We start from the raw sequence: 72089 nt of genomic DNA, 5'->3' as shown, positions 1-72089 counted from the left end.
CATGTTTGACATGAGACCATATAAAAATAACATTTATGCAAAGTCATGCAATATAAATGCACAGTAGCACACAAGCTGCAGCAGTTCATTTAATTCTTATTAACTTGAAATAGGAAGCTGTTATGACCCCAAAAGAGCAATCATTTCTCTCAGCCCAACTCTAACTATTTCTCTTTTTGGATAAGTAAATTTCGTAAAGATAATTTATACCTATCTTAAGAGTCTAATTTATGATTTCATTGATGACCTATTAAGCAGGCAACTCTGTACTATGCTCTGTGATTATTAAAGAGATAACTTTCTGGCATGATAAATTAGGATCAATTCAGAGAGGAGCAACAGATAAGAATTTTAAAATCTAAGCTAACTAGAGATAAAAAGATAAGTGACCACTCCATCTTCCTATGTTCTGTAAAGTGTCGCTTGGGACTTTACAAATGAAGTGACATGCATTTAGTTCATTTTCTAAATGCACTTCTCTCTGCACTTACAAGTTTCTCAAAAAGTGACTGTGGATGGAGAGGGTAGTGCTTTAAAACTATTTCAGAATATACTCCGCTGGTTTTAATTTTGAAATCAGGAAGGCTGATTCACACTAGACCATGTTTCAAAATAAAATTGCCCATAAAGATATTGTAGTTCCACCCTGACAAATTCGTGTTTTAGAGAATTTTCCATAATTCTTAAGTAAAGCTTTAAACCTACTTCACTGTTAAATTATATAAGAAAAAATGATTTATAGGCTTCTGTTTTAAAGAAATGACAGGGATGGCCACTACTTAAACAAGATCTGTATCTTATGAGAAGTACTGTATATGATAATCACTTTAGGAAAAGTGTCCATTCAAAGGAATGGCTGCATTGGGAGAGATTATGGATGAATTGTAGAGTTAAATGCTGAAAATCTAGGTTATTTCAAAGTCATACAATCTTCTCTGAAGCATGCAGGTTAAAACAGAGCTGAATGACAAAAACTATGCTATAAGCATCTCCTTTAACCTGAGCTAAAGCACCTCCTTCAACAGCAGAGGACAAGGGATAAAAAAGTAATCACACTGATCAATTGCTTAATTGAACAGATAGTGTTTCAGTCCACAGGAATATGCCCAGGTAGAAGCTTAGATAATATTTTGTTCAGTTACTAGTTCCTGTCTGACTCTGCGACTCCGTGCCCTGTGGCCCTCCAGGCTCCTCTGTACATGGGCTTTTCCAGGCAAAAATGCTGGAGTAGGTTGCCATTTCCTTCTCCAGGGAATCTTCCCAAACCAGGGTTGGAACCCACTTGTCCTGCATCAAGAGGAGGATTCTTTATCACTGAGCCACCAGGGAAGCCCTAGAAAATATGTACCTGGCTAAAAAGAACAAAACATATTTACTATTTGTGTTTATAATAACCCTTAAATATCAAGTATCACATCATGTACTATATATTTTCAGATACATTTTCTAATTTGATCTTCAAAAATTGACCAAGTGTATAAAGCAGGCATATTTAATGAGCTCCTACAAAGTACTAAAATAGGCATAGGGAAGGTAGGACAATTTCCTTTGTTTTCCTCAACTCTGTCCTCCTTTGCCGTAGAGGTATTGCTATATTCGATTTTTTTCACATGAATAAACTGAAGTAGGAGACTATAATAACTTGACAATATATGATAAAATCTATATAAAAGCTGTTCTTCATGCATAATCCAGGCAAATTCCACACAAGATTGCTTAATTCATAGGACACAGGGGGAAAAATCATTACTTAAAGCACTAAAGTACTAACATACAGCTGGAATTGGATTGGGTTTGCAAATATCTTAAAACAAGGCTTAGAAAACTAGGGCCTGTGGGCTTGCTGCCTGATTTTACAAATAATGTGTTTATTGGAACATAGTCGTGCCACCAATTTATGTATCATCTGTGACTGTTTTACTCTATAAAAGCAAATATTGAGAAGTTACAATAAACACTATATGCAGAGCAAGGCTAAAATATTTGCCCTCTGAGCCTTTAAGAAAGATTTGCTGCCCACTTACTAGAATTCAGAAGGGCCACAATTTCAAATTACGACACAACAGTAGGGAGAACGCAACCCACAATCAGGAGGAAATTCAAATGGTAGCTTATCCCAGAGAATGGTTCTAACCCCCTACAGGGAGCACCCGACTTACTCAGTGGGTTAAGCCCATTGAGACACCCAAGAGATGAGCCCCCCAAACACCCAACCTGAAAAACCAACACAGCTAGGGACTCGCGATGGCAATACCCAAGAGCCTAAAAGGAAAAAAAAAAAAAAAAGAAGAAGAAGAAGAAAGAAAAGAAAAACCATCATCTCAGTAGGCAATAATCACTCTTACTGCCCGAATCTTCATTTCTAGTCTCATTCGCCAGAAGACAGTCTCAGAGCTCCCAACCCAGGGATTGAACCTAGGTCTCCCTCATTGTAGGCAGATGTTTTACTGTCTGAGCCACCAGAAAAGTCCTAAACATAGGCAATTAATACTCAAAAAATAAACTGTAAATCTAAAAGCAATATAGCAAACATAAATCTAAAATTGTTTAAAAATTAGAGTACATTCACAGTGTTCTTGGGAGAGACATTTGTGACCAGAGTTGCCACATGAGTCAAATTCTATTGCAACATTGATTGCAAATAAATAGCACCTGCAGAGTTATGCAACCATGTTCCTTCTCTGCTGCATAGTTAGGCTCTCTACCTAGTGTTTGCATTTGCACCACACTTGGTATTCACTACTTATGTACTAGCTTTGAGGCAGTTCTTATGTACCTGCAAGCTAAAGGGTGTCACCGAACTTTCTAACATCTGAAGAAATTCCACTGTGTTGTAGGTACATGTGTTCACATGATCCACAAACATCATATAAAGAACGACCTCCTTATCAATCTTTTTCAAGCCCAGTTCAAATGTTACCTGCTTAGAGAAAGTTTTCTTACCACATCTCCCTGCCCTACCCCCTCCTGGGGACCTCTTTGAGATTATGAGAACTGGAGCTGCATGGCTCTCTCTTGTTTAGAGTATATTTGGGGTCTTAAGAGAACTTGTGTCATTCTTTCTGATTTTAAAGACACTTAGGCATGTAATCAGTGCTCAATAAATACTTACTGATTAGGATTTAAAAGGGAAAATTGAATAAATATGCTGTCTATATGTCATTAGAAAGAACCAAGGATGAGAACAGCAGAATGGATTCTCACTATCTTATGGTGTGACTTCTGCCCCTTACGATGTATGTTACTATGAGTTGGTATAGTTTGTATATGTGTGTGTGTGTGTGTGTGTGTGTGTGTGTGTATAAAATGGTATTTTTCATTGCTGGGCTTCCCTAATGGCTCAGTGGTAAACAATCTACCTGCCAATGTAGGAGATGAGGGTTTGATCCCTAGGCTGGGAAGATCCCCTAGAGAAGGAAATGGCAACCTACTTCAGTATTCTTGCCTAGCAAATCCCATGGACAGAGGAGCCTGGTGGGCTACAGAAGAGTCGCAAAAGAGTTGGACATGACTTAGTGACTAAAAACAACAACAATTTTTCACTGCATGACACCAAGTAAAATAGAACCAAATCATCCTAAAAAAAAGTAACAATATAGGGATCATGTAGCTATCACATTTAATAGCATTATGCAAATGGATCTTTTGAAGAAAATAACTACTAAGTAACAAAATCTTTTAACATGTGCATTTTCACATTTTCCTCCTACTTTTAGTAGTGAATGACATTTTTGGGACTTAAGTGTCATTGTATCTTACAAGTAGTTTAATAGTGGTTTAACTGTATGAGATTTAAATTTTGAAAAGATTAACAGTGTTAACTACATAGTACCTTTTCCCAAAGAATACCTACTAAATACCTGTGTATTCCAAACCAGTATCGCTTGACTCTTTTATTACTAATGCAAAGCAGTACAGGTATGTCATTTTAAAATTCATTGTTATACTGATCCTCTTTTACTTGTTCTGATCCTCTCTCACCTGGGGTAATGTCTTAAGTCAAAAGCTAATTGTAAAAGCCACAACTCAGATCAGTTCTGCTTGAATAAAAGGACTGTCTGGAAGAAGAGAGGCACCTTGAGTTGCTTTATAAAGGTTTGATGTTGCTGAGATTCCCAGTCTCTCAGTGGGACTGATGCCATGTTTAACATATTTGATACATTTAAGTATCCTGCCTTTCAGAAATGCAATTAGAGGTCATGATAGAATACTCTGATTAACTTAATGTTGTAGACAGTATGAAAGTCAATGGAAGTGATTAGGGAAGGGAAACTATGAGCTGCAACCTGCCTCAGGGATTAGCATACATGCCACAAAACGTAACATTTGGCTTTTAGAAGTGTAAGGCACATGGCAAAAGAAGACTCAGCATGGAAATGAATTGCTCTTCCCCTGCAAGGCTTTTTGAGTTCAAATCCCAAGGTTCCACAAGCTTTGTGCAATCAATTTAATTAGAAACAAAGAATACATTATAAGGCAGCAAATGATTTACAAGGGCAGAAACCCTTCTGCCACCCGAATGTTAAGCACACTAAGTTGGTTCACTCATAGAAACCTAAGAAATGACTTCTAGCTCTACTTATCTATGCGTTTTAATAGCTCTGATAGTTTTTATTAATGTTGCAAACCAAACATTTTAAAGCTGAAAATCACAAGAAAAATTTAGGATTTTAACGTAATATAAAATTCCGTGTGGGTTGGTGCTACTTCCTCATACATATTCAATTATATTCTCTTCCTCTGAGCCAATAATGATAATCTTTGCTTTGGCACAAAAATACAGAAGGGCCCATAGTCTTTATTGAATTCTACCCATCCAACCTAAAGAGTGGGTAGAATGCACCCCCTCCCGGGGCAGATTTTATGGACGTCATATCTACTTTGCCTTTGCCAGGTCAGTCAAGCTTTATTTCATCAATAGAAACAGGCATTTTAACTGCTTGGCAACGATTCAGTAATGATTCAATGCTAATAACTGCCCACCACGCTTTACTATTTATTCTAAAAATATTAAGAAGGAGGATTTTAGGTTATTTTCTTTCCATAAGGAGAGTAGAAAGAGAACACGGAAAATAGTCACTGTAGATAAAATGGAAACTTCCATTCTGTTTTTATCCTGAGTGAAGTGGGTGTGTGTTAGAGAAATCAGTAGAAGACCTGGTGCTCAGTAGTGACGGTGGCTATCATCTTGGCATTTCAGGTCATCCCTTGGTCAGTTGCTGTCTCCTTTAATCAAGGAGAACTACATTCTTTGATATAATACAGACCATGAACTCTGATATCAGAAGAGGAGAATTAAAAGAACATGTCAGGCTTATTATCTTTCTTTTGTTCCTAGGGCAGAGATCATTTTGCTGAAAAATGCATCAGGGAACCATGTGTGTTTATTATGAAAGCTTTCTTTGTGCTACCCAAACACATCAGAATAATTCAACAATCCTGTGAGGCTTGGATTCAGTTCTCTGTCTCTGTGAATCTCAAAAGTCATTGCTTAAAAATAGCTAATCCCTCTCTATCTGGTTGAGGATTAAATTATGAAAAAAATCAAACTCATTCTATTATAAGTTTTAAAAGATACAGAAAATACTCACATAGGAAAACAAGCAAACAAACAAACAAACAAAAAACAGCCAAGAAAGGAGCAGGGGGATGTGACAACAAGCAATGCCAATGAGGAGCTGTTTCTCTGAATTCCCCAATGTGAATTTTGTGCTTTTTCATATTCTTGCCTACTTTCTTTTCTTTCTTTTGCTCATTACATACTTGCTATTCATGACAACATATACACAATTATTTATTTGTATGCCCTTTGTGGATGATCTTTAATATGCAGAGGGAAAATATGTCATATTAAGTACATTAATATACTGCATTTTATGCCAGTTTAATATAACAATAATTTAAGAATGCATATCCTTAAATAATCAAGGTTCTTTCTGTTCCCACATATGGTTTGAATGTGTCATTTCTATGGTTGATTATAGCAATAAGGAATGGTATGTAATAATAATAGGAAAAGAAGAGTGTTTGCCATTTAATTTTGATAGAAACTCAGTTTCAGTGATAATAACATAAAAATGACTAAGCATGTTTTGAAAAAAGAATACTAATCAGCTCTTTATTCTATCCATGTATGCTTATAAATATTACCATATCATCTAAAGTAACAAATCATCGGTAACCAAATGAAAAAGCCCCAGGTTAATAACCTAAGGAAGTGACACAGATTTAGGAGCTAATATGGTATGATGGATTAAACCTTGGAATCTGGAACTAACTTGATCTTGTGTATGACTTTAGGCAAATCAGTTTTTCTTTGTCCCAGTTTCCTTATTAGTATCCTAGGAATAATATCAGTACCTTACTTTGCTAATAGAGATTTAAATGAGATAACACTTAAAGCAACACTTAGAATAACACCCGGAAATGCAACTGCAATTAAAAAAACAAAAAAAGGGTGAGTGAGACTTAAAGGGATAGCTTTGTTTGTCATATCCAGAAACATTTGAAATACAAATCTCATCGTGAATACGTTCTCGGTTTTGGCCAGAAGCGTAACTGCATGAGGATCAATAAGAGGCAGCGGCTCCTTTTCGAAGCACAGAGGGAACTGACTCAGCACCTTGTCTCACCTGGGTGCCAGCCTGACACCCAGGTCACAGTCAACTCAACCTCAACTCAACCTCAATGTGTTGGCTCATCATTATTTTTCAGGCGAGGACACACATATAGCATTTGTTAGGATTTCAATCAGGATTCATTGCTCAGCACTCAACGTGGTGTTGTTCAGTAGATGATACTAGTGGATAAAGTCTTTGATGTTTGCTATTTATTTACAGAAGGTGAGTGAACACAAGAGTGAGAAATACACAGGATTTGCACAGTTAACACATTTTCCCAGCATGTTCTTCGGTACAGATTTCAATTTCAAGTACTTACTTAAAAACATAAAGTAACATGACTGTAGAATACTTTACAAAGGGGGAGTAATGTTTGTTCTTAAACACTGTGCTATTTGCACAAATTATTTTAATGATATACAGTGATGGGTGAGTATGAATAAATATATTATAAGGTTTATAAACTTCTAATTTTATTTATATAGTCCCTGAAACTTGACATTTTCAAGTGATCAGATGAAATTCTATGTAAATTGAATTTGTCAAGTGCAGGTATGTGTTAAGTTTTAAAGAGAGTTAAACTTAGATAATTAGCTCTGCAAAGGAAGCTTCCAGGATAATGCAGAGGTCTTCTGGGATGAGAAAGAAGTTTCTGAAAACTGAGGTGTCAGTATGAGCTGGATAATTGCCTAGAACTTGCCTGAGCCCTAAGAATAGTTAGAAGAGAAAAAGATGACAAAAACGTTCTCATCAGAGAATATATGGCAACATGTCATTATTTTATTTTATTTTATGTTTTAATGAGAAAGGACAGTGGAATATAGAGAGAAGCCAAGGTGCAGCTTTTCATTTTGTATCTTCAGAGGTGATGAGAACAATCTGCTTTGTACTTTAAATTCTTAGTATAAAATTAGAACTCTGGGTATCAGATCTGAGATATTACAAAAGGTATGAAAGCTTTTTCTTGGAGCCCTTAGCCCATTTACTTTGTTTTCTGTGTAGATCCAGTATTAACATAACATAGAAATAATTTCACTTTTCCATCAGTTACAAAAGTAAGCAAAATCAACCCTTTCTTTGTTCATAGTTTTGTTTTTGTTTTTTTTTCCTAAAACAAATAAACCAAGAAAAAGTCACCACCAAGTGCGGCTACTACTTAATTTAGCAGATCTTTTTCCAAGTAAATGTCACAGAGGAGGGATGTTCAATTAGAACATCTCATACATAATGTATAACTCGAGCAATTAATTTTTCCTTTGGTAGTAACAGCACATTACCATGGAAGGGTCAAAGTGGGCAGGCAGGAAGTAACAGCAAGCTAATTATTGTCCTAAATTAATTTATATTCTTCTCACCTTTTTTTGTATTATTAACTATAGTCAACATACTGTGCGTTTCATTCTCAGGACTTATTTTATAAACGGAAGTTTCTAGATAGCTTTCAGCCATCTTCACTCATTTCCACTTCATTTTCTTTTTCCCATAATATTTCCAGAGTAAGATGAGTCTATGAGCATTCCTAAAGATTAACTTCATATAATTATAATAATTCTTATTTTTAACAGTCACAACAAATTATAATGTCATGTTACATCGACATTCAGTTCAGTTCAGTTCAGTAGCTCACTCGTGTCTGACTCTTTGCAACCCCATGAATCACAGCATGCCAGGCCTCCCTGTCCATCACCAACTCCCGGAGTTCACTCAGACTCATGTCCTTCGAGTCAGTGATGCCATCCAGCCATCTCATCCTCAGTCATCCCCTTCTCCTTCTGCCCCCAATCCCTCCCAGCATCAGATTCTTTTCCAATGAGTCAACTCTTAGCATGAGGTGGCCAAAGTACTGGAGTTTTAGCTTTAGCATCATTCCTTCCAAAGAAATCCCAGGGCTGATCTCCTTCCGAATGGACTGGTTGGATCTCCTTGCAGTCCAAGGGACTCTCAAGAGTCTTCTCCAATACCACAGTTCAAATGCATCAATTCTTCGGCACTCAGCCTTCTTCACAGTCCAACTCTCACATCCATACATGACCACTGGAAAAACCATAGCCTTGACTAGACGGACCTTAGTCAGCAAATTCTTCCAAGGAGTAAGCATCTTTTAATTTCATGGCTGCAGTCACCATCTGCAGTGATTTTGGAGTCCAAAAAAATAAAGCCTGACACTGTTTCCACTGTTTCCCCATCTATTTCCCATGAAGTGATGGGGCCAGATGCCATGATCTTCGTTTTCTGTATGTTGAGCTTTAAGCCAACTTTTTCACTCTCCTCTTTCACTTTCATCAAGAGGCTTTTTAGCTCCTCTTCACTTTCTGCCATAAGGGTGGTGTCATCTGCATATCTGAGGTTATTGATATTTCTCCCGGCAATCTTGATTCCAGCTTGTGTTTCTTCCAGTCCAGCGTTTCTCATGATATATTCTGCAGAGAAGTTAAATAAGCAGGGTGACAATATACAGCCTTGATGTACTCCTTTAAGCTCAGTTAATTCTTTATATGTATTTTTTCGGTTACTTCCTCTAATAATATGATGAGGTATATATCCTTAATGTTACCACTGTACAGATGGAGCTACCAAAAGACAATGATTTAAGTAACTTCCAAAGTTTACACAAGAAAGAAACATTAGCAACTAGAAAACAATGTAAAATGTACTTCATACACCACTTACTCTCTTTACCATGTAAATAAAGCAATATTACAGAAACATGTGATTTCCATATATCATCTCTACCCCCTTTTTTAGGGCAAAACATTCTATAGATTTGTACCTCTATGTCATCGTGAATATATGGTCATTTCTATGTCTAGCCTTAAGTCTGGCTGAGATAAACCACTTAACACTGCAAACCCCAAAGAACAGATCAAAATTTAAATATTAAAATGAATAAGCACAAAAAAATAGCATAAAATAAAGTTGTGCAAACTATTTTAATATGCTTTCAAGTGGCCTAATAAAACTATCAATTATATTTACTTTTTTGTATTTTGCTAATGCTTCACACTAGCAAGGTGAATTTCAAATTATTCAAACTACATGAAATGCAAAATGGATTTGATACTTTAATGTATCCACCTTATTGATTAGTTTGCAATGTGAAAGAAACATCATGAACATGCTTTATTTTCTTCAGTTTTTAAGAGACATTTCCATTGATCTTTGTTACGCCCACCTTGGCCAAGATGGCTCTGTCTCTCTTCCTCTTCACTTTGTGCGTCAGGACCTCTGGTTTCTGGGTGGGGATGGAAAGGTGAAAGACAAAGGCCTGGCACCATCAGAACTTCACAGCCAGAGTCCTGAGTGATGACAGGCATCTGATGGCTGCCCCTCTGTTCTGGATTTCATGCAGGGGGGGATTCGGAGACGTTTTAAGGACCAGAGGTCTCTGTTTTTCCTTAGCTGTGTCACACAGTCTTTGAATGACTGATTTAAGCTCCCGAAGCTTCTCCCTTCTGTGCAAAATATCTACAGGTGCAATGACTCAATCTCTGGGAAATTACGCAGTTTTGCCTTGTCAAAGGGTAGGAACTGCATTTTGCCCAGTTCTTGCCCTCTCTCCTTGCCATTTCATACCAGGCAGCTTCCCATCCTCAGAGCTCTCTAGGAAAAGAAGACAGCAAGTGCTAACAGGTCCCAAGGATCTAACCTGTGATTGACATGCTAATCTCTAGTGTAATTGTGAAATTACAATTTCCTGGAGGAGGAGAAAGATAATAGTCCGAAGATAGATGGTAGATAGATATGTGGCTGGAAAGATGGTTGGATGGGTACGCAGATATAGAGGACAGACATAATTAGATATATAAAAAAACCACATATGGGACTGGCCTGGTGGTGCAGTGGTTAGGACTCTGGGCTTCCACTGCAAGGGGTGTGGGTTCAATCCTGGTCAGGTTGCTAAGATCCCACATGCTGCTCAGTGTGGCCAAAAAAAAAAGAAAAGAAAAAGAAAAAAAAAAGCCGCATAATCCTTTCCTACATTTCTCTCGCTAATGTGTCTCCCAGCTTTTAGTGTCTTTGATACCTAATGCCTATTTATATCATAAAAAAGAACATGAAGGTACCTTGAAGGTTTTGTGTAGCCCTGCGAACTTAACAGTACATTTGTTCCCAGATTGTTTTCTAACATGTGAAGCAGAATTGCCATGCATTACAAATGTTTTCCTGCACATCACACTTCATGGGAATTTATTCATATGAGAATTTATACAGCAATCATCAAAAGATGTGTTTTGACCAAACAAGGTAACTGCCATTACCCCTCCCCACAACAGGAAGTGATATAATTAAGTACAAACAAGTTAAAATAATAAACTCATAATTTACAGAAAGATTTTGAAAATCTGGGGTATTTTCAAAGTTCTGGAATATTATTTGTATCCCAGAACTACCCAGTGCCAATCTCATTTGACAAATACTTTAATTCCATATTAATATTCAACAAAATTAAGGTTGCTTCTATAATACATGAACAAGAAAAACAGATTGAAATTCATTACTGCATTCATTCAAGAAATATTTATTGGTCACATACTGTGTTCCAGAAGCTATTTCAGACAAGAACAAGGGAAAAAGTCAGGCAATTTCTTGCCCAATTAGGCTTTACATTGTAACAAAAGGATAAAGACAATAGCAAGTACCATATGTACAATGAAATACCAAGTAACTGAGTGATCTGATGGAAAGAAAGCAAAGCAAGGGACCCACATTTGGGGGAGAGTGGCCCAGTAGGTCTTTCTGGGGAAGTCAGAGTTGATCATAGACTTGAATGAAGTGAGGGAATGAAAAATAGAAATGTTTGGAGAAAGGTTGCTTCAGGCCTTGAGCATGACATTGGAAGAGTGGAGAGCATACAGAAATAAGCAGAACACAGGATGATACACGACCTTGTATGTCAGGTCAGAAAGTGGACATATTTCAAATATGCTGTGAAGCCCTTGGGATTGTTCAGTGTTTGAAAAGAAAGGGATCTGTGCATTCCAGCAGAGGCGTGTTGGCCTTTGTGATGACGGGCTGTCATTTTTTGAGCTCTTGCGTTTTGTCTGGTCTGTACACTCTTCCTGTTTTGCTTATTCTTCACAACGATTGTGTGAAATAGGTAGATTGGACCTCATTTTAGCGATCACAACCTCAGACGTGGAAAGATTATTCAGTTCGACAAAGTTCACACAGTTACCTAAATGAAAGTGAAATAATGCAAACTCAGATCTGACAGGCTCAAGCCATGGGCTTAGTGAACAAATACGCCTAATATTTTCTGATCCCTATAAAGGCTTTTAACATCTTCCCGTATCAACCACCAGTAGTTTAAGACTTAGGCATCAACCTCTAAGTTAATGAAGAGTGACATTTAAGTCTGTGTGTGTTAGTTGCTTAGTTGTGTCTGACTCTTTGCAACCTCATAGACTGTAGCTTATAAGGCCCTTCCGTCCATGAGATTTTCCAGGCAAGAACACTGTAGTGCAGGTAATAATGTGAAGCTGTGCTATTTCATAAATATCCACACTGATTTACCTGTATTAAAATGTACAAAAATGAGATCTTAATGTCATGTCTTTCGCTTGGGATACAGCTGTATTCTTGCAACTCCTGTGAGACTAGAAAAAAAATTTAAATAGTTTTTGAAATATTACTGAGAATAATTTCTAGAAAATTGCAACTTCTCTACTAAAATCTGATTGTATTTTTTATAGATAATTGTAAAAGAACACTTTTTAGACTAACATATAGGTATCCATCCCTGAATCTCTTTTTCTATGTATGCTATGATTGACAATCCTATCATTAATTAAACCAGAATTCATGTTAACACATCTGCTGAATGTCACTGGACTCAAACAGTAAACCTTATTGATGCAGATATTGCATCAATGTGCATTTTTATAAGGTGTTCTTCCAAGTTGATAAGCTGTTTATAAGCCTTCCATCCATGACAGAACTAACTGTGAGCCCCAAAGATTCTATATTTTTTCTAATCTATTTTCCATGGATTGCTTCACCTGCTATTTATCACACTTTCAATTTCTTTAACCAAGATTATATATACTATTTTCTAAATACAGGGAGCAGCCACTCATGGAATGATTCATGAAAATTTCCCTAACTGTACTTTTTCAATTTTTATGTCAATATGATAGGAATGTAAATGTTCTCTCAACCCACACGTGTTTTTTTTTACTTGCAAGTTTTTGCTCTTCTGGAAGTTTCTTTTATTTACTGTTCTTTCTTTTCCCTAAGTAAATAATTATATGCATGTACAAGGATTTACTACAGTTTATGTCCTCTCCAACTGCTTTTAATATCTTCCAAAATTGTTGTATTTCAAGTCTGGTTTTCTCAGGCTTTTGTAAAATTATATCTGTGTTTCTGACACAAAATGATATGAATGATACCTGATTGATATTGATGAAAAAATTATCTTCTATTACATGGTTTGGATGTTTATATCTCAAAATACAGAGAGAGAGATTGTAGGTATTCAACTGTTCCAAATTCAGCTCAAAATTATTTGAAATATTTGATTTGAACATATATGATCAATTTAGTGCAGTTCAGTTTCATATCCTATTAATAAAAAATGAACACATATAGCAATTTTGAGCACACAGTATTCACTACTTTCTGTTCAACCTGTGAATTTCGAATTTCACTTTGATTTAGACAGAACAAGAATCGTTCTTACAAGGTTGATTAAAATCAGTGTTTTATTATCTTACTATCTAATGTTACCTTCAAGCTTTATGTCCAGCAGCTTAGCATATTTCCTCCATAATGTTACAATAAAAGTAACTATTGCACCTAATTTTATACTGAGTAATAAAAAAATGACATAGAAGAATCAGTTACAGTCTAAGCATCGATAAAAAAGGAAATGCTGAGAATTTTATCATGTTTTATTTTATTTTATGCACAGTAAGAGCAGCACAGTTGATCATAATATTTAGGATGAATACTAATTCCAGGTTGAACTCCTTTCACTTACTTCCATCATTTTGGTAGCAATAAAATTAAAATGAAAAAATTTCACACAATTTTTTTTTTAAAGTTTTAATTTAATCTTGAGGAAATATTGATATGTACTTTGTGTTTGCATTGTGACATGATAAAGAAGTATTTTGAATACATAAGAAAATAACTTATGAAAATCTCCTATAGTCTATGCCTTTTTTTCTATAAAGCTGTAATATCAAAGAGAATATAAATTTACACTATATCTTTGATTCATAAACAAATACCAAGCATCTGCCTAAATTTGAAAACAGTTTTAAAATGTGGTATTGAAGACAATTTTAAAATATCAAACTGGAATGAATCATAGACTCAGGCATAAGCTTGCATGTTCATAGAAAAGAGTTTTTCAAAGTTGTATATAACTACCCAGATTCTCCTATATGTTTTTCTCTGTAGAGTATCAGGAAGTTAACACACAGAAACACTTTACTCTTACTTTGCAAGATTCACAATGTGAATAAATGAAATAAAGTTAAGACGATCTAGTTCATTGCCCTTTTCACATTAAACAGTCAAAAATTTTGAGAATTTGTATTTGACATTAAAAAAAAAAAAAAGTCTGAAAGAGTATTTCAGGGGCCTGCTAGAGGGAGTCTGCAATTAGCTTCACTTCCCTTATTTGCAGTCAGGGACGATATGGGATATTTACTCCAAGAAAATCAGAGAATAGTATAAGTTGCATCTCTTTCTTTTCCCAGGGATCTGAAGTAAACAACTTTTCACCAAGCGAATACCAGTTTGCCCAAACATACATTAGCATTTAAAAAAATATATATTAGTGAAAAAAGCCCTAATTCTTTGACTGCATAGCGGAACCAAACATGCACGCTAATCTTTTAAAGCGAGGTCCCAGTTCGTTAAGATAATCATAATTTTCATCGTGATCAGAGGGTGCAGAGTCTAAGGAGCTCAGGGATCCAGCTAAGGACCCTGTTCCCTCAAAAGCATAGGTCTGGAGGGAGTCGAAAGGTGGGGCACAGGGGTCAGTGTCAGCCTCTTCCAGCTTTTCTAGAATGAACTTCCTGAACACCGCACTGTCCGGGCCGACCTGCAGAGACTGCCTGTACAGGCTGCGCATCTCCGCCCTGGCGTGTCTGCGGGGCTTGCGGCCCCGCATTACCGCGCTGCCTCGCAGCTGTGCAATGTCAAAGGCCTCTGTGTCCGCCTCTCCGCCACCTTCATCATCGTATCTGAATATATTCTCTCTGAGTTCTTCACTTTTCTCAGGAAACAGCGTTTGTTTTCTCCGTTGTTTCAGACCGAGGTTCAGAAAAATAAACCCTATGAAACAAAGCGTATCAGAACATTAACGCAAATACAATATTATATATTATAAATATTAAGGCTTCATATTACTTCCATTATAAATATAATGCATGTTTATATTTATATTACTATATTATAAATGAACAATAATGCCTAATAATGTTATACTATATATTCATTCTATTTGTATTGAAATACATGATCAAATATTGTTACATTTTTAATATTAATGCATACTATAATTAAATATATAATGTTATCTATTTACATTATAAAAATTGTTAAATAGTATGTTATTTATAATAAGCTATAAATTCTTGTTTTTGTTACAAGCTTAAGACAAAAGCGTCAGTTTTCTGATTATAAAGCAAAGATATATTTGTCATTGAAAATTTACCAGAGGGACTTGCAGAAAGATAAGGCAGTATAGCAGTCTTAACTGGTTGATGATTTAGAGTGGAAAAACATCAGAGAAATATAGTGAACTTTATATGATGATCAATTTATGACAAAATTGTATTTTTTTTCTTTATTGAAAATAGAACAAAGATGAGAAATAAGATTTTCCAATCTACGTGCCTCTGTCAATCTCAGGAACCAGTGATCCGTGTTAGAGGAAGTTAAGCACACTGAGATGGTTTGATTTTTACTACTGAGACACATTCTGTGGCATAATTTCTTTCTAAGTTAGTATTTATTGACTACAAAGTCTGTACTAGTCATTTTTCTAAAAGTTCTACATATATTCATTGATTTGCTGTGATACCCATATTTTATTATAGTGCTCTAGTAAAGATGGTGAAAATGAAGTGCAGAGAGATTAAATCACATGCCTAGGAAACAAAAAGCTGGCATTCAAAACCAGAAAGTTGGTTCACAATCTGTGCTTTGCTATACCATACTAATTTCAGAAATTCCAAACTTACCAGGTTTTTGAGTCATAACACTGGTATGTTCACATCAATCAATTGTATCAATATAAAATATTTTTAAAATTGTGTAGAAATAGAACAATTTCAGAATGCTTTTCTAAAAATTTTTGGAGAAAAGTGAATGTGTGTGTTTCATGAATAGTCAACCTTTACACAATTTCAGATCTTATGTATCTGTTCAGAATTTCATCTACAGGACTGAAACAAACAGGAAGTAATGTTATTAATATTATCAAAAGAGAAATACTTTAGGCAGTGTTTTGGGTAAATCTTACATTTAAATAAATTGAAATAGTGTTCCTGAAATAAGCTCACTGTGCCTGAATCCAGGTACAGTAATTTAATAAAGCTGAGATATATGGTTGAAATAGAAAGGGAGCTAACAAATAATTTTTCAATCTATGAATTGAAGCACATATTCATGAAACTTTCACAGGAAACTTCTGACTATTGTTGAACCTGACATTCCACCTTTTCAATATGACTCATGTCCTTGACTGTGAGGTTGCCCTTGGTTTACTTGCAGGGTCTCGGGACTAGGTTTGGGTCTGTACCAGTGAGCAATTTTGTATTTGCAACCTGCAAACATCATACTGTTTCTACTGCTTCTTGCTTCTGATATCTAGTTATATAGCTCTAAATTCAGTTTTATGATAAAGGATCATCAAAAATAATTTGAAAAACTGAAGCTAGGTAGAAAAGAAGGGTAACTTTGGTAAAAGAGAAATGCATGTTTTTTAAAGATTTGAGAAAGATGAGAAGAGTGAAAGTAAAGCAAATCCTGAAACATTTTGTATGTCAGTTTGAGTAGTGAGTTTGGGATTTCATAACGCATGGCTGATACAGTTGCTGTCAACATTCAATACAGTTGTGTTGGCTTTGATGTGAAGTTATGAGGGAAACAATAGAAAGGTTTAGACTATATAGACTGGTATGTTAAGAAAAGGTAAAAGTTGTGTTTGATGCATAATGTGTAGTTTTGAAAGCCTAGCTAAAACATTTGGAGCCTCATTTGCCTCATCTATAAAATGACTATAACTTATTCCCTTGTAAAAACAACAGCAACAACAATAGCAAACAGACGAAAACAAGTGGAGCTATTTTACTGAGATTTCTTTCGTGTTTAACACTTTTAAGTTAGACTCTCTCTTTTACATGTTCAGAATGAAAACTATGTTTATTTTTAACTGCAAAGCTAGCTTAAGCATAATTACCCATCACAAACAAGTGGTTTTTCTTTTTTCTTTAAAGCAGGAAGCTTTCTGTTAGTTCCTCATGATAAATGCTGGAAAGTTGGAAACCCTGAGATATATGTGACCGACAGAACTATGTGTGTCCTGATCAGTTGGAATTTCCTTTTTTTTTCTTTTTTGGAGTAGAGTTGATTTACAATACTGTGTTAGTTTTAAGTGTACAGCAATCAGTTATGCATGTGTACATATTTAGTCTTTTTTAGACTTTTTCCCACATAGGCCAGTACAGAGTATTGACAAGTTCCCTGGGCTCTACAGTAGATCCTTGTTACTTCTCGTTTACATTTTTTTCATCCTAACATTTACTCCCCAATGCTCCTAGGCTTCAGTGTACTGCAGTAAAGGGTTGGATGAAGGTGTGTTATGGTTATGGAACCTCAGCACTTCATTTACTAGCTGCATGACCCTTTGTAAATTAGGTAACTCTTTGACTTGCACTTTCTTCATCCGTACAATACAGGCGATAACAGTTGCTACTTCTTGAGGTTATCTTGAGGAGTAAACTGCAAAATTTCTGCAAATCACTTAAGACAGTCTCCTGGAATATAATAAGTGCACAACAGAAGTTGGCCATTATTATTACTAATTTTTATATTACTACATATGTTGCAGTGTGTGTGTCAAAACCACTCTTAAAAGGCCGTGCACATATGTACTCATATACTCATCAAATTCAAGAGTCATTGATTTTCAACCTGAAGTGCATATTCACTCCATTTCTCATTTACTCCACTTGATTTAAGAGTTGTAACACATTCATAAGGGCAATTAAACACACACAAACAGGCACACACACACACACACACACGTCCACATTATATCATTATAATGGGGTTAACTCTTTTCTATATGCATCATATTGCTGTCAATAAATGAATATATGCTCAGTTCACATGACTTACCAAATATTATCATAATGCATATCAGCACAGCAGTTATGACTTCTGCCCTGAATCCCATGGAAAGCATAAAATCCTTATGACTGCAGGTGTGTGTGCTGTCAGCATCACCACAGTCACACACGTGTATGGTAAGGGTGTTTGTACTTGTAAGCGATGGGATTCCATTGTCAGCAATTAGGATGGATATGTAGAAAACAGGCTCTTCGTGAAGGCTAAAACCAGTTCTATTGGTCACAACTACAGCTGTGTTATCTAAAACAAAAATCCACAGGCATAATTTTTTTAATAATGCAAAAGAAATTCATAGCCACTAAGTGTAGAAGAAGCAGGAATGTAGAGATTAAATAAGCTCAAATAAGAAAGAGTACATTTCTGATGAAAAAGAAAATTAAAAGATCAATTCAAAAAGTCATTACTGATTTCGACTTTGCCTAAATCCCAATTACAAAATTAGATGAATTATATAACTCAGTTCTATTTTTTTTTTTTTTTGGTAAAGATAGGAAACGTACATATGGAACACAGAAAAGAAATTGCTTTTTAATTAGCCATTGACAGTATATGGGGGTACTAGCATTAAATGTATAAAGACACATCAGTTTCATTTGAATTAAATACTCATGACTCATTTTTCTAATAGAAACTCATTACTTTCACAAATAATATGAATACATGAGATTTTCAAAGTCACCTCTGTGTCACAGTAAGTGATCTCAAATAATGTATTTATTAATAAGGCAAAATAATTAATTTTACTTGGAGTTAAAGTTTCTTTTAGAACATTTCATTTCATCTTGACATTATTAACCTATTTTCTACTTATATTTCAGAGAATCATTAAACCTTAATAGTACTGATTAATTCACTTGGCTAGAACGCTCAAATAGTTAACAAAAATAAATCATAGATACTTCAACATATTTAATTTTTTCCTTGACTCCCCAAATATGCTAAATGGTCTTCTCCAGTGCAGTTTATTGTGTATCAGTCTATGATACACAATATGTTTCCCCCCAGACACTTTTTTTTTTTATATTGGCATTCCTTGAAACATATTCTGTAGCAATCAAACAAATTTTAGAAGACACAAACAAATAAGAGGAGATAGATAAATGGAAGTCTTTGAAATAGATAAATGAAAATAAAAGTCTTTTGAAATGTATGCCTACTTATCACTTTTCCCAAATCTCCTGTTAAAAACAAACTCTCCATCATGTTCTTGAAGTCTATAAACCTGTGATTTTATTCACTAGACAGATCAAACGGGTGAGAAAGTTTATACTTTTGGTACGTATTTTCTTAAATTACTTATAACCACAAATATTAAACCAATATTAAATTGTTCCCTTTATGTTTCAATATATCTATTTTGTCCCACTAATTTATTTTATATTAATATAAACAAATCTATAGCTTATTTCTTATTTTGATGTGGCTTTTTTTTAAATCTTAAATCTATTTGAGTTTCTTTCACTAGGGAATTTGACAAAGCCAAAGGGGAAAGAATGAGTCTGCGTTTATCCTTCCATAAAAGATCTCCCCTTGACGGGAGCTTAAACTCAGGTGTAAGGAAGAACAGCTGCAGGTGTTTGACTATAGATGCCTGAATAATGACTCCTACAGTGCTGCATATCTTTGTGATATGAAGCAAAATTAGAATAGAAACATATATGACAACAAAAAATATTTTACTGAAAGAAAAAAGAACACTGCAGCTTTGTACAAAGTTGACCTACTTCTGTATGGAAGGAAAAGGAACTCCATCTCTCCATATGAAAACCTTTAGAACATTTTGTTCTTAGGCTGATACAACTATTTAGTTTTGAAGGGAAAAGAACAGCCTTTTCACATATTTATAGCTTTTAATTAATGATTCCAAATATCTTTGAATCAATCAAGTGACTATGAAAAGTGAAAAAGTGTTTGTTGCTCAGTTCAGTTCAGTTCAGTCACTCAGTCGTGTCCGACTCTTTGCGACCCTATGAATCGAAGCACACCAGGCCTCCCTGTCCATCACCAACTCCCGGAGTTCACTCAGACTCACGGCCATCGAGTCAGTGATGCCATCCAGCCATCTCATCCTCTGTCATCCCCTTCTCCTCCTGCCCCCAATCCCTCCCAGGATCAGAGTCTTTTCCAATGAGTCAACACTTCTCATGAGGTGGCCAAAGTACTGGAGTTTAAGCAGCATTATTCCTTCCAAAGAAATCCCAGGGCTGATCTCCTTCAGAAAGGACTGGTTGGATTTCCTTGCAGTCCAAGGGACTCTCAAGAGTCTTCTCCAACACCACACTTCAAAAGCATCAATTCTTTGGCACTTAGCCTTCTTCACAGTCCAACTCTTACATCCACACATGACTACTGGAAAAACCATAGCCTTGACTAGATGGACCTTAGTCAGCAAAGTAATGTCTCTGCTTTTGAATATGCTATCTAGGTTGGTCATAGCTTTCCTTCCAAGGAGTAAGCATCTTTTAATTTCATGGCTGCAATCACCATCTGCAGTGATTTTGGAGCCCAAAAATATAAAGTCTGACACTGTTTCCACTGTTTCCCCATCTATTTCCCATGAAGTGATGGGACAGGATGCCATGATCTTCATTTCCTGAATGTTGAGCTTTAATCCAACTTTTTCACTCTCCTCTTTCACTTTCATCAAGAGGCTTTTTAGTTCTCTTCACTTTCTGCCATAAGGGTGGTGTCATCTGCATATCTGAGGTTATTGATATTTCTCTTGACAATCTTGATTCCAGCTTGTGTTTCTTCCAGTCCAGAGTTTCTCATGATGTACTCTGCATATAATTTAAATAAGCAGGGTGACAATATGCAGCCTTGACGTACTCCTTTTCCTATTTGGAACCAGTCTGTTGTTCCATGTCCAGTTCTAACTGTTGCTTCCTGACCTGCATACAGATTTCTCAAGAGACAGGTCAGGTGGTCTGATGTTCCCATTTCTCAGGACCTTCCACAGTTTATTGTGATGCACACAGTCAAAGGCTTTGGCATAGTCAATAAAGCAGGAATAGATGTTTTTCTGGAACTCTCTTGCTTTTTCCATGATCCAGCAGATGTTGGCAATTTGATCTCTGGTTCCTCTGCCTTTTCTAAATCCAGCTTGAACATCAGGAAGTTCATGGTTCACGTGTTGCTGAAGCCTGGCTTGGAGAATTTTGGGCATTACATTACTAGCATGTGAGATGAGTGCAATTGTGTGGTAGTTTGAGCATTCTTTGGCATTTCCTTTCTTTGGGATTGGAATGAAAACTGACCTCTTCCAGTCCTGTGGCCACTGCTGAGTTTTCCAAGTTTGCTGGTATATTGAGTGCAGCACTTTCACAGCATCATCTCTTTCAGAGTTTGAAACAGCTTAACTGGAATTCCATCACCTCCACTAGCTTTGTTTGTAGTGATGCTTTCTAAGACCCACTTGACTTCACATTCCAGGATGTCTGTTTCTAGATGAGTGATCACACGATTATGATTATCCAGGTCATGAAGATCTTTTTTGTACAGTTCTTCTGTGTATTCTTGCCACCTCTTCTTAATATCTTCTGCTTCTGTTAGGTCCATACCATTTCTGTCCTTTATTGAGCCCATCTTTGCATGAAATGTTCCCTTTGTATCTCTAATTTTCTTGACGAGATCTCTAGTCTTTCCCATTCTGTTGTTTTCCTCTATTTCTTTGCATTGATCATTAGTTGCTCAGGAGTGTCCAGTTCTTTGGGACCCCAAGGGCTATAGTCTTACAGGCTCCTCTGTCCATGAAATTCTCCAGACAAGAATACTGGAGTGAGTTGCCATTCACTTTTTCAGAGGATCTTCCCAACCCAGGACTGAACTTGAGTCACCCTTATTGCAGGCAGATTCTTTACCGTCTGAGCTACCAAGGAAGCATATACAATTTTCTTTTCCAGATATGAAGACATGAGAGGAACTGCAATTATATTTTCAAGGTCATTCAGACTTTGCAAGGGCTTATAACCAATAATTACTTGAAGAAGTGCTTCCAATTTAAAGAAATCCAATGGGAAATGAGGCTATTATTCCCAGAACACTACTTTGGGTTTTGTTTCCCATTTCCATTGCCACTCCTCGAATAATTTCTCAACACTATCATATTGCAGGAACAGTATAAAAAGTAATGCTATGAATTTTCTTAAAATTAAACAAGATCTCGAAGAATGAACAGAAAGCTATTATAAATGAATGGCATTACCTTGATTATCTATGATTGCAAAACTTGAGTTATTTTCTTCCGCAGACAGATTGAAATAAAAATGGTGATGTTCTACGGATTCATCTCTATCCACTGCACTGATGGTCTGAATCACCTAGGAAAAAAAATAGGGATAAGTTTTGATCATTCTCTTTATAATATTCTGATTATTATTTTAAATTATTATTAGCTTCTATTAAAATTGCTTTACCAAAATCATTATGGATATTCCAGAGGATATCTCAAAATTGGTGGAAAATATGAAAATATTTTCTGAGGTTAAAAACATGTTTACTTGCTCCTTTCAGAAGAATGTTTTGATATTACATAGAAAGTAAATTCTTATTAATGGATGAGATGATTTCCATAAGCTAAGTTTGTCAGAAAACATCCTCCGATCCTTCCTGCCTGGATTTCTCCTTTCTGTCCTTTTCTCCTTCTCTCTCTTATCTGAATACTAACCATTACGATTTGCTGAAGTTAAATAGTTCCTGCATATATTGGAGACATAACTGTAATAAACATTATTGTCTTACTTGAGTATTTGTTAAACTAATGAGTTTATAAATTGATTTTAGGAATAGTGTATTTAAAGCTTAGGGGTGATGTACATGATTTCCTTTCACCCGGAAGATTAGAGCAAAAGTATTCCATGTCAAGTAAATTCCTCTGTCTATCTCAGATTACAAAAAAGTGAAATAATGCAACTAGGAACAAATCAGTTCACAATTAGTCCTTTGCTTTCAAGACATGAAAGTGTCAGTCAAGTAGTTAATTATTGTCAAAAAAGAGATGTGCTGTCCAGATCGAATAGTGAGACTGTGATTAATTCTGGAAATTAAAGTAAATTGACTATAGAAGTTATTGTTTTGAATTTTCTAGAATTAAATTGCTTTTAACAATGTGTCAAGCAAAAATACCCTTAGTTGCAAGATGACAGATATGATTTATAATCTTATATTTCAAAGCATATCTCTACACATGCATGAAGAACCTTGTGAAACTAATGCAGTTTGTACATTATTTCTCTACATTGATTTATCTTTTGCCTTACAACACATTCCTAATTAAATCACAATCATGGAGTGTTAATTCAATAATCTAGTAAAATAAAACATTTTTTATTCAATCCACACCTGCATAATAAATGTGCATTGTATCAGGATAATGCTTTTGAGTTATTACAAGATTTTGTATAGCCAGGATGAAGGTTATGGGCTTGGAAGTCTAATATTCTGAATTCTGTCTTTCCCACTTAATGTTCTAAGTTTAAAATTTGGAGAAATATTTACTTATTTATTGGCCACACTGCACGGCAAGTGGAGTCTTAGTTCCTCGGATGGCAGCACTAACAGTAAAGAATCCACCTGTCATTGCAGAAGATGTAAGAAACACGGGTTTGATCCCTGAGTTGGGATGATCTCTTGGAGGAGAGCATGGCAACTCACTCCAGTATTCTTGCCTGGAAAATCCCATGGACAGAGGAGCCTGGCAGGCTATAGTCCATAGGATCAAAAAGAGTAGGACATGACTGAAGCGACTTAGCATGCATGCACACCATGGATCAGATCTGTGCCCTCTGCAATGGAAGCCCAAATTCTTAACCACTGGAGCGCCAACTGGTTCACTTTGCTGTATATCTGAAACTAACACAATACTGTAAATCAACTATACTCAATAATTTTTTTTAATATGGAGATATAAATTTTTAGGATTATTTTTATTTATTTTTAGGATACACATTTAGTATTCAAAAAGGTTGTGAACATCTGTTCTAAAGGTCAAAGTGCTAATCAAATAATAGAGCTACAAGAAAATTGAGTCTGTAGTCTGTTTTCTTTCTTTATTTAGAATGTTTTTAAGGAAAAAATATTGAGAAGCTCATGATAGCTTAACATTTTGATAGTAGACAAAGGCAGAACTACTGTTTCAAAAAAAAGTTTTCACAAAATTTTATTAGATGTATTTAAATTACATTAAATGTTATGTTTTGCCATTAACTTGTATAGATGTAAATTTATTCTGTTAAAAATGAAATAGTCTTAGATTTTATCTCAATATATATTTTCTTATTTTCCTTTGATAAATTACTTTTGTAATTTTTAATAAAATTCTTTATAAAAGTTCACAGAAAATCATCACATATAAATTTAAACTATGAATGTATATAAGGAATATCCCAAAGGTATCCATTTAACAAATGTTTCATTGGCATTTGGAGCATGCCAAGTCATCTCAGGTCTGGGTGTCCCATGGTGGCTGGGGCCAAGAGTGTCCCTATCACCACTGTTTACATTCCAGTAGAATAGATGTAGAAATTTTCTCTAATTATTTGGACTTACAGCCATTAACTATAAGAGAAAGAACTGGCATAAAGATCTAGAAGTCATTTGCATACGAACTGTAACTGAGACATTTTGTGGATAACAGAAAGAGTGAGTCTGAAAAAAATAAAAGGTAAGGGACAGGAGAAAGAAAGGAAGATGAAGAGAACACCAGGGATTACACTGTGGGATCATAGAAATTTAGGCATGAGAAAATTTTTACATGGAGACAATGTAACTGTCTTTACGTTAGACTGTGTATTGGTATGAAGGAATCTAAAAATTACTGCTATTCTACTTTACTTCTGGAAAAGATATTTGGTATCAGTCAAGATAATCAGAATCATTAATTTGAAAAATGATAACTATTTACACCAAACAGAAAAGGCAAATTACCCTAATGTCACTCATTTATTATATTCATATTTTGCAATCCCCTGAAAAGTTTTACTCTTCCTCTCCGCCCCATCCTGGCCATTTGCACATAAGGAACAGAAATAAAACTTCTGCTTAGCCACGTAGGTCATTAAGGGAGTGTCTGATTTCCTTTAGAACAGAGTGCACTGTTCTGGCATTTGGGTTTCCTACAGTGATTGTATTATCTACCCAAAGCAGATCGATACAGAAGACCTTTTAACACAACATTTTGCCCAGCTGTCTGAGCCTGTGGGAAATGAAGCAAGAGTGATTTTCATAGTATGAGAAAATACATAAAATATTTCCCTATATTCTTATTACATGTGAAAATCATCGTATTCTGTCAAACGTTAAAATTAATTTTACCTCTTTCTCTTCTACATTTTAAAAACTTTGTGGCAAAAGCACTTAAAACAAGATCCACCCTCTTAACACATTTTTAACCGTAGTGACGATGTCACAGGCTTATTCACCCAGCTTAATGGAAACATTACACCTGTTGAAGAGCCACCTCCTCTTCTCTCTCTTTTTAATGCTTTCAGAAAAATCAAAATTCTTTCTTATTTGTCAGCACTTTACTCACTTTACTAGATAATCTTATGTTCTCAAATATATTTTCTTCTTTTTGGTAACTCTGTTTTATATGAATTATATGTGTTATTATATGGACCTAAGCTTCAGAACACTATGAATTAATAGTATGGGAAGCAGATATTTTATTCTCATTATTATTTTAAAAAATACTACCAAATGTATTTCAGTATTAAGGGAGATTTTGACTATTAGACTGAGTACCAGTTATATCATTTCATTCTTACTTTCAAATATTTTCTGCCACTCTGTAGATTGTCTTTTTTATTCTTTTAACAGGGATTTTCAATGGCTTAATTTTGATTACGTCAAATTAATACACGTTTTCTCTTATGGATTGGTATTTTGGTGTTATATTTAAGAACTCTTTGCCTAGTCATAACATAATGTTTTCTCCTCTGCTTGTCTCTAGTTTTAGGTTTATGTTTAAATCTATGATACATTATAAAATAATCTTTGTATAAAGTATGAGGGTTAGATGGAGTTTTCCATTTCCTCCCTGTTTCCTTCTTATCCTTTTGTTACAGCAAAATTTGTTGAAAAGACTGGAGAATTTTAATATATTTATGTATCATCTTCCCAACACTGTTTACATCATTCAGATTTTCAAATTATTAGAACACACAAATATCATATTATAAAATAAAGATTTAATTTTTATAATTTACCCAATTTTTCTTTCTTTTTCTTGATATGCATACTCAAAGGTATCATTTCATTGTCTTTCAAATAATAATTTCAAAATAAAATAATCTGATAAATTAAAAAATATTAACTTACTTTAAGAAAGGAAAATGAAATTTATTGAGTTATTGCTTCTGAGATATTTTATAAAAACAATATAATATATTTCAAACCAACCAGAATATATCAAGAATCTAAGTAAAAAAACCTCCAATAAAAACAAAACCAGTATCAGTAATACACTTATATTGGTTTTTGTAACATTCAATTTTTGTTTTATAGTTTTGTTAGTACTTGATTCTATTTTTTTTTTTTTTTTTGATGCTTTCAAATTGTGTTGTTAGAGAAGACTCTTGAGAGTTCTTTGGACAGTCAGGAGATCAAACTAGTCAATCCTAAAGGAAATCAATCCTGAATATTAACTGGAAGAACTGATGCTGAAACTGAAGCTCCAATATTTTGGCCACCTGATATGAAGAGCTGATTCATTGGAAAAGAACCGGATGCTAGGAAAGATTGAGGGCAAGAGGAGAAGGGGAAAGCAGGATGAAATGGTTGGATGGCATCACTGACACAGTGGACAGGAGTTTGAGCAGACTCAGGGAGATAGTGTAAGACAAGGAAGCCTGGCGTGCTGCAGTTCATGGAGTGCAGAGAGGCTGACACGACTTAGAGACTAAACAACTACAATACTTACTCAGTATTTTAAAAAGTAGTTTTTTTTTAATGTTTTATGAGATTTAATAGGATAACTAAAAAATGTAAAGTTATTGTGTATTGGAACTGAGATACTCAAAGGAGAATCTAATTTAAACTCTACCTTTTACAAATGTAAAAAGGTAAGCCCTGTATAAGAAAATGTGTGAAAAAATTGTGAAGTAATGATAAAGTATTTCAAAATGAGTATGCTTTCTTAAGTCTTTATATATTTAATAATTCATTTCAAATTGAATTTCATCTGTTGATGTCTGATGTATTTTATATATCATTTTATCTTTATTTGCATGATGGATGGAATAATAAAAGTTAATTAAAATTATTTACAGAATCACAGAAAATAATTTCTTTATTGTCAAAGTACAAAAGATTTACTATTAAATTCTAAGGGTTAGGAGATTTTTCAAACTTGAGGAATTTGGAAATAGAAAATTTGAAGTTGACATATTTTTTGAAAGAAAGAAATTTAAGTTATACATAACTTACAACATTAAAGCCTATAATTAATATAGCTAAATAAAGGTTATTTTTATTAATATCATTTCAAAGATGCAGGAATACATAGAAAATGCTATTCTGTATAATACAAAGTACTGTTTAGATATTGACGATTTATGATGGATTCTTACCTGACCAGCGACTGCATTTTCACAAACGTAAGTCTCATAGTATTCGGAAAACTCAGGAGCATGATCATTGATATTGAGAACTTGTACATAGACAGGGACTGAAGAAATCTGTGTGATATTGTCTGCGAATTGAGTAACAGAATGAAAATAAAGAATAATGCTGTTGTTAGGGGTGATATAGTCATGAAAATTGCATTAGAGGCTATGTGGTATATTTTTATTTCACATGAATAAAAGCCGAGGACAGGATCTTTATATATTTCATATACAACAATATAGCCTAAAAAAAATGTTCTCAGAACATTCAGCTCAATCAGTGTTTACCGCGTGCCTTGTACCTGCCATTGACTGTAGGAAGCTGATGAGGAAAAGCAGTAAAAGTAAAGAAGATAGTCAGATATATGAACATTTTTTTTTTTAATCCAGGAACTGTCAAACATATTTGTATTATCCCTGGCCTCTACTAACTAAATGCCAGTAGCTTTGTCCACTTTAGTTGTGAATATCTAAATTGTCTTCAGACGTGGTCTGAAGGTACTAGGAGGCGTAACTGTCCACAGTTGTGACCTGTTGAAAAAAAGTGCTAGTCACACAGTCGTGTCTGACTTTTTGTGACCCATTGGACTGTAGCCTGCCAGGGTCCTCTGTCCATGGGATTCTCCAGGCAAGAATACTGAAGTGGGTTGCCATTCCCTTCTCCAGGGGATCTTCCTGACCTAGAGATGGAACCTGGGTCTCCTGCACTGCAGGCAGATTTTTTACCAATTGAGCCATCAGGCAATGGTATTGCATATTTGTATGTCATTATTTCAAATCTTTCTTTGTTCACTCAAAAAGCCACTGGAAGGTACATACATTGAAGAGTGGGGAGGAGTTTCTTTTGTCTCTGTGTCTTTATAATCTTGCAGGCTCTTTTTTTAATTAAAAAGCATTATATTTGAAGTTGTAATGTGTAAAGGCAAAGAACAATTTTAAAAAAGAGAGAATTAGTTCTGTTGAAAATTAGGGAAAAGTCTTTCCTTCCTTCCCCTTCTTAGAGTATTTACTTTAGAAAAGCTTGTAAATTATTTTTCTATCTCTTTGAAATGTATGTTAACCTTTTAAAACTGAGACAAATCTCTTGCCAACTTTACAACCCAAGCTTGTCTTTTTTTGGTGCTGGGAGCCAATTCTTCAGAATGTAATTAATCATCAAGGAAGATATTAATAGCATATTTTCTCCCATTTTCTGTGGGAGGGTAGGCACCTAACTTCAGCAAAAACCTTGACCAAGATATTTCTTGTCATAAAAGTATAAAAAGTTTAGTTTTCATATGGATAAAGCTAGTTAGCAAACACAAATGGTCACTCCAACTACTTAGTGGACTTAGGATAAACTGTGTGACACGTGGTGGTGGTAAGTGCTCCCACTTTAATACCAGTAATTGTTCATCTGGGCTTCCTGGTGGCTCAGCGGTAAAGAATCTGCCTTCAAGGCAGAACACCAGAGCTCGATCCCTGGGTCTGGAAGGTCACCTGGAGAAGGGAATGGCTACCCACGCCATTATATTGAGACATGCCTGCAGCGGATTCTGTTTGGTTGAGTATGTAAAAGGCCTGAGGTTTCTTTCTGACTTGGCAGTTTCTTTGCAACTATGATGCACATCAAATTCTAGTTTAATGTTTTTAATTATAAAACTGTTCATATCTGTTTCACCTTGTGAAGAGATTTTCCAGGTTGGGATGAGATTTTGTATGCAATTATTTTAACCAATACATAACCAATTAGTTAAAATTAAAACTTGCGGTGTTTTTATTGCATATAAAAGAAACCCATGGCCTTTAGGAATTACATAAACCACTAAGAATTATTATTTGGGGACTCTATTGAACTATTTTCAGGATCAAATAGATTGAAAACATTAAAATATGAAAAGATATTTCTGGAAATTTCAAGATGAAATTATTCAAAACTTAAGACTCATATTTTATGGTTTAACTATACATCGCTGTAGAACAACTTTCTGCCTAAGTAAAATGGACAAAGTATATGTTACAAATAAATTTAAGAAAATTAGTTTTAAAAATCATTTAAAATCTTTCTCATTTTTTTTTCCCAAAAAAAGCTGTTTAAAATTAAGTTCAGGAATCAGAGAGGATGGAGGAAGAGTAAGATGGGGGAGATCACCAGTCTCCCCCCAAATACATCAAAAACTCATCAAGATATGGAACAACTCCTGCAAAGCAACCTCTAGACAACAGCAGAAGACCCCAGGCCTCCGGGAGACAGGCTAAGCTCTCTGAAATGAGGTCGGAGAGAAGAGGGAGACTTAAAAAGGGGGAATTTCTGGGCAGGAGCTTGTGCCCCAAGGGAGGGAGGGAGACCTGAAACAGGAGTTCCCCTGCACTGGGAATCTCTCTCATAGGCGGGCCCAAGGGGGAGCTGCGGAGTCTTGGAAAATCAGGCAAAGCAGGGACTTGGAGGGCAATAAACAGAGAAAGCTGTACTTCTCAGCCCATTAACAGGCCATGGACTGTGACCCCAAACAGACGGGCGGGATCAGCGGAACCGAGAGTGGTGCAGCAGACAAACCCAGCCAGCGCACACAACCCTTGCAGTACAGAGGGTGGGCCCAGGTAGCAGGTACACAAACACGAGGTGCTGACAGAGGGGAGGCATACAAACTTGGGCAGCGCACACAACCCTCCCGGCACAGCCTTAAGAAGAACAAATAACCCCGAGAAGAACAAATAACTCCCCCGCGACAAAGAGTGCGAGCAGTGAGAGGAAACAAGTGCACATAAACCCCGCGACGTAGAGGGTGGGCACAGGGAGCCGAAACGAGTCCACACTAGCCCAGTGACGCGGAGTGGACGCCCAGGGAGCTGAGACAAGTGCACACAATGCCCGTGATGCAGAAGGTGGACCTCGGAAACTGAGAGCCAAGTGCACGCAGCCCTGCGTCACAGAGGGTGAGCTCAGGAAGATGAGGGAAGCCCACACAAATCGCCAGGACATAGAAGGATCCACACAGGCACCTACCTAGCAAGGTTCGGCCAAAATCGCAGGGCGGGACGGGGAACAGAAGCACCGGCAATGATCCCAGGGACAAGTAGGGGACTGGTGGCACCGCAGTTATGCTGAGGGCCACTTTGAAGCAGCTGCGGAAATAGACGTGCCTAACACCTTGAGAGTCCCTTGGACTGCAAGGAGATCCAACCAGTCCATTCTGAAGGAGATCAGCCCTGGGATTTCTTTGGAAGGAATGATGCTAAAGCTGAAGCTCCAGTACTTTGGCCACCTCATGCGAAGAGCTGACTCACTGGAAAAGACTCTGATGCTGGGAGGGATTGGAGGCTGGAGGAGAAGGGGACGACAGAGGATGAGATGGCTGGATGGCATCACTGACTCGATCGACGTGAATCTGTGTGAACTCCTAGAGTTGGTGATGGACAGGGAGGCCTGGCGTTCTGCGGTTCATGGGGTCGCAACGAGTCAGACATGACTGAGCGACTGAACTGAAGTGAACTGAACACCTTGAAAGGTACAACAACTGCCCAAAGGTATCCTGAACCCACAGACACTCCGAAACCTACTCCTGGACACTGCACTGCCCTTTAGAGAGGTGAGATCCAGTTCCATCCACCAGAACTCAGGCACAAGCTCAGCCAACCTGGAAAACATCACAGAACACTATCCCAACCCCATCCACAGGGGCAGACTCCACAACCAAGAGCTACGATCTTGAAAATCCTTTATTTATTTTTTCCTGTTTCATTTTTTTTCTTTCTTTTTCTTTCTTTCTCTTATAAATCACAGTTTATTCCACCAACATAGCTTCATCTTCACACTAGCATTTAGTGGTGCTGTGGAGTTTTCCTCTTTGTTTTACTTGTTATATATATATATATATATATATATATATATATAATTTTAAGATTTTTTTCTTATTATAAATCACACTGCTTATTGCCCAACATATTTCCACCATAACATTAGCTTTTTGTGGTGCTGTGAGTTTTCTTCTTTTTCTTGTTAGAAAAAATCATTTTAAGTTTTTTTCTCTTTTTTTCTTATAAATCACACGTTTATTCCCCCTAGATATTTCCACCTCAATATTAGCCTTTTGCAGTGCTGTAGAGTTTTCCTCTTTGTGTTTCTTGTCAAAAAAAAAAAAATGCAAGAAAAACATTCATTTTAGGTTGTTACTTTTTTCTCTTTCTCACTTTTTTTTTCCCCTTGATGAATTTTTTTTTGGATTTTGTTTTGGATGTATTCAACTGCTTTTCCTACTGTGCTTTACCAGCTGTAGCTATTCATAAATATATATAAATCTTTTCCACACACATCTATTAATTTTTGTTTTTCTATTTTTTCTCCCTCTTTTAAAAAATTTTTTAATCCTCTTCTCCAGCCCTTCCTTTTCTCTTTTCCCTCCCTTCTCCTCTTTCTTTTCTCTCTCTCTTTTTTTATTCTCCCTTTTTTTCCATCACTCTTTCTTCTTTAACCAAGTAAGTTAAACTGTTGAGTTCTCTATGCTGTATTCCCCAGTTGGCCTTCTGCTCATACTCAGATTTCCAGATTGAGCATTAGCTAACTCTTCTTTCAATTGGTTTATATCACCTCTGGTTTCCCTTGCTCACCAAGTCAATCTCCCTCTTTTCTTTAGAATACTTCGATTATAACTGTATGTGTGGAAGTGTGTGTGTGCATATGTCCCAATGTTTCTGTAATTACCTACTTGACCTTCTCCCACTAGAACACAGCCACAAGTCACCCCCAACAAGAAATCAACACAAACCACACAGCCAACATTTCCCTCCAAGGGCAAAAATCAAAAGGAAGAAGTAATATAATCCTAAAGCCTGGAAAAAGGAGACCTCAAGTGGAACAATTAAAAAAAAGAAAAAGAAGATGAAAAGGCAGAGAAATACAACACAAATAAAAGAGTAAGGTTGAAACTCACAAGACCAAATAAACAAAGAGGAAATAAGTAATCTCCCTGAAAGAGAATTCATAATAATGATAGTAAGGATGCTCCTAAGACTTGAAAATAGAATGGAGAAAATGCAAGAAGCATTTAACACAGCTAATACAATCACCAAGGACATAGAAGAAATAAAGAATAAGAAAACAGAGATAAATAACACAATTATTGAAATTAAAAATATTCTAGAAGGAACCAATAGCAGAATTACTGAGGCAGAGGAATGGATAAGTGAACTGGAAGATAGAGTGGCAGAAATAATTGCTGAAGAGCAGAATAAAGGGAAAGGAATGAAAAGAATTGAGAAAAGCCTCAGAGACCTTTGGGAAAATATTAAATGCACCAATATTTGAATTATAGGGGTCCTACAGAGTCGGACATGACTGAAGCAACTTAGCAGCAGCAGAGGAAGAAGAAAAAAAGAAACGCTCTGTGAAAGTTTTGAAGAAATTATAGTTGATAACTTCCCCAACACAGGAAAGGAAATAGTCAATCAAATCCAAAAAGCACAGAGAGTCTCCTACAGGTTAAACCCAAGGAGAAACTCATCAAGACACATATTCATCAAGCTAACAGAGATTAAGCAGACCAAATATTAAAAGCAGCAAGAGAAAACCCATATGATTAACAGAAGATCTTTCAGCAGAAACTCAACAAGCCAGATGGGAATGGCAGGATATAAAGTACTGAAAGAGAAAAACCTACAACCACAATTACTATACCCAGCAAAGGTCTCATTCAAAATTTATGGAGAAATCACAAGCTTTATGGACAAGCAGAAATTTAGAGAATTCAGCACCACCAAATCAGCCTTACAACAAATACTAAAGGGATTTACATAGCCAGTAAACACAAGAGAAAGGAAAAACCTACAAAAACAAACTCAAAACAATCAAAAAATACCAATAGGTACATATGTATCAATAATTACATTAAATGTAAATGGATTAAATGCACCAACAAATAGATACAGACTGACTGAATGGATACAAAACCAAGACCCATATATATACAGGAGACCAACTTCAGACCTAGAGACACATACAAATTGAAAGTCAAAGAATGAAAAAAGATATTCCATGAGAATGGAAACCGAAAGAAAGCTGGAGTGACAATCCATATTTCAGACAAAATAGACTTTATATCATAAGAGACAAAGGACACTACATAATGATCAAGGGATTACTCCAAGAAGAAGACATAACAATTGTAAATGTCTTTGCAACCAACTTAGGAGCACCTCAATACATAAGGCAAACAGTAACAGGCATAAGAAGAGAAACTGACAGCAACACAATAATAGTGGGGGACTTTAACACGCCACTGTCGTCAATGGACAGATCATCAAAACATAGAATCAATGAGGAAACACAAGCCATAAATGAAACATTAGACCAAATGGACCTAATTGATAGCTTCAAGACTTTCCATCCAAATGCAGAAGAATACAGTTTCTTCTCAAAAGCAAATGGAACATTCTCCAGGATAGGCCACATCTTGGGCCACAAATCAAGCCTCAGTAAATTTAAGAAAATTGAAATTGTGTCAAGTATCTTTTCTGACTACAACACTGTGAGACTAGATATCAACTACAGGAATGAAACTGCAAAAAACACAAACTGATGGAGATTAAACAATACGTTACTAAATAACAAAGAGGTTACTGAAGAAATAAAAAAAGTAATCAAAAGATTCCTAGAAACAAATGACAAAGAAAATATGATGACCCAAAACCTAAGGGACTCAGCAAAGCAGTTCTAAGAGCAAGGTTTATAGCGATACAATCATATCTCAAGAAGCAGGAAAAGCATTGAATAGACAGCCTACTCTACATCTAAAGCAGCTGGAAAAAGAAGAACACAAAACCCCCAAAGTCAGCAGAATGAAGGAGATCATAAAAATCAGAGAATAAATAAATGAAAGAGAAATGAAGGAAACAATGGCAAAGATTAATAAAACTAAAAGCTGTTTCTTTGAGAAGATTAATAAAATTGACAAACCACTAGCCAGATTCATCAAGAAAAAAAGGGAGAAAAATCAAATCAATAAAATGAAAAAGGAGAGATTACAATAGACAACACAGAAATATAAGGGATCATAAGAGAATATTATGAATAACTATACGCTAACAAAATGGACAACCTAGAGGAAATATACAGATACTTGGAAAAAATCAGCCTCCCAAGACTGAGCCAGGAATAAATAGAAATTTTAAACAGCCTAATTACAAACATTGAACTTGAAACAGTGATAAAATATCTCCCCTAAAACAAAAGCCAAGAGCCAGTTTTCTTCACATGGGAATTCTATCAACCATTCAGAGAAGAGCTAGTGCCTATTTTTCTGAAACTGTTCGAAAAAATTGCAGAGGAAAGAACACTACCAAACTCATTCTATGAGGCCATAATCCCTGATAACGAAACCAGGAAAAGACAACATGAAAAAATAAAATTACAGACCACTATCTCTCATGAACATAGATGCAAAAATCCTCAGCAAAATTCTAGCAAACAGAATCCAACAACACATCAAAAAGTTCATGCACCGTTTTCAAGTTGGGTTTATTCCAGGGATGCAGGGATTCTTCAATATACACAAATCAATCAATGTGATACAACATAACATGACGTTGAAAGATTAAAAACCATATGATCATCTCGATAGATACAGAAAAGGCCTTCAACAAAATCTAGCATTGATTTATGATAAAAACACTTTAAAAATGGGCACAGAAGGAACCTATTTCAACATAGTAAATGCCATAAATGCAAAGCTCACAACAAACATTCTCAGTGGTGAAGACTAAAAGCTTTCCCTCTAAGATCAGGAACAAGACACTGTCACCACCATCGTTCAACATAGTTTTGGAAGTCCTAGCTACAGCAATTAGAGAAGAAAAAGAAATGAAAGGAATCCAGATCAGAAAAGAAGTAAAACTCTCACTATTTGCAGATGACAAGATACTAAATATAGAAAACCCAAAAGAAAGTATCAGAAAATTACTAGAGCTAACCAGTGAATTCAGCAAAGTTGTGGGTTACAAGGTCAATACACAGAAATCACTTACACTCTGATATACTAACAATGAAAAATTATAAAGAGAAATTAAGGAATCAATACTATTCACTGTTGCAACAAAAATAATAAAATATCTAGGAATAAACCTATCTAAGGAAACAAAAGACCTGTATATGGAAAACTGCAAGAGACTGATGAAAGAAATAAAAGACAACATAAACAGATGAAGAGATATTCCATGTTTCTAGGTGGGAAGAATCAATATTGTGAAAATGACTATACTACCAAACGCAATCTACAGGTTCAATGCAATCCCTATCAAATTACCAATGGCTTTTTTCACAGAACTAGAACAAAAAAAATCACAATTCATATGGAAACACAAACGACCCTGGATAACCAAAGCAGTCTTGAGAAAGAAGAATGGAGCTGGAGGAATCAAACTTCCTGACTTCAGATTACTACAAAGCTGCAGTCATCAAGACAGTATGGTACTGGCACAAAAGCAGAAATATAGACCAATGGAACAAGATAGAACTCACAGATAAACCCACTCATCTATGGGTACCTTATTTTTGACAAGGAGGAAAGAATATGCAATGGGGCAAAGACAGCCTCTTCAATAAGTGGTGCTGGGAAAACTGGACAAGTACATGCAAAAGAATGAAATTAGTTCACTACCTAATGCCATGCACAAAGATAAACTCAAAATGAATTTAAGACCCAAATTTAAGACCAGAAACTATGAAACTCTTAGAGGAGAACAGAGAACTCTTAGAGCAGAACACTCAGTGATATAAATCAAAGCAAGATCTTCTATGATCCACCTCCTAGAGTAATGTAAACAAAACCAAAAATAAACAAATGGGACCTAATTAAATTTAACAGCTTTTGCACAACAAAGGAAACTATGAACAAAGTGAAAGACAACCCTCAGAATGGGAGATAATAATACCAAAAGAAACAACCAATAAAAAATTAATTTCCAAAGTATACAAGCAGCTTATACAATCAGTCCCAGAAAAAACAAACAACCCAATCAAAAAGTGGGAAAAAGACCTAAAGAGACATTTCTGCAAAGAAGATGTACAGATGCCTTAACAAACTCATGAAAAGATCGATATCACTCATTATCAGAGAAATGCAAATCAAAACTACAATGAAATACCCCCTCACACCAGTCAGAACGGCCATCATCAAGAAGTCTACATGCAATAAATGCTGGAGAGGGTGTGGAGAAAAGGGAACACTCTTGCATTGCTGGTGGGAATGTAAACTGATAAAGTCACTATGGAAGACTTTATGGAGACTCCTTAAAAAGCTAGAAATAAAACCACCATATGACCCAGCAATCCCACTGCTAGGCACATACCCAGAGGAAATCAAAACTGAAAAAAACACGTGTACCACAATGCTTATTGCAGCTCAATTTACAATAGGTAGAACATGGAAGCAACCTAGATGTCTATCGACAGATGAATGGATAAAGAAGCTGTGGTAATTATATATATATAATTGAATACTGCTCACTCATAAAAAGATCACATTTGAATCTATTTTAATGAGGTGGATAAAACTAGAATCCATTATACAGAGTGATATAAGTCGGAAAGAGAAATATAAATATCATATACCAACACATATATATGGAATCTGAAGAGATGGCACTGATTAATTTATTTTCAAGGTGGCAGTGGAGAAGCAGACATAGAGAACAGACCTATTGTTAAGGTGGGAGGAGAGGAGGGAGAAAGGGAGATGTATGGAGAGAGTAACATAGAAATTTACAATACCATGTGTAAAACAGAGAGCCAATGGGAATTTGCTGTAAGACTCAGGGAACTCAAACAGGAGCTCTGCAACAGGCTGAAGGGTGGGGTGGAAAGGGAGGTGGGAGGGAGGTCTTGGAGGGAGGGGACATGTGTATACCCATGGCTGATTCTTGTTGATGTATGACAGAAAACCACATTTTTCTGTAAAGCAATTTTTCTTCAATTAGAAAATTAAAAATAAATTAGAAATCAAAAAAATTAAGTTCAAATTAAACCTTTGACATGACTATACAAAGCATACCCATATCTTTGCAGCTTCAGTTTAAAGTAGTTAGTTGTTTTATTCTGTTATGTAGTTAGATTAGGAAAAAGAAGTCCAGAATGGTGGTGGCTAAAAGACAAAGAAAGGAAAAAGCCCATGAAAATAGAACAAAAGAAGGTCCAAGGACCAAGTGAGAACCTCAGGTAAAACAAACAGCCCTCCTGCCTAGCCCAATTTACATAGGGCAGGTTCATTGGGAGGAGAAAAAACATACAAAAAGAGGAGCCAAAATTGAGCCGGGGGGCCTCTTTTCTCTTCATGAATTTTAGGTGGCCCACTCTTACTCCTGGAGGATGTGTTTCCCTTTGCTTGCCAAAATATACTGAGTTGTAACAATAGTCTGTTCATTGCTTCAAATTTCTGCTGCAGCGAGACAGAACTGAGGAAATTACAAACTCCCCTGACAATTCACTTAGCTGTCATGTTGATAAATAGCTTGATGCTTAATTTGGGAAACTTTCCAGGAAAAAGACTAAGCACACAGTGAACTCCATTTGCTGGGAAAACACATGTTAATTTGGAGCATGTCTTTCCTATAATCAACATAACTGATATGTCACAAACTTCCAGATAGTTAACACATGCAGCAAGTGCTTTATGTAACAATTTTATATGAAGCCCTGTTTTCCACCATCTGGGTGTTTTTGTTTATATTAATATGTCTTAAGTGACTGAAATGGGTCAAAAATTATTTTTGATATCAATATTACCATAATAAAAAATTGGCACTTGCAATTATTTTTTTCCAAAATTGTTCTAAAGTGAGCTTAATAATGTGAATTAAAAATGAATCAAGAGATAGAGGAAAAAATGCATGAAAATTGGATGCTTGGTGTAATATAAGTTCTTTCTAAACAATTTCCCTTAAAATGAAACAGATATTTTACAAAATATATCTTCAAAGATGAGTTTAAATGAGTTGTTTTTTTTTTTTTACTCTCAGAAATGAATTCTATAGCACAAGAAGCAGATCAGCAAGAAATGTGTAATTTCTAAATTTTATAACATTTCTAATCACTTATTTCTGGAACAATGATTAACTTCTCAGTAATAAATTTCATGTAATATAAATATATTGTTTATTTTCAATTTGCCTTTCACAGGCATTTTTTCATTAACCATATTTTTAATCTTCTTCTATTTATAAAGTGTTTTATAATCTTTACAATATTTGTGTCTTAGAATATACATAATCCATTTTAAAGACACTGCTTTATAATAACTAAAATTCTAATTTAAGAATGCTTCTAATTTAATGGAAGTTAATGAAATATTCTTACTTAAGTTCTCCTTATATATAAAATAAAATTACAGTGGATAATTATTTACATAAATTTCATTAAAACATGCTCTTTTAACAGTTGAAAACTACCTCTTGGAGAAACACATTTTTCAAAGATGTTCACTCATCCTTTGAACTGATTTGAATTCTTTCTTCAATAGCTTTGTAAATAGCAATAAATTTTTTTCTCACAAGTATCCAGTGAATAAAAGCTTCTTGCTTTTAGGCTAAACATCCTTGTGTTTTCTGACACCAAAAGCTTTAGCATTTCTTCTGTGCAGCAGACATTTATTCCCTTGAAACATTTGCACCCCATCCATTTAATGTTTAAATAGAAAATTCAAGACTCAGCCCCAATCTTCCTGGGTGCCAAAGAGCCACCCAGTGTATAACAAAAAATATGTAAGTGATGTTTTCTACTCCAGCATCTCATCAGCAAACTGCTCAATAAGGTGAGGAGTAAGATATGTGTTTAAAGACTTTTAAAGAACAAGCCAAGTAGGTAAACACGATTATTAAAATTCTATGCAAAACCAGGTTGGAAAGGATGCATTCTGATACATTCAAATTCACAAACTGAATCCTTTACTGTATTATATGAAATCCATTGACTATAATAGTGATGATTTTGATAGTCTTTTCCATTCTGTTCCCTCTATTATTTTGAGCTTGATTGATTTAATAACTGATTAATTGAAATTTTAAAGACACAAACTAACTGGTAAACTGGATAATTTTATCTGTTTTGAAACCTGAAAATGGAAAAATACCTGGTTACTATTGATTATTGAAGATGTGACCATTAGCACAGCTGACATGAGTTTTATTTGAGCAAATTTCACTGGGCAATATTTACATGTCCAATTTGAAAAAAAAAAAAACTTGCAAAATTTATTTTAAATATTTAAAAATTGATTTAAAATATATTCATGAATAATATTGTAAGAGCATATAATAAATAAAGTTTTTAAATTTCAAGTAATGTGGGTTTATTTCTTATGTTTTTCTGAATTTTCTATGATTCATTTCTTATATTAAACATTATATATTGCCATAATAAAATAGAGATATTTTGTGGTAAGTATATAAATAAGCTGTAGTAAGAATAAACAGACTGTTAACTTTTAAATAATAAATAATATATACTTATATATATAACACTTGATATATAAATGATATACATGATAAATAAATGATATACACTTGATATGTAAAATACCATTTAATTCTAATTTCAGCAACACTTTAAGCTACCCTTTGTCCCTATGTTTAGAGATTGTTGAATGGGTCAAAAAACATGGTGAACCAATATATGGTTCTCAAATAAACACTTACATTTTTCCGTGGCTATAACACTTAGGTTGTACCAAGCACTAGTCTCTCGATCAAGTGGGTTCATTGTGAAGATTGTGCCGTTGTCATCAACACTGAACACTTCACTTCTGGTAATAGAATATCTGCACATACAGACACAAATAATTCCTTTAAAGTATTATTTTCTCTGTGCAACTTTAAAGTGTATACATTGTTCTTTTTAAGCAAAAATATATCAAATCCACATTCTACAGAGCTAGTATGATGCTGCAAAATTTCAAAAAGATAATTTCTACATTTGCGCTTCAACCCAATGGAAACAGAGGAGAAAAACCTGAAACACACTCTAGTTTTCAAATAATGTGTGCTAAATCTGGACATGCCACTCACTCTCACTTGCAAGAGAGAATTTTAACAAGGTCTCTAAAAAATATCACACTAATTGGTTTGTTGTTGGGGAAAATGAAAATAGAAACTACAGAGAATTAAGCTTTAAGGAAATTCCATTTTAGCTCTGCTGCTCCTGCTGAGTCGCTTCAGTCATGTCTGACTCTGTGCGACCCCATAGATGGCAGCCCACCAGGCTCCCTGGTCCCTGGGATTCTCCAGGCAAGAACACTGGAGTGGGTTGCCGTTTCCTTCTCCAATGCATGAAAGTGCAAAGTGAAAGTGAAGTCACTCAGTCGTGTCCAGCTCTGAGCGACCCCAGGGACCACAGCCTACCAGGCTTCTCCACCCATGGGATTTTCCAGGCAAGAGTAGTGGAGTGGGGTGCCATTGCCTTCTCCAAGTTTTAGCTCTGCTCATTGTTAAATCTTTATAAGCAATTTGCTTACATATCAACAAGTGGTCACATTTCCTAGTTAGATATTTTTGACAAAATGAAACAGTTGTTGTTAAGTTGCTTAGTTGTGTTTGACTCTTTGCAACCCCATGGACTGCAGCATGCCAGGCTTCCCTGTCCTTTACCATTTCCCAGAGCTTGCTCAAACTCATGTTCAATAAATCGGTGATGCCATCCAACCATCTTTTCCTGTCATCCCCTTTTCCTCCTGCCTTCAATCTTTCCCAGCATCAGGATCTTTTCTAATGAGTCAGCTCTTCGCATCAGGTGGCCAAAGTATTGGAGCCTCAGTTTCAGCATCAGTCTTTCCAGTGAATATTCAGGGTTGATTTCCTTTAGGATTGACTGGTTGGATTTCCTTGCAGTCCAAGGGACTCTCAACAGTCTTCTCCAACACCACAAAGAGTCGGACACAACTGAGCGACTTTCACTTCACCTCACCATTTAAGAAATAAGTGTGTAATATATATTAGAAAGAGTATGGACTAAAAAGCCTAAAACATAAAGTTTAGATGTTCAGATTAATCTTTGGTTTGCTTTGTAATTCCTTTTTAAAGATTCTTCATTCCACTAAAAGTGCTGAGTGAATAGAATGTGGTTGTGTGGTGTTTTCTCACTGCAAAGGGTTCCTGACAGAATGATATAAACAAATGATTTCTCCATGCATATAAGGATGCCTTTATAGTCTGTTCTTAATCTTCATACACCTCTACAAAAGTACTATTCCCATCTCCCAGAAGAAGAACTGAGACACATAAAAGCCAAGCCCATAACAAAGGCTAAATCTTCCCAAGTAGGTGCAACTCCACCAGATCTTTCAAGGATGCTTTTATGCACAAGTAATAGAGGATTTGGTTTTTTTTTTTTTTTTTTAACTTTTAAGTTTGTATTGGGGTATAGCCAATTAACAAAGAGTGTTGTGATCATTTCAGGTGAAGAGGGAAACCACTCAGCCATATATATACATGTATCTTTGCTCCCCCAAACTCCCCTCCCGTACAGGCTGTTACATAACATTGAGCAATGTGCCCTGTGCTATGGGGCTTTCTTGGTGGCTCTGTCAGTAAAGAATCTGCCTCCAATGCAGGAGACCTGGGTTCAGTCCCTGGGTTGGGAAGATTCCCTGGGGAAGGAAATGGCAACCCAGTATTCTTGCCTGGAGAATCCCATGGACAGTGGTGCTATACAGTATCTCCTCGTTGGTTATCCACTCTAAATATAGCAGTGTGTACATGTCCATCCCAAACTCCCTAACTGTCCCTTTCCTCCAGCTTTCCCCCTGGGAACTACAAGTCTGTTCTCTAAGTCTGTGATTTGGTGAAAGGTGTTTAAAGACAGCTTCTTCCACTGGTGAAAGAAATCCTTGTCATTCTTGAAAGAAACACAAACCTGCTTCCAGCTAGTGAGCTAGACTCTGTCCCACAAGCCTGATTACTCAGATTATTTATCTTTTGCTGTGAATGCAGGCAATTTTTCCCTTTCAAGGAATTGGTCTGAATTCATAGACATAGAGTTGCTCTTAGTATCTCCTTATAATACTGTTTAATGTCTACAGGTTCAATAATTGCATTCCTGTCTTCATTTCTGATAATGGTAATTTTTGCCTCTTCTTTTCTCCCCTTGGTAGTCTGGTTAGATGGATAACTTCTACCGGTGTTTTGGAAAAACCAGCTATCATTCCATTGTATATCTCTATTTTCAATTTCACTGCTTCTAAAGTTTTTAATGTGCTTTCTTTTTCTTTAATAACAGAAAAGATTTTAGTGCCATTCCCATATTTATAAAAATTATAAAATTTGACTCTAGGTTTAGTTAGAAAGGAAATTTTAACAATGCCCAAGGAATAAATTATCCACAGTAGTGGCAAAAGAATTTATTCCTTCTATCTGTCATCTAAACAATGAAGTAATATAAAGAATAGGGATAAGATGAAAAACTTTGGGAAGATTTCTTGTGCAGTTTCTTATAACTTTATGATGGAGTTTTTATTACAGATAATTTCGAGGTTCTAATTTCTAGCACACTAGACTCCTTAAAACAACTATTAATATATGTTTTCCTCCACCACCTCCCCTTATTCATCTATTTTCCATATTTATAGTCCAGAGAATTACACAGGCTTCCAAGATGCTGGGTATTGCTTTGCTGTTTGGAAGGGCTACTAATACAAAGAAGAAGCTTCTTTGCATTTTTAAGATAGACGATGCTCCAGTTTCCCACTGTAATTCCTAATCACAAAATGCTGCCTTCTAACATGTAGATATAGTTCCTATTTATTAGCAGTAAACTTAGTAATGAATATAAGTATATATATAGTATATGTGTGTGTGTGTGTGTCAGTTGCTCAGTCGTGTCGGACTCTTTGTGACTCCATGGACTGTAGCCTGCCAGACTCCTCTGTCCATGGGATTCTCCAGGCAAGAATACTGGAGTGGGTTGCCATTCCCTTCTCCAGGGGATCTTCCCAACCCAGGTCTCCTGCATCGCAGGCAGATTCTTTACTGTCTGAGCCACCAGGGAAGACTTCCAATATATGTGTGTGAGTACATAATCAAAGCACAGTACATTGTTTAAATTTTAAATAGCATGTCTATTAACCTACTTGTTTTTCTGACAATACTAAAGAACACATAACTTAATAAATACTTTCCTGATTAAAGTTTTCATTATGCTATCATTTATAATGACAAATTGTAGAAACAATTTAAATATCTAATGTCAGTTGCGTAAATAAGGCAATGACTGATGAATGCTTTATGAAAGTTGCTCAGTCCATGTCAAACTCTTTGCAACTCCGTGGACTGTAGCTTGCCAGGCTCTTCTGTCCATGGAATTCTCCAGGCAAGAATACTGGAGTGGGTAGCTGTTCCCTTCTTCAAGGGATCTTCCTAACCCAGGGATTGAACCCAGGTCTCCCACATTGAGGGAGGATTCTTACTGTCTGAAACACCAGGAAAGCTCAAGAATACTAGAGTGGGTAGCCTATCCCTTCTCCAGCAGATCTTCCTGACTTAGGATTCGAACCAGGGTCTCCTGCATTGCAGACAGATTCTTTATCAACTGAGCTATCAGAAATAATGATGAGTAAAAACATAGCTGAAAATATGACATTTAAAAAAATACAACAGCATTAAAGTTGATTATATGCAAAATATTATGTAACATATATGAGAAAAATGTGACCACAGCCAAATATAATAACAGCTTTTGCTTTTATCTTTAATAAGAAGTACAAGGAGAATAAAATTTTTTTTAAAAGGCAGAAAGTATATTATCTGAATGTAACAGACTAATTTAATGGATGGTAAATATAGTTTAATTGCAACAAAAAAACTTATTTCTAACTGATTGGACTCATTTTTATGCCTTTAATGGTATCTTGTAAAAGCTTGGTTAACTTTTGAATATCATCCCCTGGTAGCTCAACTGGTAAAGAACAGCTCACAATGTGGAAGACCTGGGTTCAATCCCTGGTCTGGGAAGATCCCCTGGAGAAGGGAACAGCTACCCACTCCTGTATTCTGGCCTGGAGAATTCCATGGACTGTATATAAGTCCATGGGTTCGCAAAGCATCAGACACGACTGAGCGACTTTTATTTTAACTTAATCAAATAGTATTTGTATGAAGCACATTGTCATCAAAATTGTTTCTCTTCTGACTTGGCATAATCAAGGGTTTCTTTTCCCTAACATCCCTATCCCAATTAACAGAGTTGATTGCATCGAATTTCGGTGCACAGCCTCTCTCTTGCCCATGTTTGCAAGTGCTTATTTCTTTGCATCTTAACCAACGGTGAGGTTTCCTGTTTTGATTTGTTTAAACTTTTGCAAATTTTATAAGTGACCATAGAGAGAAATATAGGTCTGGATATATTCTTGTTCCACTTATAAAAAAATTTTATTTTCAAGCTAATCTGTGTTCCCTCATTTATCAATGCAAAGCTGGGCTTCCAGACATACCCAATAGGAGATTTCCTCTGATCAGGATCAGTGGCAGAGACCGTGCCTACAGAGGATCCATGAGGGCATTCTTCAAAGATTTCAAAGATGTAATATGGGAGGAGGAAAACAGGAGGCTCATCAACATCCTCCACCTGGATCTTGATGACAGTGGTGGAAGCTTCAGTGTGGTATTCCCTGAGTTGCTCATCAACTTGGGGATTTTTAACTTTTGCTCTAATACGATAGTGGTTCTGGTCCTCAAAGTTCACTTTCTGCAAAGTAATACAGTGTACAAAGAAAACCCAAGGAATTACTTAGGGGGAAAAAAAAGGTTTTGTTGATAAATTAAGTCTCAGGTGCTTTCCAGTTAGGTTTCTACTATTTATGTTCTTGGATCCCTATGAGATTGTCATTAAATATTTAGTAGTTGTGGAGAAAATCCCTATGTTATATGTATTTGTTATTTACAACTATTACAAAATGTTTTTGGTTAATAACTAGTTTTTTTAGGAATAAAACTATACTTTTCTGAGTATAAGTATCTTAGGGAGTTGAGAATTGATTTCCTGTTATTTAAGATATTTTTGAAAAGTTGTCCTCTGTTTTAAAATCTTTTTCAAAAACTCTCCTACAGTGTAATTCAAGGAGCTCTGTAATATCTCTCTCATCAGTTATATCTGAAATATATAGATAGAAATATAAAAAACTGAACTTTTTTCTTAATTTTTTCAGAAATATCTTGCACAAAACTGATAATTAGCTATTTTTAAATTATGCTTTGTAATTTATGCTAAAATGTAGGCAATATATGTTTATATTCTAAAAAATGAAACATCTTGGAAGTTTTTTAAAAGCACACATATCTTTCCTTTTTTTTTGTAAACTATAAATCACAAGATCTTAATTTAATTACTTAATTGAAGCAAACACTAACTGGTTACACAAAATAATTATATGTATTTCTGATTTGATTTTGCATTATTATTCAAAGCAAAAAGATTTAATGCATCTACCTTTTTTAGTATAATTATTCCTTCTTGGGTCTCATTATTGGTAATGACGTCAAATGTTCTTGAATCGTCTTCGATGCTGTAGTCCATTTCTGCATTCTCTCCTATGTCTCTATCATATGCCATGATTTTTCCTATAGATGTCCCAACAGGTGCAGATTCAGAGACAGTCAAGCGGTATAAACCTTCAAAAACAAAATTCAAGATATTTTGCACAGATAATCAACATAAGAACTTCCAAATATAGCACCCTCTCCTTATTTAATGCGCTGTCAGAAAAAAACATACCCACTCTCACTAACTGCTTATTCTAAATACACCCCCCTCTCTCTCTCCCTGTATATTTTGCAGTCTAAACATTTCCCTCGTATCTTTTTGAATATCTATTATTCTCTCTTTAAATATATCTTAGAAAGGTCTTTCACCACTACATAGAATTTCCAAATTTCTATACATATTTGTGTGTGTGTGTGTGTGTGTGTGTGTGTGTGTGCGCACATGTCTATTAGCTACTCAATCATGTCCAACTCTTTGTGACCCCATGGGCTATAGCCTGCCAGGCTCCTCTGTCTATGGGATTCTCCAGGGAAATTGATAGACATTTCCTTCTCCAGGGGATCTTCCTGACCCAAGGATGAAACCCTGGTTTCTTGCATTGCAGGCAGCTTCTTTATTGTCTGAGCTACCAGGGAAGCACATTCATACTCATACCTTCTCACTATTCATGGATTTATTTTCTGTTGTATCCTTCAACAATGCCAAATTATATTTGATACAAAGTTTTTCAATATTACTCAGGCATTCTCTGATACCTAAAATTACCAATAAATATAAGTATGAATTAAAGAAGGTAGCGTCTAAAAGCAAATATTTGAGTTCTAACTGTAGTAGTTTGATTTAAGAGAATATGAACCTGGATTGCATTAACTATAGTTGAAAAGAAATAGAAAGATGTGGAAGTATGCATCCATAAGAAAGAATGAAATAAGAACATTTGCAGCAACATGGATGGACATATAGATCATTATACTAAGTTAACTATGTTGGAAAAAGAAAGACAGATACCATGTGCTATAACTTATATGTGGAATCTAAAATATGACACAAATGAACGTATCTACAAAGCGAAAACAGACTTATTGATATGGAGAACAGACTTGTGGTTGCCAAGTGGCATGAGGAGTGGGGGAAAGGATGGATTAGAAGTTCAGAACTAACAGGTGAAAACTATCATACAAAGAATGGATAAACGAGTCCTACTGTACAGCACAGGGAACTATATCCAATACCCTGTGATAAATAATAAAGGAAAAGAATATGAAAAATAATGCATATATGTGCATAACTGAATCACTTTGCTGTATAGTAGATATTAACACAACATTGTAAATCAGTTATGAAAATGAAAGTCACTAAGTCATGTCCAACTCTTTGCAACCCCATGGACTGTAGCCCACCAGGCTCCTCCGTCCATGTAATTCTCCAGGCCAGAATACTGGAGTGGGTAGCCATTCCCTTCTCCAGCGGATTTTCCTAACTCAGGTATTGAATTCAGCTCTCCTGCACTGCAAGCGGATTCCCTACTATCTGAGCAACCAGGGAAGCCCAAAATATACATCAGTAAAATAATTTTAAAAAGAAACAAATGATGGAGTGGCAATAGTTGGTTGGTTGTGAAAAAGCATGCTGGCATCAGATGACTCTATTCTTTTTATATAATGGCAGTTATATTTGAAATACATTGACACAAATAAAAATAAATAAGCTTCCTTTCTTTACTTTTCAGAAGTAACTTGCATAAAACTTATTAAAATTAGTTACTCATATATCATTTGTAATTTATGCTAAAATGTTAAAAATCATCAGGAATGATAACATCCTAAAGAGTAAATCTTAGAATTAAAAAAAAGGAGCACATTCAGAATAATTTTTCTTTAAAGGGATTCATGATTTCCTTAGAAGCACAGAGCGAGTCACTACACAGACTGCCTTGTGAGATCATTCTCTTTTTTTAAGCGGGAGAAATGTCACTTTAAAATTGGTAATATTTTGCTGTTTTCAGGAAGTAAGAGTCTAAGTATGCTACCATGTATCTGTCATTGTGGCGAAGTTAAAAGAATCATTTATTCAATTGCACAAATTAAAAATTGCCAACAAATTACTCTTGAGGAGAGAGTGACACTATCCTAAATCTGAAAGCAGATGCTTTAATACATTGCCAAATCAAGGCTTAGTCTAGGCTGTTTCCCATACTTTCAAAAATCATTTGTTAGGGTACTTCTTACTTACTGTCTTTAAATATGGGTTTATTGTCATTGACATCAGAAAGTTTGATTAATATACTTGTTGTTCCAGACAGTGCTCCAGGCAGACCAATCATGTCTTTGGCTTGAATAATCACCCAGTACTCATCTTGCAGTTCTCTATCCATTTTAGAAGATATCCTTATTTTTCCTTTCAAAATGTAACAAACGACAATTATTATTTCATGATTAACCATGGCTTCTCCCTAGTTAATTTCTTAAGAATTTGAACATAAGATCATTGGTTTGACACATTTTGAATCACTACAATGTGCCAGAAGCTGCCCTGGAGATAAAAAGGTGACAATATACTAATCACCAACTCTGCCTAGAGTTTAGTCATCACAATACTAATAGTAGTAGATCCTTAATAAAATACTATGCTAAGATAAACCACAGGGAGAGAGGAAGAAAGTCTTATTTTTCTGCTTTCTTTTCTGACCTGATACTAGGGTGCTACAATTAACTGTTCCCCTAAACTTGGAAGAAGTTGATTTACTATAGATAGGTGTATAAATAAAAATGCTAAATTTATGCAAAAAATACTGTGCACCTGTGATGTTAAAATCTATTTTGAGTCATGACCTGTGAAGAAGGGCTGATTTTTGATTCACAGTTACTCATAATCCACCAACAGAGATATTCAAACCCACACTGGACCATGAAATTGTTGTATTAAGTGTCCACTTTCTATAAAATTATTCAATAAAACGTTATTCATCATTGAAGAAACCTAGGAAAAGCTTAAGATGGTGAATAGGAGGGCAAAATGCAGTCCTAAAGATTGGGGAACACATAATACAAATATAAGACAGGGAATGGCTAATCTTCAACAACGTCTGGGCAAAGGTATTTATTAAAAACTGTGATACCTGAACAAAAAAAAAAAAAAAAAAAGAAGGATAAATTTGACCATACCCTGAAGATATTTTAACTGTGGACTGGTGTTTCACAATTATATTCTAGTATATGTAATCAATATGGAAACCATAGAATATATGAAACAGATGCTGCGACTATCTTCCCTAGATGTGACTCAACAGAGAATCATGTTTGCTATTAGCAAAGGTGAATAGTATTAGACCTTCTGAATTGTATATCCAAAGGTGTAGAGACTGAGAGGGACACAAAGACCTTCACCTCTCATGTGTGGAGGCTTCAACTAACTTTGCCTACTTACTTTACTTTTCTTCTCATCTTCAGAATGAACAAATTTAAATATATTCCTAGATCCTCTTACACACTCCAAAACTTACCTCTTCTGTGTTTTGGCTTTTAATTGCCTTGTTGCTCACCACTACTAATGAAATTAATTGCTTTAGCAGATTTGTTCAGTATATAATACTTGAGAAGCCAGCGAGGAATAGGAGGGAAAGACAAGGCTCGAAATGGTCCAAGAAGATCGAGTGCCACCTGGCACACGTCTCCTTCACAGATCACTCACTTTCTGCTTTCCTCCTGTTGTGTTTTCTCACCCTGGTGCCTGGATAGTCTAAAGCTTCAACAGTTCCCCTTCTCAGGGATTTCCTGTACATTCTTCCTATAATCTGGAATGCTTTCCTCTCCTCACTTTGGCTGCAAGCTCAGCTCAGCATCCTGTTTTCAGTGCCTTCTGCCTTGCCAGACAATATGAAATAGTGCTTACTTTCTTCTATTGACCCTTGTTTATTTTACTTCATGATATACACAAACTAAATGCATGTATTTATCAATACGCAAATGTTTAATATTTATATTTAAATTACAAGAGGAAAGAATTCCAGTTGCTTCCTTTTTATTATTTTTTTTTAATATTGCAATGTTGTAAACACAATGCCTGTTACATATTTGACCCTTCTCAACCAAGCTCATGTAAGGGAGTGAAAATCAAATGTCTTAAGGCATCCATTCATTGCATATAGTAAAATAACTTTAACTTGTACATTCAGGATAATAGAAACTAGGCATTATCCTGAGAGAATTCAGAATATAGTCACTCAAATCATACTTTTCAAAATCTGATTCTCACAAGAGACCTGATTGATAAAAGGTAAGATATTTAGTATTTGCTAAATGAATGAATCGATAAGAAATGCTTAAAGACCCAACATCTGCTTTAATTGCTTAAACCTTTCCATGTCATTGAGATGGATATAATACTTGTCTCATTAACAAACGTAGAATTTTACTCCTTTTGGCACTTGCCACATTTTTGGGTGGTTAGTTAGGTACTTCTTTTTTTCATCTTTAGAGAATATAAACTTCTTTATGTGTATTTAATCTTTGCAGTGACCAAAGAAATCATACTTGTTAAATGACCAATGTTTATAAATCTTATATGTTCAATAGATATAGAAAACTTTTATTTATTTTATAAAGTATTCAATTGATTAACAGAAATTGAAGAAGCACGGATAGAAAAATCAAATGCTACATTCATGTAAATCAAAAGTACATAACACTCTGGCTGGGTGTACAGGTGGAACTCTGTGATTTTAATTTGCATTTCCATGATGACTACTAAGGTTGCACAATTTTAATAAGCTTGCAGGCTTTCTTTGTATCAACTTTTTTGTCAATTGTTTGTAAATGTCTCTTTCCCATATTTTTAAAATGTAATAATCCTTAGGTATGCTTTATAATCCATACACAAATCATTTGTGGTATGGATGTGAAAAATCTAATCTCTCAACCTTAGAAAAATCAGCTAAAAAATAAAAATAATTAAATGCTTAAGATTACATTACAACCTCCTTGTTTATGGAAACATTTGGTCCACTTTACAACACATTTGTAGGCAGGGAATTTTTGCTCTGATGTTTGCCAACTTAGAATCATGTTGAATTGCATGTTATTTCATCCAGGAATACCTGTTGTTGGTTCAATGGAGAAATATGGTTGGCCTTGTAGTAAGCTGTACACAAGACGAGCATTATTGCCACTTGAAGGATCATCAGCATCACTTGCTGTCACCTGGGTTACTAATGTTCCTGAAGAGAACATAAATAGTTACAAGAAATTAAGACTCTGATTTTTGAAAAATGGATCCTAGTTCTCTAAGATTCTTTCTTTAGCAAGAAAGATGATGATATGCAATGAAAGACCTGCCCTCCTTTTTATAAATTGTGAAACAAATATACTTTTGTTTAGACAAGAAAATATAACTTTATTAAAAAATAGCCCTTATTCCCAAATACAATATAGAATTTTAAATGTGTAGATCTAATGCAACCTAAATATTAAATAACCCACTAAAATATATAATTAAGGATTATTCAAAGATGTTTTATTAGTGGAGTAATCGAAGGGAGATTTAAAAGCAGTTTTTCTTCAAAAACCATATTGTAACCAGTTCTTCAAAAATTATAGAATTTAAAAATATTAATAAATGTTATTAAAATGATCTTGACATAATGTCAAGCTGAAAATAAGCAGAATTATATGGCTAATATCATTCCCTTCAACAAAATGCCTACTTTAATGAATTTTCTTTTAAAGTGCAATGTAAAAATCTACCAGCTTGATAAGGTAAGCGTTCTTAATCTAATTTAGTAACAATCAATAAAATTCATGGGAAATAAATACTTGTATGTTCAAAATCAGTGGTTAACTTAAATATCTTTATTTAATGGTGCTTTCTAATGATTTTTATGTAAATATGGAATCTAGCATTATGAGTCTTGTTGGAAACACAGATTTTTGAAGCTCTGTGTTCTGTGTTTTACCATGAAAATAATAAATGTAAAATAAATTAAGATGATACAAATTTGAGGCAGAACTTCTAAAATAAATTTCATAAAGTCTTGCTTTATTCTGACTCATAATTTGTAAACATCAGCTATAAAATTTAGAAGGACTTTAGGAATGGTCAATTCTACCATCACTCTAATTATCTGATTATATTTTTTTCAGTTTCTGTCTTTCTTTCCTTCTGTTTCAGTTTTATAGACATAACATTTCATTAAATACAGATTAATTAACTTTAAAAGCTTTAAATATTTTCTAAATGTTTTTTCTAAAAAAGTCAGTAGAGAGAAGCAAGCCTGTATAAGTTCTTAATCAGTAATTAAAAAACTGAAGAAATCTTCAAAAATAGTAAAGTAACATAAACAGTAATCATAAATAAGCATTGAAGCAATTAAGAAATACACATCATTTAATAGTATTTTGTATATTTTCTGTGAGAAATTGTCATGTATAAGAGAAATTGTACATTGACTTGCAGTTCAGTTCAGTCGCTCAGTCGTGTCCAACTGTTTGAGATCCCATGGATTGCACCTCGCCCGTCTTTCCTGTCCATCACCAGCTCCTGGAGCCTACCCAAACTTATGTCCATTGCATCAATGATGCCATCCAACCGTTTCATCCTCTGTCGACCCCTTCTCCTCCTGCCTTCAATATTCCCCAGCATCAGGGTCTTTTCCAATGAGTTCATTCTTCAGGTGCCCAAAGTACTGGAGCTTTAGCTTCAGCATCAGTCCTTCCAATGAATATTTAAGACTGATTTCCTTTAGAATTGGCTGGTTGGATCTCCTTCCTGTCCAAGGGACTCTCAAGAGTCTTCTCCAACATCACAGTTCAAAAGCATCAATTCTTCGGCACTCAGCTTTCTTCATAGTCCAACTTTCACATCCATACATGACCACTGAAGAAACCTTAGCTTTGACTAGATGGACCTTTGTTGGCAAAGTAATGTCTCTGCTTTTTAATATGCCGTCTAGGTTTGTCATAACTTTTCTTCCGAGGAGCAAGTGTCTTTTAATTTCACAGCTGCAATCACCATCTGCAGTGATTTTGGAGCCCCCCAAAATACAGTTTGCTACTGTTTCCATTGTTTCCCCATCTATTTTTCATGAAGTGATGGAACAGCATACCTTGATCTTAGTTTTCTGAATGTTAAGTTTTGAGCCTACTTTTTCACCCTCCCCTTTCACTTTCATCAAGAAGCTCTTTAGTTTTTCTTCACTTTGTGCCAAAAGGGTGGTGTCATCTGCATATATGAGATTATTGGTATTTTTCCAGGCAATCTTGATTCTAGCTTGTGCTTCTTCCAGCCCAGCATTTTGCATGATGTTATTTGCATATAAGTTAAATAAGCAGGAGAAATATATACAGCCTTGATGTACTCCTTTCCCTATTTGGAACCAGTCTGTTGTTCCATGTCCAGTTTTAACTGTTGCTTCTTGACCTGCATATAGATTTATCAGGATGCAGGTCAGGTGGTTTGGCATTCCCATCTCTTGAAGATTTTCCAAAGTTTGTTGTGATCCACACAGTCAAACGTTTTGCTGTAGTCAATAAAGCAAAAGTAGATGTTTTTCTGGAACTCTCTTGCTTTTTTCATGATCCAATGGATGCTGACAATTTGATCTCTGGTTCCACTGCCTTTTCTAAATCCAGCTTGAACATCTGGAAGCTCATGGTTCACATTCTGTTGTATCCTGGCTTGGAGAATTTTGAGCATTACTTTGCTAGCGAGTGAGATGGGTGCAATTGTGTAGTGGTTTGAACATTCTTTGGCATTGCCTTTCTTTGGGATTGGAGTGAAAACTGACTTTTTCCAGTCCTGTGGCCACTGGTACATTTTCCAGATTTGCTGGCCTATTGAGTGCAGCACTTTCACAGCATCATCTTTTAGGATTTGAAGTAGCTCAATCAGAATTCCATCACCTCCATTAGCTTTGTTCCTAGTGATGCTTCCTAAGGCCCACTTGTCTTTTCATTCCAGGATGTCTGGCTCTACTTGAGTAATCACACCATTGTGGTTATCTGGGTCATGAAGAGCTCGAAGTTAGGAATGTTATACAGTACACAGAATGTTGACAAAATCACCACGAGGCCACTGATATGTCTTTCATGGAAACAATCAATGATTGTTTAAAGTGTCCCTTTCCTTATAATATCAGTAAAGATAGATAACAGACACTTGGTGATTGAGTATTATATTTCATGTGTATTACTCAATCAGTGTATAAAGCATGGTGTATGTCATATATATAATCTAAACTGTTTAGCCTCTATTTACTCATTTAATCAACATTTTTGTGTACTCTCACTAAAACTGATAAGGTTGACTCTACAACATTAATAGGTCAAAAATTAAATTCTCTCTAAATTATATTAGAAATAAATATATTTTTAAAGGATAAATGACCTATATGTACATTAATGAAAGATATCATATGCAGACTATTTTTACCTGAAGTATATCATCAGGATATCCTTCATCCACATTTGGATCATTGGATCAGTTTCTCAGATTAACTGTGTTTTATCATATGGCCCTCATTCAGATTTAATCATGTCTTAAAAAGAACTACATTCACTGCCCATATGTCTCACACATTCTGAAAGAAACTGGAAGTAAAACAATAGATGTCTACAAAATTTACTCTGGCTTATTGTAATGCAAGAATTAATATTTTTTAAAAAAATTAAAAATCAGTGACAAATGCTTCTAGTACAAGTTGCAAATATATATATATAGGTGTGAGTAGGGTGGTCCGTGGTAGAACTGGAGAGCTGATCACCCTGCTTAGAACTACTGTGACAATGCAGAATGATCATGAAAATTGTGTGCTAAGGGAAGGAGTAATAACCCAAAACCTGTATATGTGTACACTGAATTCTCTCACCCTTATGTCCTATTATTCTATCTTATGACACCACTCTACAATTAGAATTGGGTAATTTATGGAAACTCTTAAAAAATTAAATTGAATAACTTCTTGAAGTTCAATTAGCAAGGAATGTATACCAGAGAGAGGGAAAGCCTTCGCTTGGTGACTGGAGCTAAAGGTCACTGAATTTCTGAGCTGTCACCACAGCTTGGTCACAGATGACTAAACTAATTGTAAATGCAAAGACACAATGATTGGACTCTTGTAGTCTAAAGATCTCTTAAATCAATTTTTATCTATCTCGTTATGCGAAGAAAGTATAATTACAAAAAATCACTTTCTCAGATTTTAATAAGAGCAATTTCTCAGTTTACTTAATCCTTTAATAAACTTACAACATAGCATGTAATATAAAAACCTGTGTCCTTATGTCTCCAGCATTGGCAGGAAGGTTCTTTACCACTAGTGCCACCTGGGAAGCAGTTTATAACAACAAAGTATGTAATATAGTAAGTCTGCGTTCTATCCATTACATTGATAGTTGATATTGTTTTCCTATATTATCCTTTAGAGATTTTCTCAAAAATGCAATATTTAAATCAACTTGGTTGTTCTGAATAGCCTCTTAATCTTCAAGGTAGTTGTTGCAAAGGACTTTATGAAAATAAAATTTAAGATGATATTTGACTTTGTCCACTTTATCAGACATATTGTCTGGCAAAAACTTATTTCGTGTATGTAAATTTACATGTAAACTTGTACAAAAGCTTGGAAAAAAAATCACTCTTCTCTGTTGATTTTATTCAACCTCACAGCAGCTTCCATGCAGTTGTAGGATCTCTTCTTTTGCAACATTGCTTCTCATGTCTTTCTTTTCTTATATGACTGTCTAATTCCACTGATTCTCCTTCACCAGTCAACTCCTTTATATCTAGCGGTTCTGTCACCCTGTATATTTTCCTTTTCCCTACCTACATTCTTCACCAAGGAGATCTCATCCATTGCCATGTGCTCTGCAGCTCTCTTCACTGTGCCATGGGAATTTTTTTCCCAGACCATGGCATGGCTGGCCACTTTGGATCATTTTCTTTAAATATTACTTCCTAAATGACCCCACTTTGTCCAGTCAATTAGCCATCATCATATTTTGCTCATATTTAACAGTTTAATAACATATAAGGTCAAATATTACCTGACTTCTTTAAAATAGTTGCTTACAGTTTGTACACTATAATTAAAATATAAGGTCTGTTAACTAGCAATGACTTCATATGTTTCCTTTACAACCAAATCCCCAGTCTCACAAGAAATTCCTAGAACATGTTAGATCTATAACATCTATTTATTGAAGAAGGAAAAGAAAAGAGCTAGGAGGAAAAGGAGAAGGAGGGTGAGAAGGATGGAAGGAGAAAAAGAAATGTATCTCTGCCTGGTGATCAGACAGGACAATACTAATTCATCATTTATATCTAAGGATAATTGGCCTTGATATATATTGAGGTGAGGTGAAGTCGCTTAGTCGTGTCTGACTCTTTGCGACCCCGTGGACTGTAGCCTACCAGGCTCCTCCGTCCATGGGATTCTCCAGGCAAGAATACTGGAGTGGGTTGCCATTGCCTTCTCCAGGAGATCTTCAAGAATACTGGAGTGGGTTGCCATTTCCTTCTCCAGGGGATCTTCCCGACCCAGGGATCAAACCCAGGTCTCCCACATTGGAAGCAGACGCTTTAACCTCTGAGCCACCAGGGAAGCCCATTTACACAGCTCAATTTGTTTATGCTGGTGTTAAAAATCTATGTTCTGAATACATGTAGAAATGGGTCTTTGAATTGCTAGTTGTTAAAGGGTGAAGAATCAGCAAAGTATATTATGGAATCTACATTTTTAGACATGCTGGATAATGGATCAAATTCAGATAAGGCAGTTTTAAAGCACCTTAGCATAATTTAAAAATCATTATTGAATTACACTTAAATAAAATCATTTATCACAATTAAATACATTTTATGAATTAAAAATTATATACTATTTGTTGTTTTGTTACAATTTTCTGACAGAAAAAGAGTGGACAAATTTTGTATGATTGTATGATAATTTTCCCCCTATTGGAAACAAGTCTGATTTCCAAGGCAGTCAATTATTATATCTCACGGAAAGCATTTTCCTTTACAAGTATTTATAATTAAAGTATTTATTAAAATGATATTGGGTTTGAAAAAGAAATTAAAAATGGATGTGGCTACACAGAGATCTTCAACTGTTTTGTTTTTAGTTTTCATGATCCCTCGTTTGGATGATTATAGATTTTTGTCTTATAAAATGGTTTCTCGTATTTTTAAATGGAGACGATGTTATTTTTTTTTTTTTTTTTGAGATTCAAAAGTATATTTTGGAAAGTAAATTCTTATATTGAAGAAACTAATAAGTGAACAAGTTAAATAATTTCATGTATCACTGAAACATGTTTAACCATTTTTTATTGAAGACTGAAATTATATTTTAACAAGACAAATTACCTAATAATAAATAGTATTATTGCTTATAAAATTTTAGTGTATAGTCAAATTTTTCAAATATTTTACTTAACAGATTTGCAGAAGGAAATACCCAGGTAGAACTTTAAATAATTCATGTTCAAAACATATGCTTGAAATTTTAAATTTGTTTTCATTGTTAACAGGTACATCTTTGATGTAAATTAATATGCAATACCTTCTGGAGACATCTCTGGTACAATGGCCTCATAAGGTTCATCTAGGAATTTTGGTTCATTGTCATTGATATCCGACACTCTGATGACAAATTCAGACTCAGGTTCCACAGCCCTTCCAGTAGTGGTGTCGATTACCTGGGCTCTGAGAGTGTAGAGGGACCGTTCCTCTCTATCAAGCTTCTCTACAGCATATATGTCACCTGTTCTTTCATCAATGGCAAAAATATTTCCAGCTCCAACTCCCAAAAGCTTGTACTGGAAAGAGTTGTTTCCATTGTCTAAATCAGATCTTAGCTGCAAGTGCAAAGAGAGATAATTTACTGTCTAGATATGTTAAAATAGATATATTTTACCTGTTTCATTTTCATGTTTGTTAATTATTCTCCAAACTAATAATTTCATATAATTCCCATATCGTATTCAGTTCAGTTCAGTCACTCAGTCATGTCCGACTCTTTGCGACCCCATGAATCGCAGCACGCCAGGCCTCCCTGTCCATCACCAACTCCCGGAGTTCACTCAGACTCACGTCCATCGAGTCAGTGATTCCATCCAGCCATCTCACCCTCTGTTGTCCCCTTCTCCTCCTGCCCCCAATCCCTCCCAGCATCAGAGTCTTTTCCAATTAGTCAACTCTTCGCATATTAGATGAGGTGAAATGTTAAATTTAAGATTAAAATCTATCACCAGGAAGATGACTCTGAAATTTCACTGTAAAGCAGTATACAAATTTTATTACTCTAAATAGATGATTCCAATTAGAAACGATAATGATTGAAAAACAAAGTCTCTTTTATACATTATGCACAACACAGTCAGTTCATGTTTACTCAGATGATTACATTTTTGGTCATTAAAACCATACTCTCAAATATTTATATTAGATAGGGATCTAGAGACAGTTAAAGAGATAATGACTTACATAAATTTAAATAGTGATGTTCTATCTCTAGGCTAAAAACACATAGAAGACATGGAAATATTAGCAAGAAAATTAGGGAGCATGTTGAGACTATGATAATAATCTCAATCATCCATAAAATCTGAAAATTGCTTTATATTAGTTTTTTCAATTAATTCTCATACTAATATTGTAAAATACATATTGTTGATTTAATAAATTCTTTGAATAGAGAAGAGAAGTGAGATTTAAAAATATAAAAACGTTCACAGAGTTTTATGGTTTGGGGGTTGAATTATGATTTGGACCAAAGCCCTGTTTGACCCCAGACCCTCGCCTACACAGCCCCTCCCCTCTTACAAACATGGTCTTTTAGTCCTCAAATTTAAGCCAAATTAGATCTAATTCTTTCTTTCCAATACAGTCCACTTAATTCTCAAATGTGCCTATTCTTTGGCTCTCACTAAATATCTTATTCATCCTAGTGTTAATGAAATTTTGAATTTTATATGTTAAAAAAGGTTATGACATAGATAATACTACGTGACTTTTCATATCTAACTTATTTTACATGAAGAAAAGAAGCATTAGAGAGTAACCTCCTAATTGTCGTGAATCCATGGTTTTCTTGATTCCTTATTCATATTCCAGTGTTTGAATGTGTGTGTGTGCTCATTCATGTATGACTCCTTGTGACCTCATGGAATATAGCCCACCAGGTTCCTCTGTCCATCTTATTCCAGGCAAGAATACTGGTGTGTTCATGTTCTCCTCTGTACATGGAATTTTCCAGGCAAGAATACTGGTGTGGTTTGCTATTTCCTCCTCTAGGGGATCTTCCTGACCCAGGGATCGAACTCATATCTACTGCATTGGCAGGTGGATTCTTTACCACTGTGCCAGCTGGGGAGCACTATTTATGAATATGCCCTTCTTCAGAGTAAGAGCTTCTCTGAAAATATATACAGTAAACCAATAGACACAAGCTTAATTTCATAATTTTTCTGACAGCTCAAGGTACAATGTATCATTATTCTGGACTAATTAATACATTTTTTTATGTGGGGAGAATATCTCAAGATAGCAAAATGAATAATTTAATATTATAATGCTGTCTTGAATCATTATTTTACAATAAAAGAAACAAATTGGAAATAATGAAAAAAGAATTACAGCTTTTAAATTTTGAAAGTCCTTAATTATTAATAAAAGTGAAGTCCACATCCCCTAATGATAAGAAATTAAGGAAAACAAATGTATTTTCTAAAATAAGTATTAGAAATGAGAAGAATCACATGCCCTGGTTTCCAATATCATTTCAATATAGTTTGAATATCACGATCAAGGAAAGTCAGATTTGGTCATGGATAAATGCATTTCTAGTATATTCAGTTTGATTGTCATAGATCAGTGAGCTTGCTCTTTTTAGGATTCAGATTTAATTGAAAAAACCATAATTTCAACATCTTCCTATTTATGTCACAAAATGCATAAGTTAAACACATTTCAATTTCATGATTATACATTTTCTATTTTTCCATTCAAAACCATGTTTGCAATTATGTATTTACTATCAATTTGGAAAATCTTATTTGACTAACTCTTTACTTAATTGTGCTTCCAAATTTTAACCCCTTTTAACAAACTGATCAAAAAGAAAGTGATTTTTGGACATATCAGCTACATTGTCTTTTTACCAGCTCTGTCACTACAAACATGTAAATATGCACGATTACTCTCCTTTAAACAGTTACCATTTAAGCCTAATGAGGTTGTTTAGAGGAAAGATATCTGTTAGAATATTTTCATAAATATTTTTACAGAATGAAAAAGCTAAATGCTATATGAAAGGAGGAAATAAAAGTTATCTGTAGTGAGCAGAAGCAAAAAAAGAAATGAGAAAATGTGAATTAATCACATCACTAGTCCTCATTTTGATTGCACTGATGCACTTCCCTTAGAGCCTTACTACTAAAAGTCAAAAAAGGCGTGAGAAATATTACTTATACCAGATACACACACACACACACACACACACACACACACACCAATGACTGAAATTGGCCTAAAATCTTAACCAAGGTCATTGGTTGAATGTACTCATATATTGGGCCGATGGGCTAGATGAACTCATGTGGAATCCAGACAACACACTAACACAGAAGTTCGTTTGAAAGGGCTAGAAGGAGGGAGTTAATGAATTTTGAGTGCTTCACCCTTTGGGCCCAATTAAATTTTAGTGCTATTTAATTAGCGGTTAAACTTATTTGAGTTCATTCATCCAGAGAAAGAGCCTTACAGAAAAGAAGACATGATATTATAATTACCTCTGTTTAAAGAAAATCAACTAAGAATAAAAACTGAAAACATGAACAGGAAATGTTTTGTGTCATTAAGGACATTTTCTTAAAATGTTTTTATAGAGAGAAGTGAAATAATTATTCATTTTACTTCAATTTCACTAATCAAATGAAGTGTGTAGGTTCTTCAAACTACATGACTGTAAAAGTATTTGGTATTAATCTATTTCATTAAAAATTAATGAGGGGTAAATCAACAGCCACTTAGCATAATGGAAAATACAGCTAAATACTGTTGGTAAACATTACTGTTGCTTTGATCCATTACCAAAAATAACACCATCAGATTTCCAGATGTTGATAAAGGCTGCATTTTCACATGAGAGATTAAAGTGAAATTTGAAATGCAGAGCTTTCTCTCCTCTTCAAGTTTTGTGAATATTTTTGGTGTTTGCAAATATGAAACAATCAGTTATGCTGTTGTTTGAGCCTTTCTAATAGTTCCACTGAGAAAATGAAAAATTCATCAAATACTGAAGCCTCCACAACTCATTCGATTAGATTTACAAGGTTATTTCCAGTAGCACTTTGAGAAAATCAGTACCTGGCCAATGTGATGTCTGGTCTTATTCATTTCCTCTGGTACAAAAAACTGGTTCCACATCCAGCCACGCCTGATTCTCAAGTGAGATCCCGCTGGGTGCCTCACCTCCTCTGTTTTAGAGTTTTCTGCTGCTATAATGCAAGGCCACAGGAGAGGAATTCCGAACATAAAAGGCAGCAATAACCAACAATTCATTTTGCTCTGGATTCCAAATGGTACTCTTCAGGGGAAATAGTGTGCTGCAAACAAAACTCTTAAGCTCTCTTGTAATATTTTCAACTCTTACGTATCTTCCATATTCCTAGAGAACAGAATAAAACAATATTTTGAGATTTAAAAAACAACACTTTGACTCTGTGGCAGAAAGTGAGGGTGGGATGATGTGAGAGAATACTGAAATATGTATATTATCATATGTGAAACAGATCGCCAGTCCAGGTTCGGTGCATGAGGCAGGGTGCTCAGGGCTGTTGTGCTGGGGTGACCCTGAGGGATGGGATGGGGAGGGAGGTGAGGGGGGTTCAGGATGGGGAACATGTGTACCCCCATGGCAGATTCATGTCAATGTATGGCAAAAACCACTACAATATTATAAAGTAACTAGCCTCCAATTAGAATAAATAAATCTAAAAAAATAATAAATAAATTCTCCTGAATCACCTAAAAACAAAACAAACACTTTCTCACAGAATTATTGAAGGCAGGATAAAACTTTTGCATCTGTAAAAATGGGACAAAATATGCATTTATTTTCCAGGTAAGCTAGTTAATCATATTTTGTAGGAATAATTTGAATGGAACAATTACAAATTTCTGCCTAGTTATTGTTATAAATCTGCCTGAAGGTGGAAAAGTTGCCCTACCAATCTCCTTGACTGATAACTGGCACTGATAAATTTTTAAAAGTTTAACTTGCTTACTTCTTTCTATTTCAGTAAAACTCAAACTCCATTAAATCAACTATCAAACCAGGTAAAAATGTGACATTTCTCTTTTTCAATTCAGTTTCTTAAATTATGATATTTTACATAGCTAATTAAATAGAAAAAAAAGAAAATTCAGCTTAAGACCTGGGGGACTTAAAATTTTATACTGATTCATAATCTTGATGTTATGAAATACTTTGCAAATAGAAACTCTAAGATATTTTTATATTGCAAATATATACCAAAGAAATGTTTTTCATCTTAACAAAGAAAGAAAACCATTTATAGAAAATAAAATAAAAATTTCAGTGCTTGGGTAACATGGCTAAATGTTTATAATAAGTAAAATGGAGATGAAAGGTATCTTTCAGTATTTAAATAGAAGGTGAGGATGGGATGATTTGAGAGAATAACATTGAAACATATTTATTATCATATGTGAAACAGATCGCCAGTCCAGGTTCGATGCATAAATCAGGGTGCTCAGGGCTGGTGCATTGGGATGACCCAGAGGGATGGGATGGGGAGGGAGAGAAGAGGGGGTTCAGGATGGGGAACACGTGTACACTCATGGCTGATTCATGTCACTATATGGCAAAAACCAATACAATATTGTAAAGTAATTAGCCTCCAACTAAAATAAATAAATAAAAATGAATTTAAAAAATTAAGACAAAACAAAAAACAAGCTAGGGACTTTTCCATTTAGAACTTTCCATTTACCTGATACTGATCATACCAACTCTCCATGACATTATTGGTAATTCTCACCTTTAAATGAAACAGAATAACTTTTCATTTCCCATATTTACATAGTCTCCACATAACCAAATTGGCTTTGTTGGGATTAAGGAAGAAAAATCCCTGGAGAAGGAAATGGCAACCAACTCCAGTATTCTTGCCTGGAGAATCCCATGGACAAAGGAGCCTGGTGGTCCACAGTCCACGGGGTCACAAAGAGTCAGACACGACTTCACGACTTCACTTTCACTTTCACAGAAGAAAAATAGTTTTGTCAGATCTAACAATGCCCTAATCAACAGAAAAGTCATAAAATCTTTTCAGTTAGGAGTCTTTCATACGACCTTGTTTGAATTTTCTCCATGTATCTTTGATTGTCCCTGATAGATTTCTTAGGTCTTTGGCTCCTGTTAGTAAGAGATGTTAAAAAAGGCTAATTAACAAAAAACATACTGTTGTTAATGGGAATTCCATGGTCCCTCTCTAATTCCTTCAAGCAGATATATTCTTTGTTATAAGTTTACTTAATGAAACTAAAGAAAAAATTCACCTGTGGTAAAAATTAAATATTAATTTTACCCTATGTTCAATATTTGAAATTTTAATTATGTCTGTTGCTTAGAAATTGATAAAACACATATTTCTGATAGCAATGAACAATGAAAACATTTGGAACAAGTACAGTTTTCTTTATGAAAAGATAATTTGTATAAATTTGGAAAACTATCACTAGCAGTGATATGTATTACACTTAAAATGTCAGGTAAATACCATCAAAGTTAACTTTATATTATGGTATCTTCATACATTTAAGCACAAAATAGTATAATGAACAGCTATATGCCATCATTTAGGTTCAAAATTATCAAGACATGATCAGTCTTGCTTAATCTGTATACACCCCTATTTCCTGATATTAAAAAAATTTTGAAATGTGCTATCATTTTAATGATTCATTACACACACAAGCAAACTTGGGCACACATGGCATATGTATATATGTGTGTATGTGTGTACCTTTTTAAAAAATCAAAATTAACTACTAAAATTTTAGAATGTCTTCAATACAATCAAATATTCAAACAATACTCAAATTAAAATTATTTAAACATCTTTGAGTCAAGATTCAGCTATTTCCACACCATGTAGTTTGTTGAGACATTTGTTAAATCTCAACCCACAAGTCTCATCACACTAAATTTAACTTTTCTTTCCATTTATGTGTTGAGAAAAGTAATTGATCCTATGGATTTTCCCACATTATGGTTTTTCTGACTGCATCCCCACAGTGGTTTAATATATTTCTTTATTCACTTTAAATTAGTAGAATCTTGATTAGATGCAATTTTACATATTTGTCAACAATACTCATAACTGATACTCTACATTTAATATTGCTTCATATCTGAAGGCAAAAATTTCTTACTTTTATCACATTTTATTTCCAGTCTTGATGTGTTCTTGTTCCTAAGTTTCATTATTAGCTTCATGTACTGGCACTTGAACCATTTATTATTAATTTCCTCATCACTCTTTCTTTTAAAGTTTTGCCAGTTATTGATGATAACCATCTAAATCAAATATTTTAGTGACCACATAATGAAACACAACAAAGAAAGAAAAAAAAAAAAAGAAACTCCTAGAACTGAATGATTTAATATCTAAGATCAAAATGGTTATATCAAAAGATCAAACATTATAGAAGAAAATACCATTGATTTTAAAGATTATTTTTTAAATTATTCAAATTAAAGTAGAGAGATAATAGCAGCAGCAGAAAAAATGATTTTTAACAATAAAGATAATTTCAATAACTATGGAACAATTTCCAATAGTATAACATTTATATAAATTGGAGTCCAAAAGAGAAAGGAGAGAAAATAATAATAACCAATGGTTTTTCAAATGTGCAGAACAATACCACACTTAAAAAGACACTCAACAAACAAGTAAGAGAAAAATGAAAGAAAATCATGTTATTGTAAAATTACTAAAAATAAAATGCAAAGATAAAAAAGGAAAAATGAGAATGTCCATTAAATGCTCATCAGAAATAACTGATGAAAAGAGAGTGACGCCCATAAAGTTCTGAGAGATAACCTTTCAACCTATAATTATATATCCTTCAAAATCAAGGTAATATATAAAGCACATTAGAATTAATCAACAGCACAACTGCTCTGTAAAACTATTAACTGGAAACTCTTCAGAATGAAGGACATGTGGACCAACATAAAATAACAAATTAGAAGGAAATATTAAATATGTATAGATAAATATAAAAGGCTATTTTGTATTTTTATTAATACTTTAAAAATATATATTATTTATAAATTAATAACAATATTACATGGTATATAACATGTAGAAAAAAATCAGTGCTGATAATGGTGAAAATAAAGGGATGTGGGAAATTACATTATCTATTATTCAACTTATTACATTATAGATAAAGTGCTGTAGCAATTGCTCAAGTAGGCTGTTGTGAGAAATGATGCATGCACACCAAATTCACCGGAGCAATCACTGAAAATAAACAAAATGTCATATCATGGGACCAAGAAAGGGAAAGTAAGATTCTAGAAATTGTTTATTAGTGCAATAATAAACAGGAGAATGCAGGAGAAGAAGTAAACTCAAGATTGTATAGCAACTTCAACCAAATAAGTCACTGCAGTAAAATGAGATTAACAAAACACTACAAATAACATGCAGTGTTTGTCAGTTTGGAATTTAAAAACAATCCAACAATGTACTAAACAAAGCATGTAATTATAAATACACAGATAGGCTGTAAGGACAAGGAGGAGAAAAATGTACCATAAAATAATAATCATAAGTTAGCGGAAATGCTGTATCAGTATCTCAGAAACAAGACCTCAAGATAAGAGCTATATCATTTGACATAACAAGAGCATTTACAAAGACTATAAAAGGAAATTTATCAAATAGGCCTAACATTCCCAAACATAAGTGAATTTAATACCAGGGCTTTGGAATACATGAAGCAAATATCAATAGAACTAAGGAGAAGTAAATAGTTATAACTGCGGAGTAGTTAACACTGGCCTCCTCTATTGAAATGCGAACTGAACAATAAAAATCTCTGAGAATAAAAAAAAAATTAAAAGCACAATCAATCAACATCAAATAATTAAGACTATAGATTGCTGTACCAAATGGGATATAGTTCTCACGCGCTGCTGGTGAGAATGGAAGCTGGCACAACTGGTGTAGAAAACAGGTTTTTAAGTTAAAGACTTAAATATACACCAGCCATATGACCCAGCCATTCTATTCTCAGATATATGCCCCAGATGAATAAAATTACATGTCTAAGCAAAGATATTTACCAGAATGTTTCAGTTCAGTTCAGTTCAGTTGCTCAGTCGTGTCCGGCTCTGCGACCCCATGAATCGCAGCACGCCAGGCCTCCATGTCCATCACCAACTCCTGGAGTTCACTCAGACTCACGTCCATCGAGTCAGTGATGCCATCCAGCCATCTCATCCTCTGTCGTCCCCTTCTCCTCCTGCCCCTAATCCCTCCCAGCATCAGAGTCTTTTCTAATAAGTCAACTCTTCACATGAGGTGGCCAAAGTACTGGAGTTTCAGCTTTAGCATCATTCCTTCCAAAGAAATCCCAGGGCTGATCTCCTTCAGAATGTTTAAAACAGCTTTATTTAAAATCACCCAACTGACTACACATCAAATGCCTAGCAACAATTCAATGTATTAAGTGTGGTACATCCATGGGGTGTAATTGTGCTCAGTAGTAAAAATAAATGAACTATTGATGCACAAAGTAACATCCCCAATAGTTATGCTGAATGAAAGAAGCTTGACAGAAGATAATTCAGATTGCGTGTTTCCATCTGTACACAATTCTAGAAAATTCAAACCTATTACAATGACAGAAAACAGGTAAGTTCTTGAGAGAGCATTGAGCTGGAGAAGAAGAAGGAGGGAATACCAAGGGTCTTAAGAGAAAATCGAGAGGTGATGGCTTTGTTCATTATCTTGACTGTGATTATGGTCTCACAGAAGTATAAATATCCCAAAGGAACCGAAATTAACTTGAATATGTGTGGTTTGCTCTGTCAGTTATCCCTCATTACTGCTGCTAAAAAAATCTGATTAATTTCAATGCTACTCTCTCAAATCTTCCTACCTTTTCCTCCCCACTATTGCATCCAGAAGTCTGTTCTTTTGCACTCAAACATATGCATTAGGGCTTCCCTGCTGGCTCAGACAGTAAAGAATAAATGAGCAACGCAGAAGACCCAAGTTCGATCTCTGGATGGGGAAGATCCCCACTCTCCCCTTCCTCCACTGTGTCCAAAAGTCTGTCTTTTTGCATTGAAAGTTCCAGTGGGAATTTGTTATATGAGGCAGGGAACCCAAAGCCTGTGTGCTCTGAGACAACATAGAGGGACAGGATAGGGGAGGCTTCAACATGTTAATAGTTTGACCAAAAAAGTGTAGGGTTTTAAAGACGACACTGTGCTAGATTAAAAGATGTTTAAGATACAAGAGCAAGTGTGAAGTGAGGACATTGTATAGATCTTGACTTGTATAAACACATTCTTATCCTTACATTTTTATAAATCTCTAATATTTAATATGAATTGGTTATTAGATGATAAATAAAAATATTGCTAATTTTGCTTGTCATTGTTTTTCTGGTCAACAACTGACAATTTTTGGTCCTCCTGATAATTGATATTCTTGAAATTGGTTAATGAGTATTTGCACTGTATTTTAACTGTATTTAAAACATATTTTCAACAATAAAAATAGCAATAATTTATTTTATATTTATAAAATCAACATGATGCACAGAAAGTATTAAATATTTTAGTACCAGCAGTTGATGAAATATACAAAAAACAGAACTCTATAATAAATTAATGAAATTAAAAATTTGGGCAACCACTGAATTGGCATACCAGATGGCTCAAAGGTGAAGAATTCACCTATAGTGCAAGAGACACAAAAGACTCTTGTTTGATCTCCTCATTGGGAAGATTTCCTGGAGAAAAAATGGCAACCTTCTCCAATATTCTTGCCTGGAAAATTCCATGGACAGAGGACCCTGGCAGACTACACTCCACAGGGTCATGAAGAATTGGACACAACTGAGCACATACATGGACACGGTGGAAATAATTTGTCTAAATTTAGTATATATTTAAAAGCTAGTTTACTCTATAAACTAACAGCTATATTCTTTACCACTTTATACCTCAAATAAAATTTTAAATTTGTCCACTTAGAGGCAAATATAAACTGATTTATGTAGGAAAAAATGCATAAAAAATTGAAGTTCAAATTAAGGCACCATGGAACACCAGACCACCTGACCTGCCTCTTAAGAAATCTGTATGCAGGTCAGGAAGCAACAGTTAGAACTGGACATGGAATAACAGACTGGTTCCAAATAGGAAAAGGAGTACGTCAAGGCTGTATATCGTCACCCTGCTTATTTAACTTAAATGCAGAGTACATCATGAGAAACGCTGGACTGGAAGAAACACAAGCTGGAATCAAGATTGTCAGGAGAAATATCAATAACCTCAGATATGCAGATGACACCACCCTTATGGCAGAAAGTGAAGAGGAGCTAAAAAGTCTCTTGATGAAAGTGAAAGAGGAGAGTGAAAAAGTTGGCTTAAAGCTCAACATTCAGAAAACGAAGATCATGGCATCCTGTCCCATCACTTCATGGGAAATAGATGGGGAAACAGTGGAAAGAGTGTCAGACTTTATTTTTTGGGTCTCCAAAATCACTGCAGATGGTGATTGCAGCCATGAAATTAAAAGACACTTACTCCTTGGAAGGAAAGTTATGACCAACCTAGACAGTATATTCAAAAGCAGAGACATTACTTTGCCGACTAACGTCCGTCTAGTCAAGGCTATGGTTTTTCCAGTTGTCATGTATGGATGTGAGAGTTGAACTGTGAAGAAGGCTGAGTGCCGAAGAACTGATGCTTTTGAACTGGGGTGTTGGAGAAAACTCTTGAGAGTCCCTTGGACTGCAAGGAGATCCAACCAGTCCATTCTGAAGGAGATCAGCCCTGGGTGTTCTTTGGAAGAAATGATGCTAAAGCTGAAACTCCAGTACTTTGGCTACCTCCTGAGAAGAGCTGACTCATTGGAAAAGACTCTGATGCTGGGAGGGATTGGGGGCAGGAGGAGAAGGGGACGACCCAGGATGAGATGGCTGGATGGCATCACTGACTCGATGGACGTGAGTCTGAGTGAACTCCAGGAGATGGTGATGGACAGGGAGGCCTGGCGTGCTGCGATTCATGGGGTCTCAAAGAGTCGGACACGACTGAGTGACTGAACTGAATGCTACCAAATGTTTCAAAATTAAAAGGTGATACATTATAAATTATTCTCATAAATTGGTTTTCTAAACTAAGTCTAAGAAAAGAAAAATAATACACAGATTTTATGATGATAGTTAAGATGATAGGAGAAAGAGAAACTGGTTTAACATTTGAAGTTTAGAAATATCTGTGGCATTTTTTTCCTCTGATACAACCTAGAGCTATCAAAACATAATATCCATTAAACTTGAATGATTGATCTACCTTATGTTATTTTTTTTCAGCTTAAGTGTATGATTGAAATATTTAAAAGTTAAGTTATCACTATTTCATGCATCTGTATCCTAAAAAAACAGATAGGAATACAATACCCTGTCGTTTGAAACTCAGTATAAAAATAGAATGAAATGGTGGCAGTAAGCATATTTGAATGAGGAACTATTATGGCTTTGTTTGCAATCTTCCATGTTCCAAATTTTCTATAGTGGTCATACATTTTAGGGCAACGAAAAATTGTTGCAAATAATGGTCCATTTTTGAATGAAGAGTGTTGGCAGCTGTCAACGGTGTCAGACTGAGAGACACCCAGAGCTGAGTTCAGGCTAATAAGGAAAACCGTTATCAATTAATATGTCTGAAATGGGCCCTAGAGAAATAGCCAGTGACATTTCTGATACGTCGGCAATCCTGGTTTTATTTTCCAATCAGGTGAATACAGGAATATGAATCTGTATAATATTTCTTTCTTTGTTAAATTTTTATTTTTGATTGGAGGAGAACTGCTTTACAGTGTTGTGTTGGTTTCTGCTGTACAACAAAATGTATCAGGTATAAGTATACATATATTTACATGTATCCCCCCTTATATACAGTATATATATACACTGTATATTATATGTATACAATTGTTATATTTATATAATAATTATGTATCATAATTATACTATATATGGTATAAAATACTGTATATATTATACAGTACAAACATATATTATCCCCCCATGCATAATATGTCAATATAGAGAAAACCATACCATTACTCTGAATCATGTTAGCTTGTTTGGATTTAATATTAGTGCCAGTATCTAGACATATGTGTAATATTAAATAAAATGTATAGTATAGTATTTTTCAAAATATATAATATATTAAAATTAGGTGGCATTGATATTAACACAATGTTATCTAATAAAGTTATTAATATTTGAATAACATTATTATTATAAGCATCAATATAATATATCCAAGTAGAATCATATGATTTTAATATAGAAAAGTATATTTCATATAATATATTATACTCACATATGAAGGGATGTCTACTGAGAAATTTTAAGTGATCTACATAATACTAAATAGAGGTAGGATTGTATATCTAATTTTAAGGTCATAGAGTCTACAATATACTTTGCGTTTTCCTGAATAGAAGAAAGGAAATGCATAGATTTCTAACATTGTGTATGACATCTGTCTTGGATAGTTCATGTTATTAAAGCTGAATAAACTTCTTTAAATTGCATTTTAACTTTTGGACCAGTCTTGAAACTAGACATAATAAAATGTTTTTTATTATCTCCTTTTACACCATCATTTTCCCTCTTACTCTAAAGATTCTTGAGGTCACAAAGCAAAGGAAAGAATAAGTCAGAATGATGGATTTGGTGTCTGTGTGGGGGAAGATAAAAGTTGGAGCTGGGGAAGTGTGGATCAGATAAATATAGAAACTTAATCCTATTTGTGATCTCTTAAAAATCAAGGGAAACTTGGCAGTCTCTTAGAGTGACATTATAAATAAAGGTTTTTAAATGGCTTTCTCAAAACTGCTAATAGGAATATACTAAGAAATGAATGGATATAGCTTGCAGATATAAGTGAGAAGGAAGACAATTTTTGAACCAAAAATTATAATTAACCATGTGTTAACTCTTTCTTAAGAGATTTAGAATGTAAAAGACCTTTTTCTTTGTTCTGCTTATGAATTCTCATTAGACTTATATTTTACTTATTTACTGTGCAATTGACAGTGTATGCTACAGATGAAGCAATGTAATGGCTGAAGTCACCTAAGCCCTCTTTGACATTATAGCCTTCTCCAACACTACTTGTGCGGTGTCCTAAAATGTAGAGTCAATTCATTCCTGGGCTGGCTGTTGTGAACTCTGTTTTGGAGCAGCAGTGAGGGGAGTCCGTGGGGTCACAAAGAGCCAGACACAGCTGAGCGACTTTCACTCACTTTCAGGGAGAGCTGTGGATTAATGAGCCCCATGTGAAGGCTGTGCATTGATAAGATTGAAAATGCCCATGAAAAATATTCCACAATGGGAAGATACAGATTTCAGTTGATGATATACACTGGCAAAATCTCATTTTAAAAAATCTGGTATCCCATCTTTTATTTCCCTTCCACAAGCTACCAAAATGGGATTCATTCTTATAACTTCAAGGCTAAATCTTTGTATAACTCTCTACTGAAGGTTCACCTGAACTCCTTTTGGACTATATTCCTCACTACATGTTGCCAATGCAATTAATATGTACAAAACTTAACTATGTCTTTACCAGTTTTGTAATTTAATTTTAATTTAGCCATTGCAGGTCCACTGGCTATTTCTCAAAGTCAAAAAACTTTA

At 35.0% G+C, this 72089-nt stretch overlaps 1 protein-coding gene across 1 annotated transcript; it reads right to left on the bottom strand.

Moving 5' to 3' along the window:
• Nucleotides 1-14421: 14421 nt before the first annotated feature.
• CDH19 (cadherin 19) lies at nt 14422-61649 on the bottom strand. Its single transcript, XM_052660530.1, has 11 exons — nt 61455-61649; nt 57649-57943; nt 51187-51306; nt 48324-48488; nt 46038-46219; nt 45043-45296; nt 40259-40380; nt 27563-27684; nt 22201-22315; nt 17985-18236; nt 14422-14912 (listed from the first exon to the last, which is right to left on the bottom strand). Exons 1-11 carry the CDS (start codon nt 61647-61649, stop codon nt 14422-14424), a joined length of 2313 nt encoding a protein of 770 aa, XP_052516490.1.
• Between the last annotated feature and the right edge of the window lie 10440 nt (nt 61650-72089).

This window comes from Budorcas taxicolor, chromosome 22, assembly GCF_023091745.1.
Source record: "Budorcas taxicolor isolate Tak-1 chromosome 22, Takin1.1, whole genome shotgun sequence".
Lineage (NCBI taxonomy): Eukaryota > Metazoa > Chordata > Mammalia > Artiodactyla > Bovidae > Budorcas > Budorcas taxicolor.
This window is presented reverse-complemented; position numbering and strand designations above follow the sequence as displayed.

Coding starts and splice junctions, on each gene's coding strand:
- CDH19 (XM_052660530.1), bottom strand. CDS start 61,649: ATGAATTGTTGGTTATTGCTGCCTTTTATGTTCGGAATTCCTCTCCTG. Junction 27,685..40,258: donor TGTTATAGCCACGGAAAAAT/GTAAGTGTTTAT, acceptor CTCAATTCGCAG/ACAATATCACACAGATTTCT. Junction 22,316..27,562: donor AAAATGCAGTCGCTGGTCAG/GTAAGAATCCAT, acceptor TTTTTTTCCTAG/GTGATTCAGACCATCAGTGC.